Genomic DNA, 63,730 nt, shown 5'->3' with positions numbered 1-63,730 from the left:
CATCAGCTCAATGCATACTGAAACAGAACCATTCTACTAAAAACAGCAGGTAAATTACACTCTGCGACCCGCGTTTTAACAACTAATAACAGTATCAACCGTAAGAATACACAAAACTTCTCACATGAAGTGTTTTCTTTTATCAAATCTAGAAAGGTAAAATTATTGGAAGCGGAAACCCTAGAAGCATAAGCACTTGCAGCGAGTGGTTTCAAAAGGAAGAAGCGGATCTGAGAAAACCTCGTTTTATTTGGGGGCAGGGGTGCCAAGGAGGCTGGCCTGCTGGAGCTCGAGGTCGTTGAGCTGCTGTTCGCGGTCCATCTCCACAATGAGGGGAACGACGAGGACGAGGAAGGTGGTGCCAGCGATCCACGCCGCCTTGCCGGTGCTCCGGAGGAGCTTCTTCGCCACGAAAGCAGCGTCACCGGCGGCCTCCTTACCACGGACGACGATGGAGGAGCGCGAGATCTTGGCGAGGACGGAGCTGGAATTGCTGGGCCTGTCAGGAAGCGATACTCCACCTCTTCTGCCTTGGGACGCCATGGAAAAAGGAAACGAAGGAATTAGGGTTCGCAAATTTGTTCTCACACCCTATTTCTGAAACACTCGTTTGCCGCTACTATTCCTTTCTTATACCCTTCTTATACCCTATTGCCTATATAAGAAGTTGTGTGTTATTCTTCTTCTAAAACTAAAATATCTATATACTATTTTTTTTTTCTTTAATATCATACCCTATATTTTTCTTGTGTAATAAAAAAATATAGTCAATCAAAATCTTTTTAGTGACAACATATTTTCAATTTTAATAGAGAAAAAATTGTATCAATAAATTTACAAAATAAGAAAACGTATTTAGAATAAAAAAGTAAGTGAAGCCTTTTTTTCTTTACATACAATTTGTAAGACAATTCATATACTTTTTAGACGAGTTTTAATAATTTAAAAGATAATTAAAATATAATATAAAGTATTAACAAATTTATGGTAACCCAATTCAACGTTTTATAATTCTTATAAATTAACTAAACAAATCTTATAGAGACAGAAAATATTATATTTTTACATGTATTTATTTATATACTAAATTCATAAATACAACTTATAGTCTTTGCAACCACTATTAAAACTAAATTTGTAACAATCGGTCACTTAAAATAAAAAATACAATATATATAAAGGAATTATAATTCTTTAAACACCTGAGTTTATAAAAACTAAATAAATAAAATACAATTACATGTATCATACAAAGTAATTAATAAAGTGATCAAACACATTTGTTTCATATAATCCTTTGATTATCAAATTGTTCCGTGGTTTAACTCATTTAATATCTTCACTTCACGTTAAATTCTTGGTATGTTTTTTCTACAAATTTACAAACTTTCATTAGATTTTCATCATTAATAATTAATATTGGGTATAACTTTAGTATTTTGATATCTTTTGTTGAAATTAGTGACTCTATAAAGAGGTTGAATAAAACCTAATTTTTATTTTTGCAAAAAATTAGACTAAATCATTTGGGGAACAAGTAGAACAACCAATACAAGAAACCTTATATTGTTTATCCAAACTCATGGACTACGTTTATTATCCCTTAAGCATACAACTTAAGAGGCTTCAATAGACAATCAAATGATTACAAATAAGTACACTGACCTCTTGGTTACAAACAAGTACACAAACCACTTTTTGGTTATACCGTCTTAACCTTTCTATGAGATTCAGTCCTCTCCAACGAAAAGAAAACACACTCTCAGATATAACACAATTACAATCTATTAGGTATACTTCACAATGTAAAAAATTACAAATGTTATCTCTCACCCACGAATAACATTATAAGATCACTTATAAGATTGAAAGAGTTGTATAAGATAATTGTTGTGTCCTTCATCTTCATCTTGAATCTTTTGTAAAGGCTTGGAAGATGACCATTGTAACTTTGATTTAGATAAGATTTGATATTTACGTGAACTTCAATGAGAATGTTCATCTATGTTGGCTTAGATGTTGGATATGAAAAGTTTTTATTTGAATATTTAAAGTGTTTTTGCCTTATTTAAACTATTCAAATAAGATTTGCATATTGATTTATTTGTTATCTTAATTGAATGATTATATATGAGTTTGTTTGTCATAAAACGTTTCCAAACATATATATTATAGAGAAAATAATGTTTGAAATACTTGTGTTTTATCTAGATAACATATGATCATTTCAACTTGATTATAAATTAAATTCAAGTTCATAACACATATAGTTTATAACACTCTCTATCTTGAGACTTGCTAATATCACTAAATAGTTTTGTGAATCCTTCAACTGTCACAAATCACATGTTAAAATGTTCAGATAATTCATTCACATTCAAATAGATAATACATTTATAATGTTTGTTACCGTAAAAAAATCATAGATGATCTACTTGTGTTAGAATGACTAGTAAGCTTTGAGGATTGGACCGTTTTGGGTTTTAACAATTTCCCCTTTTTTTATGATGACAAAAACTTTAAGCACATAAACAAATTATGAGATAATAGTATAGAAGTTGTCAGATGTTTAAAAAAATTGTTATGTTTTTGTACTGGTCAGACGTGCTTGGGGCCCGACCCGAGCACTTAAGCACACTATCTTGACTCGCAAAGTCTATAAAGGCAGAATGCTTAGCTTGGCCCAAAAACAGTAATAAGTCCAATGACGCATCAAGTAGTCGATCCAAACAGTTGACAAGGTATTTTGATAAGGTAACTAAAATAAGGCTTCTTCTTCCTGCACCCTTACGTTTTTCTTCCTGCACCCCCACAATTTTCTAAATCCCGAAACTGGCCTTGACCTTTTATTTGAAAAAGGGTATCGTGGTTATCGAAAATCGAGATTTGGGGGTGTGCTATAGATTCATCAAACCGGAACTGAATCATTTTTTTTTTCCGAATGAGGGGGTATTCTGAAAGCAAATTTTGCATAAATTATTGATTTCCGGATTGTTGAATCTGGAAGCCTAATTTTGTTACGAATTGGTGGATCCGGAATTTTTTTTTTAACTATGGATTTCTAAATCTAGAATGCATATTTCTGTTACGGATTGGTGAATCCAGAATGCTTTTTTTAAATGATGAATTTTTGAATGTGAAATGCATATTTTGAATTACGGATTGGTGGATCCGAAATTTTACCGAAAGTGTCAATCTTAAATTTTTTCTGGATTTCATAATCCAGAATGCAAAAAAAATAAATATAGTTCAAGTGCATTTTAGGGTTTTTGAAAAATAATAGGGACAGTTTGGTCTTTGCATAACATTGTGGGGGGTGCAGGAAGAAAAATGTAGGGGTGCGGGAAGAAATTTCCCTAAAATAAAAAACTGAATGAACTAGACACAAATATTTACTTTGAGATTTTATGGAAATAAACAGTTAGAGATAATGTTCTATCTGCACCCCTAAAATAAATGGGGTATATTAACAAAATGTCTTTATGTTTATTAACTCCTGAAAGGAGATATACAAATGATATAAAAAGGGCCTCAAGACCTTGAACAAAGGGAAGTTCAATTTTGTGATACTACATTCATACACATACACATACACTTATTTAGATACTCATAGTTATATGTTTTCACTAACTTGATCGTTGTAGTCTTGTCAACAGGTGGAACTCCTCTCACTATGAATTATTAGCATCACAAGGCAGCAACAACAAAAAAGGAAAGTCAGTATGAAGTCCACCACCAAAGTCCAATCCAGGTTAGCCGTCGAGAACAATTTTAAATATTTATATTATATATTATATTACATTTATGTGGTAAACATTTAATTAATATTTATGTTTTTACTATATTATTTTTAATCTTTATTTTCTATATAATTAATATTTTATTAGGTTTTGTGCTTATAAATAATTAAAAGTAATATTAAAAGAAATAACAAAATAGTTAACAATAATAAATAAATAAATAGAAATTTTCATTTAATACGTCAAGACTATTTGACACAATCCATCCATATTAAACTTGATTCGACAAACAACCGTGGATCTTGGATGTTTTCAAGTTCATTGAGTTACCATACTTTGAAGGTAAATTCTTGTACATAGAGTTTGATTTGGTTTTATGTTTATCTCTTACTCTTGTAAATTCCTTTTCTTGAATTGTCTTTAAACACAAAATTTTTGTATTTGAGAGCATAAGAGAAAAGATAATGTCCACCTTCAATTTCCAAAAGCTCTAGGGTTTGTCCTCAACATGTAACAATGAGATTCACTCCTTCAACTAAAGGTTCAAATTTTTCCTGATATATCATCTTAACATTGCTTCTTTTTATTATAATGGGAGAAACTAAAGTAAATTTCAATGATGGTTGAACTTCCCTATGAGTATTGAAGAGTGTTAAGAGACTCGATGAAATTCCAAAAAAAAATGCAAAAGCTTGTTCTATTATACGTCCACGTGTAGTCTTCTCTCATTCTGGTAAATAATTGTTATTAGTGGGAAAATTTTCATTTTATGAGAAGATAACATAGAAACAAAAACTATTATCTCACTACATCATTATTGACTTTAGGTCACATCAACTGTTTAAAAAGTGTTCTCTAAAATAGAAACAAACAACGTTTTTTAATTGTTGGCTATATAATAAAGTTTATTTATCTTTAACTCAGAGTATATGAGGGAAAAGAATGTCTATTTATTTCAAGAAATAGGTTATAAAATATGGACAATTATAGACAACACTTATTAAAATGCGGGTACTTCACACAACGCTTTTTAAAATGTGGATACTTCAAGCAACGTTTTTTAAAATATGGTTACTTCAGGCAATGCTTTTTAAAACGTGGGTGCTTTAAACAACATTTTAGGTCACGTATTTTAAATTATGAATTTAGATAGCATTTATTACTTGTTAACTTTAATATATCATATACGTAGACACGAAGACGTAGTCACACTGAACTATATCCCACTTATATAATCATTGACTAACACATAGAAAAGACAACAATTTTACAAAACACATTTTTTAAGTGTTGCCTTTAGAATATATCGACTAAACAATAAACTTTGGACTAAAAGTGGCCACATGTATATAAATGTGGTATAAAAGTGAAAAATGCAACAGTTTTGTAAATGTTGCTTATGAATCACTATAATAATAATAACAATAACAATAATAATAACAACAATGATAATATTATTACTATCAATAACAACAACCATATTAATAATAATCATAATAAAAATAATAATAATCATAATAACAGTAATAATCTTATTCTGACAATAACAAAATTTGTTTGTTGTAGCAGTTGTAGGTTTTATGTTTACTCATGGGACATGAGTTTAACATAAAAGTGTTGCATATTCTACTATTCTAAGACAACAATTTTAAAAGCAGGCGTGACCATAGAAAAAAACTGGAGCATATAACCTAAGCTCATGGCTGAAAAATTATTGCCTAAAGTTAAGGTAACATATTTTTTACTTTAGACAACATTTTTTAGTTGTTGTCTAAAGTAAAAAATGGTGTAGTGTAATTTTGCTCCTAAGATATGTGTTCTACAATTCAACCAATATTCTAATAAATGATTTGAACTATCATTTTGTTGCTTTTAGAAAATGATGAATTATTTGGAAGCATAAATGAGTTAAACAACAATACACCCTCAAAGAGAGAGGAAGTTGCAAGAAGGAAGACGAAAGTCAAGTTAAGGTTTTGTGTGCTCAGGTGAAGAGAGGAGAATACTTGGAAAGGGAGGAATGTGAGTCATTCAACAAAGGAAAAGCTCTTTTAAAAGCAAAAGAAGTGATATCAAACAAGTTTCATTGAGTTGGGCTTTTATGGTTACAATTTGATATTAAGATGTAATTCTATGTTTAGTCCATGCAACTCTTTGTAAGTTTTGAGATGTTGCAGTTTGATGGATGTCTTGTGTGGGTTAAATGGATGAAGAAAATTGAATGGAGAATATGAAGATGGTAGGTGAATATAGAGTCTTAGAAGAGGTGAGACCAACTCCTAAGTAATTTCTAAGCTAGACACAAAACTAGTGTTAATAAAGAGTGAGCAAAGAAGACCAATTGTACACAAACTTGTGCAACATTTTATTTCTTTAGTCAATAACTTATTTACAATAGAGTTAGCACTTGTATTTATAGTGTTAAGGGCAACAAGGTGTAAATTTTAACCCTAAAAACTCTTCACTCCCATGATGACAATTAATTTCCTTTCATTGGAGCAAATTCTCTCAAATTAGAGGTGACATGTGTCGTCCTCTAATTGGAGATAATCATCTTCATTCCCATGAAGACAAGTGGTGTTTTAGCATTAGAGAGAATCATCTCCATTTAGAGGATGACATATGGACTTTCATGTCTTCCTTGTCACTCTATATTTTCTATTTGCACTCTAGTAATTTATTTGTGTATTCTAGATGATCTAGAGTTGCATTGGGTCCAAGGATACTCAATTGTAACTCTAGCTAAACTCTTTTTTTTTCTTCTATTTACACTCTATTATAATTAGTGCAATACACTAATCATGAAAATAAGCTTAACACATAATCTAAGTTCAAGTCCAAAATAATTACTTTATATTTTTTTACAAGTTGAACTTTTATGTTTACCAGTATCCCTTATAAAAATCAAGATTTGGTGCATCAGATATGCCAATATATAGTGTTATGAATCTTAAATTTTTTTACTTTTGTAATTTTTGTGTGTGAAATGATAGTATCTTATTCTATTTAATTACTTCATACTCGAAGCATTAGTTGTTTCTCTTCCTAATATAAGGTCATATATTCATCTACTTCTTAAAAAAAATTATATACCACAAGTCTATAACAATCGGATAGGACTGGTCGAATCCGTAGTCACTTTTATCATAATTTCTAAACACGTGTGGAGAAATTGAAGAAAATATTAATGTGTTTGACAATTTCTTTTTATTAGGAGAATAAATGATTTATTAAATTATATAATCAGTAAAAATAAGTGATGTCAATCCCACTCTTTTATAATGATTTTCTTTCTCAATTTAATCTAATACAAGTATGATAAGAAAGATGAGAATAGAGAAAGTCTTAAAAATAAGAATTTTTTTTTAATGCAACGAATCTCATAATACCTTTATTTTGAAACAAAACCTAAAAAATAATGTGATGAGACGGGTTAAAGTGAAATAAAATGATATATGATGATATGTTGCAAGACCTTTAACATAAAAAGGATTATGAGATGTTTGAAAAAAATGAATATATAAGTTGTTTTGTTTTGTCCATAAAAGATAGGTTAATTGATAAGTAAAAGGGAAAATGAGTGGACAGGTGGGGGAGAAGTGGGAAAAAGCAGTAGGTAAAGGAGAAAATTGTTTGAAAGGGAAAAGCAAAAATGAAAAGCAGTAAGAAAAAGGTGGTGTTATGAAAGAAAGGAGCAGGATGAATTTGGCAACATTTATTCAGTGTCTGGCCACTGCAAGCTAAGGTTGCACTCACACACATAGGACCATCGCTACCAAACGTTTACGTGTTTCTGTCTTCTCACAAGACCAACAAATTTGGGTTTGGATAAAAAAACTACATGGATCCATGTCTGAACGAATAAAAAAGAAAAGAAAAGAAAAAAGAGTTGATTTTGGAAGGAATAGGAATAGGAATAAGGATGGGTGAAATGGTGAGAGTGATGTGTGGTAGGCTGTCGCCATTCCCCACCACATCTCTCCATTAAACGACACCTTATTTTCCTTTTCCCGAGCCCTGCGATGTCCGGTCCCACCTTTGTCGCCTTGTCGTTTGGAACGCATTTCTGGGTCCTACCACACTCTTCCTTCTTTTTCGCCTTTTCTTAACTTCTTCTAACTCTAACTTCCAATTTTTCTTCTCGTAACTTCTCCTCTCGTCTCCTAGCTCGCGCTGCCGGTAAAACCATTTATTTTACCTTTTTCTCAAGGTGATTCTACGAGTTAATTACTAACTAGGGTTTTCATATCACGCATGCTTGTATCGCGTGTCTTACTAATATAGGACGGAAGGGAAGCAACACAGGATTATGAATCCAAAAATAAATAACATAAGATTTATAAGATTTAACGTGGTGGTTTGATTACAAATTTGTAATTTATATTCCCAGACAACTAATTAAGTATGTTTGTTACAATTTTATTATAAATATAAATTTTTTTAAAATAGAAATTAAAGAAAATACATAATAATTAAAATCACTCACTAAAATATAGTATTCAGCTATGAGGTTCAGACATTTATCTTAAATGGGTGTATCCGTCGGACACACGTATTGGTGTCGACACTCATACGACACTTATCAGTAAAGTGTTTAATTCAAAAAATATTTGTTAAATTTTTGAAAATTTTAACACGGTTCTAACATAATTTTAAAAGGTATAAATACAATAATTTTCTAAAAACTCAAATTTATTATATACAATTTTATTATGATTATAAAAATAAGGAACAAATTCTTTTGAACCAATCATGAAAATATATTTCTGCTCCCAAAAGAATCTGAAACATAATTTTGCACATAAATATTTATTTTTAATTTATATAATTCAAAATTATATAATATATAGATTCGTGTCCCCGTGTCCTACATTTTAGAGATTATACGTATCTCCGTGTCCGTATCCATATCGTGTCAGTGTCCGTATCTGTATTTGTGCTACACAGCTAGTCAGTTCAGCCCAATTAGTGATTACTTCACCTCAACCATCTCTACTTATGTAATTTTTTCAAGAGATTACGTTTCATTTGTAATCTCCTGTAAAAGATGAAATGTGGGAGATTATACTTCAATTTAACAGATTATATTTCATTTCATTTAAGAGTATTCAATTTACAAAATATATACAAGAACATCAACTAAACTTACCTGCAAATGCTTCAGACTACCCACACAATACATCGTGTCCTTTAAGAAAGTTAAATAAACCAAATAATAATAAATGGATTTGGAAAATGAAAGTTGTTTTTTGTCAAAATAAAGAAAAAAAAAGTGAGAATTCTATCAGTAATTTGATTCACGTGATAAAATAATTATTTTATAAATTTATTAAGAAAGTAACTAAAATATTGTCGTATTAATAATAAAATATAATTAAATGTTAAGAAATATTCGAGTAGTTACTATTATAGTTAGATATGCGATTTAGTCTGCCCATTTAAACGCGTATCTGCATAAATATACATTAAGAAAATTCACTCATAATTTGCACCTTCCTACAAAATTTGTGAGCTATATAGACCTACCTACACTTAAAAAAATATAATTAAAAATATTTTTTATAAATTCTATGAACGATATTCTTATACCACTAAAATCTGCAAATTTTAATTAAAAAATCAACTATTAGAACTGCACGAAAGATATATTTATATGATAAGTCATGTGTAACTCTTAATACTTTTTCTTCTTACTATATGCCATCATGTATTAAATTTGGACAATATGACTATTGGATAAACGTAGGACGATTCATTCTATTGTTGTATCATTCCTAATAATAGAATTTTATTCTCCTTATCACACAACTACTACTAAATTATGTAATTAGGAATTTGAAAACTAAAATGTCTTTCTTGGATTTAGGAGCAAAGATTTACAAACCGAAACATCATAAAATTATCAGAATTTTTTTTTGAGTATTATAGGTCAGGCTATCTATTGAGGATTTTCTTAGGTATGACACTTGATGTTTTTTTTGAGTATTATAGGTCAGGCTATCTATTGAGGATTTTCTTAGGTATGACACTTGATGAAATATGTTAGACGTAACTTTTCTTTTAATGAATTCACTTGTTTAAAAAGGATTTCTTAAAACTTAGTTTTTAAAATGAGTCCCACTCTTGAAGTAGTATAGACAATAATAACATGCAAAGTGAAAGAAATAAATGTAAACAAAAAAATACATAGTAATTTTTATACACATGACTTCGTGTATTATATTCAGTTCTCAATCAACAAATTAAATTTCACTAAGCAAAATAATGTCATGAAGCACAATGCGAGTATTCTCTGGGCTCGTGTCACTATTGGTTAACCCCTTGAGTATTGTATAGGATCGTAGTCATTATTGACTAACCCCTTAAGTATCGTTGGACTCATCAAATCCTAGCTAAACCTATTATTCTTTGAACTCAACCCTTCCTATTAAACTGAATATTTATTCTTTGGACATAGCCACTTATAGCTAAACTTGAGTATTCTATGGATGTGACCACTCCTAACTAAAATAGATCATATTATTTGCCAGACATACCACTCCTAACTAAGATAGGTAAATTATCTGATTAGTGCTCCAATGGATTACTAGGTCACTTGGAACAACATCTTTCGGTGTATATGAGGTCTCTGCACTCTTTTAGTTCACTATGATAATACTTACATTATTTTGTATGAAGTTTTTTGGGGCATAGAAGTTTTTTTACAAAGTTTTAGCAATGTGCTACTTCATCAAGCTTGTCTTTCCTCTTGATCGATGTCTTTCTATAGGCAGTGAAGAAGGTAGTCGTCACAAAAATCATTTATGACGTTTTAGAAATTTAAACTCACTTGAATGTCTTTCTTGCGTTTCATGAGCTTGTTTGTGAAGTATTCATTAAAGACACTCCATGCAACATTAACTCCATATTTCTTTTTCATGCAATATCCTTGATAGTTGGTAGTACTTATCTTCCCATATTGAATAACATTTTGCACCAAAATATGGTAAAAGTGCATACCTTACAAGGCAGATAATTTGGCTAACATATGTCCATGTTAGGGAGTTTTCTGAAGAAAACAACTTTAACTATTCCTCCAAGAAATCATTGATGTGACTAGTGTTTGAACGAATCTTCTTGAAAGACAAAAGTAACGAGCATTCCATGTGTGTGTTTGTTGAACTAAAGTCATTGTCTTAGAAACAAAACATAATCATGTTTTATACTTAATTTTTTTCAACGCAATCAAAATTACGAGTAGCACTTTTTCTCAACAAATTCTTTGATATTAGTTGTAATTTGATAGTATAAAGTTATATACAAAATAATTTTAAATAATACATATTAAAATTAAAATAAATTTTAAATTAACATGAGAAATTATGATAAAAAATTAATAGAAGAAGAAAATTATATTTCAAAATAAATTGTTCTAAAAAAGATCCAAAATTTAAATTATTAATTATATTTTGTTTATTATTTTACTATAAAAAAAGTTAAATAGAGTACAAACACCACTGGCTTCACTCATGAATGAGAATGGCAGTGGGTGGAAAGTACACAATAACTACAATGTGAAGATATTGACATTTTGTTATGAGAATTTAATGACATGTGAACCTATAAAATGAAGGGCAAAATGGATATTTCATCTGATTTTTTATTATTTTTCTTATGCTTTCATGAAACAAATAAAACATGCAAATTAAAATAAATAAGTATATTAAATATCCATAATTTATTCAATAAAATAAGTTAAACCTTAACTAATGCATAACAATTGATTAACTTCTCAAAACATTTCCTATGTTTTGACGCATGTTGTGAATAAAACTAACAAGATTATATAATGTGTCAATTTTATCATCATTAAAATTAGTTTGATCACGAATGATACTAAAATATTATAAATGTGACTTTTATTTCAAATTATTGGTAATCTATCACTATTTTGATCTTTATTACTATAACTGTTTTGATTAATACTTTTTTAAAATATTATGATTATCTTTATTATTATTACTATTGATATATTATTATTATTATTATTAAAATAGTTATAATGATAATTAGTGGTAGATTTTCTTGAAATATTTTACATATTAAAATAGATTTAATTAAATTTTAAAGTGTCAAATATATAAAATATACTAATATTTCTATTTTTATTAATTTATATATATGCAACAAAATTTTGGAGGGACCAAAGTCTCCTAACACTTAACAAAGCTCCTTCAGTGGTAATTATATTAAGATAATTATTATTATTTATGTTATTAATATTAATTATTATAATTATAAAGATGGCGATGTTATGATTGTGGTAAATATAATAATGGATATGATGATAAAAATGGTCGTATTATTTTAAAAATAATATAGAGAAATTTCATATGACACTATAAATATTTTTAGATAAAATATTTGAAGTATTTTCCATTTTATTTGATAAATATTTTAAATATGTGATGGTTGTATAAAATTATAATATGAATTATAAGTGTTTTAATTTGAGAATTATAATTTAAGAAGTGGTGCAATTAGTATTATAGATTAATATATATATATATATATATATATAACTAATTTTCACTTTTAATATTTTAATATAGTTGAATTAGTTATAATAAAAGTATTTAAAATGAAATTGGACTAATTTTTACCCATTACATTATATTAATAAAAATACAAAATTTAATAGTTAAATTAATTAAATTTATACTTATAAATATGTAATTTGATTAACTTTTAAACCTTACATAATTAGACTACCTATCGACAAACACCACCGAAACATAACTTCACAAACTTTTTCGGAGGTCAGGTCACATGTTTAAACTAACTAATTACACAAAATCTAAGCGTACGTAATCTTACCTTAATCCCATAATTAACTTAATAATTCATGTATAACATCATGATCCACAACTCAGAAATCTCTCTAATCCTATAAATACACACTTAAAAAAGACAAATATACACATTTAATAATATTTATCATCCTCAGCCACAAATAATCATTATATATCAAAAACTAATTGACTGAATGATCTTTTACGAGTAATTTTATTCCTATCGAAACCAATAATCAAGATTGAAAAAAAAATCAACGAGCAAAACTGATATAACAAAAATCTTCATAACAAGACCAACTCCTTTCCGACTCATAAAAAAATGTATATATAATAAATTCTAAACCTTATATCTTATATATACTATTAGGATAATTTACTTCCTCATTTATCCATTTCTCTTCACTTTTACTTAAATATTTTAGTTGTAGACCTCAATTTTAACGAGTTATAATAAAAAATTATTTTCATATATATATATATATTATGTTGAAAATTTAAATCTGATTTAAATCTGTTACTAATACACCCTCTTATACTTTTTAATGTAACTGAATAATTTAACTTAATTTTTTAACAAGAGATGGTAACATGAGTTCAACCCAAACTTACTTCATAAAATGTGTGATTTTTAAATTTTGAAACGAAATTTAGTGTGAATCTTCTACAGTTAAAAATAATAACATATTACAGTACACATTAATTGTCATAAATATTAAAATATAATTTATAAATTCAAAAGTATTTATTGACTACAGAGTGTAGTTATATGAAAGAAGCATATATTCTACGAAATGCAGACAGTCAACATGTGTGTGCGGGTCTTTGAATCAAGCTTATTTGGGAGACTAATTTTCTTTTTCTACAAAAAAAGATTGTAAGTTTTTTTTATTTGGTCAAACAAATAATTCCAACATGTCTGCTAAACTAATTAATTCCAGATCGGGCAATCATATATTCGGTTTGAGACTCAAATTTCTTACTAAATAAATTGAAAATACTCAGTAAATATTAAAACGTGACAACCAACAAATTATTTTTTAATGTATAAATTTTTAATTTAAAAAAAAAACGTGTGCAAATAGAAAAAATATAAAAAATAGTAGAAATAATTGTAATGTGATGAATTTCTTTATAGTCAATGAACCAAACTAAAAAGTATAACCTTAATAATTGAATTTATTCTGAAAAGTAAAAAATGCTTCAACATAAAAAAAAAAAAAAACCATTTATAGCAGACAAGTCTAATAAATGAAAAGAGAGTACTATGAACATGTGGTTTGCGACTTTCAGCAAAGAAAAAAATGTGGTTTCCGAATCCTATGGTGTGTGGTTTAGTGCATGTCACGATACGATACAATTGGAGGGAGGTGAGAAAATGAGATGTGATGAATGTGTTGCGTCCAATTAGAATTGTGCAAATGTGTTTGATTCTTGCCAGAGTGTAGAGTGTAGACAAAGAAAAATTTGATAGAGAATCTAGAAAGAAGATGGAAAAAATATAATACATATAATAATGATAATAAAAGTACAATGAAGTTAAAGCAGAACATCGATGGAGGAACCGCACAAACCAGACCAGACATGTGGGCCCACACTGCCTAATGCCCTTTCCCCTTTCTCTCTCTCTCCGACACACACACTCTCTCTCATTTCCATCAACATTCCCACCTAACCGTTTATTATACTTTTCTTCTTCTCCAAAAACTCAACTCCCTTCAAATTCATTCACCCTTTGGCCTGTTCTTCCTCAATTTCCCAAAAAGACAGATTGTTTGGTTCTGAGTGGTTGTGCTAGTGTTGGGTCGATGTCAACTGTGTCTAAAGATGACAACTTGGTGCTGTCTTCGGAGGACTCTTCTTGCCCAGAAGAGTCTGAGATCGAATTGGGTCTTGGGTTGAGCATCTCTGGCCCTCCTTCTAAGTCTCACCACCATGTCCATGCTCATGCTCCTTCTCCTTATGCTAGGATTTTCACTGCCAAGGCTTTTCCTTCTTCAGCAACACCATCACCTTCCTCTTCTTCCTCTTCTTCTCCCAACATCACTGCTGGCACCAAGAGAGCTGCTGAATCTCTTGTTGCAAATAATCGTCCCAGGTAAATATATATATCTTATTCTTAATTCACTTTACCTATCTTTGTTGTCTTGCTTTGAAATTGAATTGGTTACCTCAATCATTTTTGGTTCGATCTTGTTGAATTTTTGTGTGTCGTGGAACTATGTATGCTGGGTTTTGTGCTGCTGTCTAAATTCACTCCTTTTAATTTGTGAATATATATATGGATCACATGGTGTTACTTAGCCGAAGGAATTTGATGTGTTAGACTGAGTTTGGAAAGTTCAAAGACTTAACGATTTAAGGAGTTAATGGATTAGAAGTTTACTTGGTGTTTTTTATTGTATTAATTTTACTTTTTTTTAATATTAATATCTTAGTATGAGGTTACCTTTTAAAACAATTTTTCCGTTTGAGATAAATAGTGAGGTGAAGATAAATGGTGGTGGTATTTAGAAGTGAGTGTTTTTATGTTTATGATGATCTAGATTCACTAGGTAGCTTAGATGTGAGAAATTTTATACCATAAATTCTCAACGTTGGAAGTCTTTCATTCTTGTGAACTCTGAAGAGCAAGATTGCTATGATTTTCCTTTAACTGAAACTAAATGTTATTGACATCTTCGGTAGTTGATTCTTTAATCCAATTCCATTATATAAAATCTAAAAAGTTCAAAATAATGCTTGCTCAAGTGTTTCCTTATAGATAGATCCAGCGACATAAAAGAAATTAAGGAAAGTTTTAATCAGATCAGAGTTAGGATCAGCAGGGGGAGATGAAGGGTATTAAAGTTATATTTTTATTAAGAGTATACTTTTAACTTCTTTAAAATTGTATGTGCGATTTTTAATATGTGGTAAAATTGGATTATGTGCTGCCCCCAACTGCAGTACGTAGTTCAGCATGCGTAGAAAACTGTGGTATGTTTTTTCTGCTCTGTGGGTCATGTTGACATCTTAATAGCTTATTTGTTGGATCAAAATAAAGCAGATGCTGATCTTATGGAGTTGGAATTACCCATATAGAGTATGAAAGTGTACAGAGTTGTTGATTAGCAGCAGTATAGATTAGTTGGAGAATGATTTGTTTGCTTTTAAATTGTAACCCCTTTTTACTATTTATAAAATAATTGGTTTGCATTTACTTTTTCTCAACAAGTAATCCATGGTTTTTCTGTCCGTTTCTTGAAACAAAGATAAAATATTTACCAATATTTTTCCAGTTCTTTCACTGATGGGATTATCATTTGTGTTGTGATTGAATTTACCGGACAGTCAAGTAGTTGGATGGCCTCCACTTCGGACATATAGAGTGAATAGCTGCAATATCCATGCAAAATCAACAGAAGTATTCGACTCAGTGACTGAGAAGAGTAAGGGCAATAATACTGTGGTAAGGAAGAGTGCTGACAATGGCAATGATTATAACATTAATGCCAAAGAAAAAAGACAGCTCAGGAGTTCCTTGTTCATCAAGGTAAATATGGATGGGATACCTATTGGGAGGAAGGTTGATTTGAGCGCTCATAGTTCCTATGAAACCTTAGCACAAACGTTGGAGGATATGTTTAACGAATCAACTACAGTCACCACTTGCAAAGGTGAGTTTACTAGTTGTTGGTCATTATACTCATAATAAAGAGAATGTGTCTCCTTCAGGCTTTAAGGGTATCCTGACATGTTTTTATGATCACTGAGATTTTATCTGCATGATGAATATGTTGTCTGTTTTAAATATGGCTTAATAGTAACTTAGTGCTTCCTCTTTTATCGACTAAGTTGTAGGCCTATCTTGTGAATAACTCAATTTTATATTCTGAAGTTGGTGAAAAATTAAAAAACTAAGAAGCATATGTGGGATACTTTTTGCAGAATGCATTGTAAGAATAAGGGTTGAAATAATACCCTTCCTTTCTCATCTCCCCTGCTCATATTATTACTAGATTTCTTTTTCGTAGTCCTTTTCTTCAGGCATATCTCAATATTAGCTATAAAATTATACAAAACTTGAAAAAGACAAGAAACCACCAAACAACAACTTGTTTAGGATTACCTCAACTGCAGTTTCAAGATATTTTTAGGAGTTTTTTGTATGAAGCAATTTTTCTTTTCTTCTCCCAAACAGTGACATTAGAGAAAGTGTAAACAAACATACCACAACTTGATGCTAAGATTTCATCTTTAAAATAATTCTTGCATGTCATTTTTTCTACTACTCTCTTCAGTATTTTTTTCGAGATGGATGATACCATTTAAAAACTTTCATCGTTTTATATTACTTCTTTCCCCTAAGGGTATTGACATCATTTTCAATAGGAGCAAATGGTGAGGATCATGGAATTATTATTGGAGGAGAAATGCATTCAAAATTGTTGGATGGATCTTCCAAGTTTGTGCTCACTTACGAAGACAAGGAAGGAGATTGGATGCTTGTTGGAGATGTTCCTTGGGGGTAAGTATTTGGTCCACAAATATCAAATTTTCTTTTAGCATGATGTTATTACTGTGTTTTCAAATAGTACATATAATGTTTTGGTCAGGTAATTATCAGATTTTATCTATGTTCTAGTAAGCAATGTTTCTATAATTGGACTGTTCATTGCACTGCTGAAAGGCCTTGTTCATGTTTGTGGTTATTGGTTTACTAAGGTCAAACTGGTGATATAATATGTAAATATATTCTAGTTCAACAGTATAACCAATGAAAAGGTCTTTAAAAACGGTGTGATGTCTTATTAGGACTTTAACTTAATAATTATAAATGCGAGGAAATGTTGTCGAATACACTTGCCTTCGGATTTTTACTATTATGGTGTTATTTCACAAGGTAATTATTGAAATGGGTAAGATTTTAAAAAATTATCAAAATGGATAAGTCGTGTCAAAGTGACACGACTTTAGTTGAAATATGTATTGAAGTCGTACCATTTTGGCACGATTTCAGTTCAAATACACTGGAGTAGTGTCACGTTGGCACGACTTGTCCATTTTAGTAATTTTTAAAAAAATTATTCATTTTGGTAATTTAACAAGTGAAATTGCACCAGGATGTTAAAAATCCCGCCTTCTTCAGCCTTTTTTGTCTTAAATAGAGAAAGTCAGTTAAAGTCTGATAAGCTTCCCTAGACCTATTCTAGTTAAGTATTAACTGCTTTCCCCAAAAATCTGGAATTATCCTTTTTTGTTTCAAATCTGCAAAAATATTTCATAATTGTAGTTTTATGTTAGCTTTTATTTTTACTATCTCACTGAAAACAAGGATCCTGTGTTTCTGTTCTTTCATATTTATCTATCTTGCTTTGTCAATTTGCAATCAGGATGTTCCTCAGCTCGGTGAGGAGGCTAAGAATAATGAGGACATCTGAGGCTAATGGACTTGGTAAGCAAATGCATTATTATTCCAAACACAACTTACGCTATATTTTTCTTCTGCTAATTTGTACTTGTCTGCAGCACCAAGATTAGAAGAAAACATCAGACAGAAATGCAAACCCATATAGATACTGTTTTCATGGCTAAGGACACGAGGAACCTGTCACTTTAAATGTAACACAAATAGAAGAGCAAAAACAGAAAGAGAAAAGTAAAGGGATACATCATCAAATCTCGCACTTTTGTTTAATTAATTCAGTTTGTTTGTTTAATTTGGTGTCTTTTTCTCTGCTTCATCATGACTTGAAGGGTGCAGGCAGCATAGATTTTCATGCAATATTACTAATCATACAAGTCAGACTGCTTCTTAGTGTTTGTAAATGTGGGATGTTTTCTAACTTTCTCAGCTATAAAGTTTTGACTGTACTTTATTTCCTTACCACTGTAATTCAAATTTCTGTTGAATGAATACCTGTTTAGAAAATGACCACTACCATAATTTCAATATAGCACTCATAAGAAAGAAGCACATTAACATCAAGCAACAATTCATAAAAAAGTATATTGTTTGAGAATATACGAAAGTGATGAAGGTTTCAACAAATCTAATATAATTATAAAGGTTCTTCATGATTTCTCTTGCAAAGTGGACGAGTCAAGTGTAGTATAGTTAAAAAGTGAGTTGTCATATCCTCAAGAACTAGCAAATACGTAGATATAGTTAATTAGTCCTTAATTAAAACTTATATAGAAAGGATATACAACATTTGAGATTGAATTGAACTTGAATACTAACCTGCACCTCTTGCACATACATATAATTATATATTTAGTTTTTGATGTTCCACAAGCCAAGTTAATTCCTTACTCTTATTTACCTAAGAATCTAACAACAATCAATCAATTCATTGGTTAACTTTCTTTGATTCCCGAAACAAGTTTGAGTCTCACACTGAGGATAAATAAATGAATATAATATAAAAAAGAAGAGTCACATAAATATAATTTTTTAATTGAAGGTAATATTTTTTATTTCTTGTATAATTTGATCATAACTTATTGTGCCGAATCTCATCTGTATTTTCCCTTGCAAGAATGCAACAAATAGTAAATGTTGATCAAACACGTGGTTGAGACTGGCATTTGTCCTCGTAAAAATCCAACAGATGTTTTGTTTACAAATTTAGCATATATTTTGGCGATTATAAGAGATCCCGTTCCATGAAAAGGTGAGATAGTAATTAGTAAATAAACCGTCGGAGGTGGATTTATTATTCGAGAACTTGTCGTGATAGGATAAAATAGCAAACCGAAAGCAATGAATGTACGACGGAACATGTCCAAATAAAAAATGAACTTTTGCTGCCACATATTCTAAGCCATGGTCATGGACTTCATTCACTACCATAATTAGGTAAAATTCCTATACTTCTTTCTAGATACAAAATCTTATTCCAAGCAAAACAAAGTGCTCAGAAGTAAAAACATTGATAAAAAAATGAAGAGGAAAACTTCATCGAAAAAGGCTATTACAGTATTATTCATTTTACTCAGCCCAAAAATCCACTTGCACGACGTGATAATCTATTTTGTCATCCATCCCTGAGATTTAATACAATGACTTGTTCTGACAACCAAAGTCAACAGTTCAAGCACAACCATGATAGCATCTAACTGATGTGACTTGGTAACTCCATAGAGGTGGGTAAGAATACCGGTGGATCAAAATCTCACCAAAAGCTCTCAATCTGGGCGCGGCAACAAAAAGCTAAAGCCAGAGTTTTCACGAATTAGAGGAGGGGGCTCTATATCTGCAATATCTATCTGTTCCATTGATTTCGATATGTCATCAACAGAAAACGGAATGCTGCACAAAATACATGGTTTCATATGGTTAATGATACATTGTCACGATACATATTTTTAAAAGGGTATATTAAGAATACAGGCTTCTCAAACTAGTATTCAAGTCAATTTGGATAAACTTTTCAACAAAAACAAGAGTAGAATATAAAATAAATGTAAATTCAATTTTAAACTTCACATAAAAAATCAGCGTACACAACTATAATTTTTCAGAAGCTCCCTCGTCCAAATTGTTTGTAAGCACCAGTAAATTCACTAAAACATGACATTCTTGCCTTAAAAAAATCCTATTATAAGCTTGGTAGCTTTTAGGGTTCAGTTGAATGCAAGTGATTATAAGCTTAGTAGCTTTTATAGTAACATGGAAAAATTGTCTATATTCCGTATAAGCGTGTGCGTGTTATTCTGGTAAAGTCAGGGGTCACAAATTTGAGATTTGAGAAGAATTAAAGTCAGGGATCAAAAATTGAAAGCTTCAGGACTGTCACAAGCTTAACTCACTTCTATATTTTTCTGTATTTAGTTTGTCGTGCATCATGGTTAAACTAATCAGTAAGAATTTACGCCAATAAAAAGTGAGTGATATTTTGCAAGAATATTAAAAATAGGAAAAGCTCAACAATTATCACACGAACTAATGATATCTGACTGACCTTGAATCATCATCCAACAGGAAAGAATTACTAACTGCATTATTTGAATCTTCAGTCATCAATACTCTCATGTTGGATATGACCTAGATGAAAACATTAATACCGCAAAGCTCAGCATGGTTTTTCTGTTCATCTTGAATTTGAAATTATCGTACTGCTTTCTAACAGGGATGATTTTAAAGAGTTTAAGCAAAACTTTTCTGTAAAAACTTACATCAGAGGACACACTATGCGTTCCATATTTGTCATCCCAGTACATGGTGCTTATCCGATATAGTTGCTGTATACTAAGGACCTGTACACAGGCACCGATAATGGTAACTATGCCATAAAGTGAACTTTCAATGATAAATATTTTTCTACTTACTGGGCACAGGTCATGGCTTATTTCATCCAATGTTTTCTTTGGTTTCTGATGAATGACCTAAAACAAAGGAAAAATCAGTTCATCATATTTATCCTATGACATTTTGCAAAAAAGAGAGCCAGATGGTAGGTAGCTAAAAATAGACCGATACCAGAAATCCAATAGCTTGTCTAATATGTTTGAGCTCATCCCAGGCAGAACCTGCATACTGAATTTTTTTTTTGGAGGGTGGAAGATGTTAGTACATGTAGTTCAAAGAACTGAAGAGAACAGCAGTGCAAAGTTAATGCACCTCATCTGTTGCCTTATAACACCAATGCTCCAATTCAGCCAGACCAGCTTTGACATATTCTCCATTGCTAAATGAGCAGCACTCCCGTCGTAAAAGAAGACTAACCAAAAAAAGTGAGATGATTAAAATGAGAATTCCGATTTACATAACAGAAGATATCCCTTAAAACGGGATGTTAGAAATGCAGAACAAACCAACCTGTTGAATAATTGTACATTGATGAAAGAAAAAATTTGCGTGAACACCTTACGAACTAAAAAGGGAGGAACCTGCCAAAATTAAGCCGAAGTTGGAGAAATTACAACACTAAATAAATGAAAATATAACAACTAGCCAAAGAAAGGCAAATAAAATAATGTTAGAAGAATATATTATGCAGACGTGTCTGAGACCAAATTATGAAGACCAACCTTTTTGCTAAATAATTTATAAGAACCTGTTCATATTTAATTATTCATATAAATCTCCCTTTACTTAAAATAAAAAACAAAGAAAATATATGTAACTTGAGCAAACAATAAGGGAGGTCATGTAAATTTATTAAATTCAAAGAGGTATACATGATTTTATTACACTATATTTAAGGGTACCAAAAATATATGTAAAGTGCAAGAAGTATTATTGGCACATATTGCTATGAGGCAAAAACACAGAAAGAATGCTTCCAAAAGTGATTATACTAACATGATTAGCTTTCAGAGTATTGAGAAAGATTCCTAGGCTCTTCACTATCCCCTGCCAGTGAGCAATCAAGGCGCGCTGGGCTTCAGTGTTTGCAACAGAACGTGATGATCCCTTAACAAGGCTTGCTCTGGATGTTCTTGGTGCCTATCTCGTCACATACCAAAAGTGATTTTTTACATGAATGATATTCCAAGGAAATGTGAAATGTATAAATTGGAATTTTTTTTTATCATTTTAAAGCCTGCATTATAGACCAGTTTGTAGAATCTACAGATTAAAGAATAATTTGTCATACCTGGATGCATAATCCGAGCAAGGGAGAAATTTCTTTCTTCAAATTATCACGAATCATTCCATATATCTTTTCCACATATGCTGTAAGCTGCTGTTTGAATAGCAGAGCAGGGTACTTGGCTTCAACTTGTCTTAGTGTATCTACTCCTCTGCTTGCGCTGCCGTTGACTAGGGAAAGATTTACTCCAGCTGGAGTTCCACGGAAACTCTGGAAAGAGGGAACTATGCTTACCTGAAGGATAAAAGTTTTGCATTGGAAAGTAGTTCGTTGAATCAGAAGCAATGCTTACTTGAGTCATCCTCCCAAACAAGGTTGCTGATGAAGAACGACGGCGTTGCGGAGCCATTCCAGCAGCACCACTAGCCTTCAGTGTACGCTGGAGTAACAAGAGAAGTGTAGAGGCATTGGATAACCAATAAGCCAAGACATCATTATTATCCTGGGTCTGAAATTCGAATGAAATATATCAGCACCTTGAAAGTGTTAACCTAAGAGGAACAAGAAAAAGAGGGCACTAGCATGTGGAAGTTGCATTTTTCACACCTCAATTGCATGGCCAATAGTTTGGATGATACGATCAAAAACACTAGTACGCTCAACTTCAAATGATCGCCAGTGCAAGAGGCATTTGTATATGATACAAGCAGCAATTGGTCTGTTCCCAGCAAAGCCTAGATGTTGTGCAATACATCTGATGAGTAACTCTTGATTCTCCTGTTGTTTCTCATTTAGTGACTTTTGTGGCTTATCATCCAAACCGTCAGAGGGTTCCCTCCGGTGCATTGATGTGCTATGCATTTCCTGATTAGACTATTAGGTGGCCAAGAAAAAGTCAAATCCATATAGACATACCCAAAAGAAATAACAAATTTATAATTGATGTATTTACCACAGGTGTCTTTGCTTCTGGTACAATATGACCACTTTCAGTTCTCTATATAGACAGACAAGAAACTCCTTTAAATCAATGTCCAGCTTATTATTGTTTCCATGCATATAATATTCATTATTGGGGGATTACCTGGATGATTGATCTTGAACGTCCTGAAAAGAACTTGTTAGGTGTCATGGACACAGCTTGTTGACGTAGTACCTGATTCTCTGATTCTAAATTAGTAATCTTCTCTTCTAGCCTAATAATAGAATTATGAGATTTCAGTTAATTAAGAGTAGGCATGATATGATGAAATTTTGAAATTAGATATAAATTATTCAGAGATATCAAGGAAAGATAAAAGAAAGATAACTTTTTGAACAGCTAGCCAATGATATTGTGGAACATTTCACATGAAAGAAAGTGTCTAAAACAAAGAATTTTGGCACACAAGTTTAGACAGGTCATCCCATATTTTCAAGGCAGATCATCACTGATTAAAGGGTGACCCAATGGACAAGGCTCCCACCACCTAGTAGGGTCTGGGATAGTAAATGTACACAGCCTTACCCCATAAGCAGAGACTCTATCCAAGATTTGTACTAGTGATCTTGGTCACAGCTAACAACCTTAACAGTGAGGCAAGGTTCTCCTTTGAAAGACATCATTGATTATTTCTGGAAAACAATTACATTAGATTATTCATCATTTATGTTACCTAGTCAATGATTCTTGAAGCAGACGACCCTTCTTCTCCATGTCTTCTACTTTTTTACCTCCTTCTTCACTACAAACTTGGGCTTCATTGTATTTTCTTTCATAGTCATCAGCTTTCTGTTTCTCTGACTCAAGTGAAGTCTGTGTGAAGTTAAAACCAAGACAAATCACTTAAGATGAGATAACCACTATATGCTGCTACAAAAACATTGGTATATCACCCAAAAGCTTAGGAGAAAATTATGCTCCATCATCAGTTTTTAATAAACTTATCCAAAGACATTCAGAAACATAAACATTTCAGTTACATCATTTTTGCACTCTTATAAATCCATCCAATCAAAATATATAATTCTAATACAAGTTATTACAGTAGAGATATAATCTATTGCCAAGTGCCTCCACCTAACCTCTTAATTTTTTAAATGATTTGTTCTTGACATTTAGACTTGGTATGGAAGCTCCATAACATGAAATGTACTCGTAAGTTTTAGTACAATCATCCTTGACATTTAGTACATTTAAACATGGTATGGAAGCTCCTTGCCACCCTCATTCTTCACAATCATTCATAATTGACGTAAGTTTAGTTCAATGTGCACACATCAAAGGACATTTTGTGTGGGAAGAACATCTCTATCAACTACCATTAACTATATTTTTCTTTAATAATGAATAAATTTGATAATATTGCTAATTTCAAGAGAATGAAAATTCATGGTTCTCAATCAGATATACCAAACTCCAGATCTGATGTTTTTTTTTTCCTTTACCAACTAACCAATGAAGAAAAAAAGGCTAAAAAATTAATGTACCATTCTAAGAATGATATAACCTATATATCACTGAAAAAAGTAATGTTAGAAATAAAAGCTTTAAACTTTAAATGAAGCATTTTGTATAGAAAGTGATGCATCCTTGAAATAAGGTTTACCTAATAGGAGATTTGATCTCCTATGACTGAGCTTTCTTACCTTTAGGCTCTCAATTTCTGCTGTCAATGTCTCAATTTTCTGTGTATCTTCAACAATAACCTGTGTTTCTTGAACGACAGGAGGTGCTTCTTCGACAACTTTCTTTACATTCTCTCGCTCTTTGATGAGCAGAGCATTAGTTTCTTCAAATTTGCTCTGCATCTCCTGCAATGAATTCTGCAATTTTGCTATCTCCTGAGCTTTGGATTCTTCCAAATTGGTCTGCACATGATTCAACATGGCTTACTTGATGCCTTACCAGTTCTAAGGGTACTCAGTAACTTGCAATTTTTTTCCTTTTAACAGTTTTCTATTTCTTATTTGTACAAGAGATCATTGGAACAAAAAATCCTTCCAAATTCTATCTATCCACAGAACATGTATCTTACCTTTAAACCCTTTTCTAGTTGAAGACGCCAAGTTAGTTCCTCCACTCGTTTTTCAAGTTTATCCTTTGCTTCTTGTAGGGCACCAGTTTCTTTTGCCGCCTATAGCAAATGGAAACAAATGTCAACTTAGAGAGAAGAAAATATAAAGATATAATGAAACCAGAAAACAATATTGAAAAAGTGAGGTTTATGCTACTTATATTACAAATTAGTCAAGTACAAGCAACTTAATCAGTTGGATCAAGGTAGGGTTAGTCTTAGATTTAATCCTCCATATCACTAAAAAGGAAAGAAACAAAAATATCACACAACTCTCAATTCAGATTTATTAAGAAGTGGACTTTAAGTCTAACTCAACTTTATTAAATTGGCTTATAAGGTGAGATTTTCACTCACTTATATACTATGAAATGTTCTTATCTCTAGTGTGGGATCTCAAATACATCTCCCTCATGCCGAGGCCTGCTAACTCGTGCGTGAGACTATATATTATGGATGGTTCAATAGTGGCCCGATAACGGGTGATCTGATAAGTCCAACAAACTTTCGCTAGGATAGACTCTAATATCATATTAAGAAGTGGACTTTAAACCTAACTCAACCTTATAAAATCGGCTTATAAGGTGAGGTTTGCACCTACTTATATACTATAAAATGTCTTTATCTACAGTCGAGGTGAGATCTCAAACATAGTGGTTTATGAAATCAAAATAAAAAGGGGACAATTTTATGTCTTCTATAATCACAAGTAAAAAGTTAGAGCCAATTTTCAATCTTGGTAGATCACAAGAGATTTTTTTGTTCTTATGTTGTTTTTCTCTTCAAAAGGGTGACAATGATTATGATAAATAAAAAATATAAATATTGTTTGTATTTACTTCTATGATTTAAAACTCAACTTTACAATTAAACAAATTGATCTGATGACAAATAGTGTCCTTTTCCTTTTGAGCCACAAGTTATGTAGGATGAACATGTTACATCTTTAGTCATATATATATTTGAAGGATCTACTTAATCTATAAGAATCATGGTAGACATAAAACTATACCATTTTCAGTTTCCTAAGTTCTCTCCTGGATATGCGTCCCCTCCATCTGCACTGTGTGACTATTGCACCTTTCTTTAGCCTCTTATAATATAAGGCAGCTCTGTGACACCGCCACCAAGCCTACAATTTTTGAGAGAGAAAATTATTGAACACTGATTGCCCTAGAGGATGATCCAAATCATTTAGTACTTGACCAAACCTGAATGAGGATGGCAGCTTTAGTCTGCTTCCTAAATCTGAATTCCTTGCGAGCAGCAGTGGCCCTTATAGCTCGTTGCAGTGTTAGTACGGACAGATGAAGTTCTTTATAGGCTTTCCTAGCTTCATATCTGCGTATATTCTTCTGTATTTTCACAGCAGCAGCTTCCCTTCTCAAATGCTCATAGAGTTTACATGCAAGTCTTCCTATAGATAATATATCATATATCTTAAGAATAACATCAAGTAATAAGGTTTCCTACAGATCTAAGATACATTATGCTAGTTAGGGAAGTCATACTATGAACATGACTGCATTTATACTAACAAATTAATCAGGTTATTTCACTATTGAAACAATTTACCTCTCCACCTAGACTGCACGTATATGGTCTTCTTACGCAATGCAAGATAATGTTTGCGAGCTTGATGGGTTCGCACACGCCGTTGGATAACTTTTGCTGCATTACTAAGTACTTGAGCTCTCTGAGCATCTAATTCAGCCATCTGACCTGCTCTCAAGAATACCTTTGTTTTTCCAATCTACAACATTTGAAGCCAACCAGTGAAAATATGAGCCGCGCATACATATTATACGTATACGCAAGTTATGAGACCATACAAGCCCCCAGTTGATATTAGATAGTTAAGTCTGAAAGAGCTGTTACAAAGTAATGCTGAAATGTGCAAGGGTTATAGTTGTTCCCAGGGCCTAAAGGGATTTACAGCAGAGGTATGAACAACTCAACAAGAACACGAACAATAATTATTCTGGTGCAATATATTAAGTTACCTGATATCCTTTAAGCCCCATCTTTTCCAGAATCTTTTGGCAACCAGTTTTTTCATCACAGCTACCCATAGGTGAAAAACTTGACATTAGCACCATGGCCAAGTTTGGTACAAAATATTTTAACATTCAAAGCCAAACTTTTACTCCCAGGCATATAAGATAAACTAAAAGAATGCTTACTTTGCTTCCATGGCCTCTGGGGCAAGGAGGCCAAATCTGTTTATAAATTCAAAGAACGCACGGCGAGTAGGGTAGCCAGCACAACTGATTCTGATTGCCTCCAAAACACCCTATAAGGGCAAGAGTTACAAATTGCAGAAGAAGGGGTAAAGACTTTAAGGAATTATGAATATACTTTTGCATAAACCATCTTCTAAAAAATGAAATAAAGGAAATACATAGAAGTATACTCACACCACAGCGAAGTTGTTGCATAATATTGACATTCTCAAAAATTGCAGGCTTCAGGAGGTTGTTTGGTTTCACACATCTAATGTAATGGGGTTCTGTAGAATTTAATGTCTCCATTAGGCTTTGTAGTTGTAGCTGCACCATTCAGAATTTTGTTAGCTTCTTGATAATAAGAAGGCAATTCAATTTTTGTAGGTAGTGAGGGGAGCTTGTTCACATATTCATTATTTGAATTTTTAGGTGAAATCCTAAAGTTTACAATCAAGACTTGGAAAGGAATGATACCTTAAAACGAGAACCAATTGAAGAAAATTTGGAAGATTTTGATGACTCTTCTGGGAGTGGTGGAAAAAGGCCAGATACAAAAGAACATTTGGAAGCACTCAATAAATCTTGATGTTCTGGAACCACATAATCCTTGTTTTTGTCTAAGAATTGTTCAGATTGGTATAGTACCTGCAAATTTGTGAGGGTAAATTTGAAAAAACCATGATGTCTCATTTTGGCAGCAGCAAATGTTGAGATTAGTCATACCTCCCCAGCATAATGAGCGATTGTGAAATCTGTTCGAGACAATTTTGGCTTAATAAATCGCTTGTGATTCTTAAATGTTTGATAAAGCTTGTTTGCAAATGTTTCATGAGTTGATTTTGGGAACATGCTGAAAGACAAAGGCAGAAGGTCAAGGAAAGAATGATGGAGATAGGTTATGTTATTTACCAAGGAGCTATGGATTTTAAGAAACCAGACAAAAACTGGATCATGTCTACTTTTATGAACTAAAGGTTAAAAATTAAGATCATCAAGCAAACTATGAAAAAGAAGAAGTTCACAAGAGGAAAAAACAATATTTTACCAAGCTTCATCGAGGAGAGCAATGATTCCTCCAGGTTTCTGCAAAAGCAAAATCAATGTAAAAGAATAGAATAAGAACAAAAGGCAGGAAAAGCCTAACTAGGGATTGAATTAGGATGTAAAATGGGCTCAAAGTAATAACTTGGTGGACGACTACTCAGAAATAGAAATTCCTTAAAGGTAAATTTATATAACAAAGATCTCGCAGCTCAGTTCCAAAGAAGCAAGAAAGAAACTCGTAAACCAATTTTATTTTCATCACACGTTCCTGTACTCCTGCTTCTCTTACTTTCTACATGTATGTAGCTGTTCTGTGATTTTTGTCAACCTTTTCCAACTTGGATCAATCGAGTATTCATTATTAATAGGAAAGGTATAGTCTCACTAAATAGACTGTGGGAAGAACCTATATTAGATAGTTAAAAAAGGCAGCATTGTATATATCATCATTAAGCATATAAAAACACTACCTTTCAGTTTCATTAATGATATGAACAATTAAATAGAGGGCTTCCATCTAAAAATGAGTTAATATACTCAATGTCCGGAAGAAAGTGGGAAATAAGGATAGAAAGAAAACCTTCTCAATAAGGTCCAAAACATCTTGGTTGTCAACAAATTCAATGTAGCTCCAATTGATCTGCTCCTTCGTATATTCTTCTTGTTCCATTTTAAACACGTGCTGAAAGCCATCATCATAGTCATATTAGATACAGAAATAGTGAACGAACTTGAAGTGCATAATTTGTTCTTAGAGTTTGCCTGATTAAAATGTTGCTGCAACTTCTCATTTGTGAAATTAATGCAAAATTGCTCGAAACTGCAGAGCATGATAAACTGAAAATAAGTTACAAAAGATTGAAACTTGAGAACAAGTAGAGGTAGTTGCTTTCAATATCTTCAGTAATGCACTTGGACATACTAATGGATCGATATGTTTATTCTTCAAAACTATATATTACCTGTTAGCTTTAAAACTTTCAAAACCATAGATATCTAGGACCCCAATCAAAGACTTAGATTTGGGGTCTTGTCCGATTGAATTATTAATCTTGTCCACCAGCCTGTTAGCAAAAACATAAATGACCCAGGAATCAAAACCAGAACCATGTATCCTTATATTCAGTATGTCTCACTAATTAGACTCTACAAAGGTCTTAAAAATGACTGTATTTCCATTTTCAGTATCTTACCAGTCAAATAGCCGAGAATAAATTGTTTTTGCCAATCCATCTCTACTCACTGCTGCACTTTGGGGGTCAAGGCTCCTTTTTATAACTTCTTCAGGGGTGATCATGACACGCTTACATAATGCATCTTCCAAGGCATTGGCATCACACCTGATCCAATATTGACAGTCATCTTAAAGAAACTATAAACCATAAAAACACAAGTAATGATACAACAGTGTCCGTACATGAGAAGCTCAGCAGTTGTTTTCAGGTGGAATTTGGCTTTGTCATCTTTTGGAACCGATGAGTCAACATCTTTTCCTTTGGTGAATTCAATATTACCAATATGAAGAATTGAAGCAACAACTCTGAAAATGGCTTCCTGAGAACAAGACAAAAGGACAAAGCAGAGAGGTGGAAAACAATCATTCTATATTCTAGCAAGAAAGAAGCTACATTCGTTATTCTTAAAGAAATACCTGATCTTTTTGACTTATTCCAACAATATCCATAGCTCTCCGAGTGGCAAGATATTCACGAGCATCACTTATGTCAGCCAGTTCATAGCATTTTGACTGGTTAAGGTAGTGAAATGATCTAGGATTTCCTAATTTGTATTTCTCAATTTCCTGTTAGCAGAATTTCCAATGACTTTACATAATTAAAAGAATCAACAGTGAGTAGATGATAGACAGAAAGCCACCTCGTTTGGTGCAGCACAAAGAAGATAAAAGCAATGGTAGTTCCTTTCAGGATCATTAATTTGGCAAACACGAGATCTCTCTAGAAGATATGTTCGGATGGCTGCTCCTGATATTCTTCCACTTTTATCAAATTGGATCTCAACAAATTTACCAAAACGACTGCACCATTAACACTAGGAGAATTTGAAACCAACTCTTTGGTAATAGCTTGCACATTCAGTATCATGAGCAGGTTATATTAGCAAAAAATAAATCATTTTCTGAACAAAAAATTGATTAAGGCATCATTCTAACTTCGCATCTTAAAATTATAATCCTTTGGCAATATGACGTGATACTAAAGGTAATGAAATGAGAAAAAAATGGAGGCACAGTTAATCTATAATTTCAGAGAAGCAGAACGAATGAAGCACAAGGAATCCTTCATGGCCCACATGTCAAAAAGATTGATAAAAAAGATAATTTATATACCAGAAGTCATAGAGAATAAAACCCACAAAATTCTTTATTTACCACACTATAGAGAGACTCACCTAGAATTGTTATTCCTAACAGTTTTAGCATTCCCAAATGCTTCCAGAACTGGATTTGACTGCACTCAAATCAGTCAATATGGAAATCTTGAATGAGTTCATAATAGAAGATAAGAAAAACAAAAGTTATTCGGGAGGGGGAGGGAGCATGAGAATGGGAATTCTGTTAGATTTTAAAAAATGAGAGTTATTAATTGAATCATACTTCAAGAACTTGTTGTTCAACTGTTCGTCCTTCAGTACCAGCCCTACCACCTAAGAAAGCAAGGTACTGCATAAGCATTTTTGTAGTTTCAGTTTTACCAGCTCCACTTTCCCCACTGACTAGAATTGAATTACTCTTTCCTTCAATAATCATCGCCCTGTTATTAATAAAAGCATCAATTTAATATTTGCTTCAATTATAGAAATGAAGCTTTAATCTTTAGAAAAAATTTAAGATTACCTATATGCAACATCAGCAACGGCAAATACATGAGGACTTAATTCTCCAAATGGTGCTCCCTTGTATTGTTGCATCATATGTGCACCATAAATATGAGGTAGTCTTTGGAATGGATTTATTGCAATCAGAATATTTCCAGTATAAGTCTGCCAAAACAATATTTTCACTTGTAAACTTCACTGTATGTCATCTCATCACATTAAAGGGAAGAAATCCTTACGTATATTTCATTCAATTCATATCTAGCCTTTAAGTTCTGCAGGACTCCAGGCTCATGCAAATAGGACAGTTTAGTCATATCGTCCACTCCACCAGGGGGAGCTTCCATATCCTTAGGATATATTTTTGATAAATTTGCATTAACCTTGAAATAGGCAAAATAGAAGTACAAGTAATAATTCAGATGTAATCTTTGGCCAAATAAGTCACAGTAAAATTTGCAGATTATCAGTTAGCAATAGAAGCATGAGAAAGAGCGAGTGTTTCATCAATGAAGTAAAATGCCTTTAGAAGTCAACAAATAATAATTATTTTTTTACTACAGAGTTCAATCAGTAAAAATAAAGCAGGAATACAGTAAAGAAACTGATGGCAATAAATTTATCAGGACTCCAATGACTTTGACGGTGGATTTTCAACATGATAAACATTAATTAACACAACTTTTGATGGATCACAATAATGACTTGAATCCCAAGCTGGAAAATTAAGTTCAATGAAAGAAATAAGGCTTGTTTATGGATCTCTTGTTACTTTTTTATTTTTTCTTTACCCTTTTTTACTCATTTTGTGATCTACTTGAAGCTAAGATACAGCTGACTAGCAGTGCTTTATCTTTTTTAAGTTGATCATCAGGTGCTGTATATAATTATATATAGGATGATCACAAGGGATACCAGGGTCAAAACTAAAGTAAATAAAATGGGGACCTCATGTGAAAATTACTAAATTGAAGAGAGGCGGCAAATTAATATATTTTTGGAAAATTAATACACAGGAAAAAAAATGAGGTCAAACCCTCCCCTAAAGGCTTTCATTTAATTATTGCCATACAATAAGCCAATGTCAAAGTTTGGCTATCCTACACAGTATGAATTGATTTTAGAATGAAAGCCTAATTTATCAAGACAGGGAGCCACGTATCAATGACCCAAATTAACAATAAACCTACCGATCCTCTTCTCAAAATATAATGCATATAAAGGCAAAAAATCTAATACTATAAAAAACAGAACCCGGTAAATGGCACTCTGACAGTCTACAAACCTTTTTTCCATTGGTAGTTTCAATTTCAGCATCCTTTCCATTGATTTTTAATACCTGCCCATCAATCCAAGATACCTCTGGGTCTTCAATCCAGACATGAGAACCCACAATAATATTCACGGGAGTCCCCTGCAGATGGAGATATGGAATAATTTTTTATTACAACTATCTTGTCCGCAAAAAAACTAACAAGAACTGTATATACATTTCTCTCATAACGTGTGCCTAGAAATATCTATAAATTCCAAACTGAACTAAAATATGTCTACCAATAACACAAGTTTCTTTCTAACAGTTACACAGAGTCTGTAATACTAACAGCCAAATAAAATAAATCAGAATGTTTTACCATAATTTTCACAAACAGTAGCCTAACAACCAAGTGGATACCACATTTACAAAAGTCAGTCAGTTTAATCAGAGTTAGCTGCTGGATGAAAAGATATCATTTTTTTCCTAATACACCCGTTTCGTTTCTATACATAGATTGGGAGCTATTTTGAAATTCTTTCTGAATCTCGAAAAATTGCTTTACAAGAAATCAGATTCTACAAGTCTAAGTCGATGCTTTTCAGAAGTGGAAGTTCATGTTTAGAATAAACAATCACGAGTCACAATATTAATTTGAAACTTGATATGCCAACTAAATCAAAATTTCTTCTACCCATTGCTAAAAAGAAAAATAAAAGGTTAAAAATTATCCCCTTCTCTAACACATCTGGATAACATGTCCAATCCATACACAGAACAAACCAAGTGAGATTTGTCTGCGTGCATTCCATGATTGATCACTTTTGTTTCATAATTTGGCATCATATCTCTGACAGTGCTGCCTACGTAGCCCAACTCCATCTGAATGCAACATCTCCCAGTTCTTATAAGAAAACAACACTAAAAAAAACACCTAAGAAACTGTATACCAGTTTTGTACTACGGATTTTACCAGTGAGTCCAATCCTTTTTCCCATACTAATCCAAAATCCCAATGTGCACTGATCATGGAGGAGGATCACGATATAAAACAGGTATGAATTGCATAGAAACACTTTACTTCAAAGTTTGATGATCCATAATACCTTCTGAAGCATCTAGTCCATAGTTCCATTCCATCAGTTACGTAAGTATTTTCAATTCCAACGCATATAAGGTACGCAAGTATAGTATTATTTTATAAACATAAAACAGGTCAACGCCTGAGGCCTGTATTGATTGTGCAGGCGACTAACTAAACAGAAAGAAAAGCCGCATTACGTGAAAAAGAAGAAAAATGAAAATGGCGAGAGAAGTGTTTGCATTAGAAGCATACCATTATCGCAGTGTCGATTGGAAGGTGTGGGAGGCGTGGAGGAGTAGGTGGTTCATAAAGAGAAGGATAACAGTAAGGGATCTGGCAGTGCGATTTGAATGAAATGCGTTAAGAAAGTGAGAAAAGATGAAGGTGAAAGTGAGAGGGAAGGGAAAATGAAAGGAGAGAGAAGTGGAAGTGAATGTAGGTGAGGGTGAGGGTGTGGATCCATGAGAAGACATTCTTCGCCTCGCCCTTCAACTTCGGCACCTTCTTCTTCTTCCCTTTGCTTTCGCGCCAACTCGTGGTTCCTAATCAACTATGTGTCTCTTCCTCTTCGCTTTTTAACGAAATTTCTTCTCACTCCCTTCCCTTCTCTTTCAAATGTTTATACCTATGCTCAAACACTCCAACTGCCACTTGTCACTTCTTAACACCACCATAATCTTCACAATAATATTCAACTTTATACATTTATCCATTTCTGCGTGGCCTCCTCTAACTAATGAATTTAATAACTATTTTTTTATAGACAAAACAATTAAATTAATATATATAATAATCACTTTCTTATTCTCTATTATAAATATTAAAATGGATCTTTAAACAATGTCTTACACAGTATTTCACGACTTATAATCACATTTTTTAACTTAATTATAAAATAATAATTACTCATTTTCTTTTGATTGTTTTTTTAACTTTATAAATTATAAAAAAAATATGTACTTGGTAGGCAGTGAGACTAACCATGAACCACAACAGCATGTTGCATATATGATGGGTTTAGGTTGTGACTTAACTTCGACCCTTCAAAGTCCATGAAGTTGGCAAAATTACATCTGTCATGGTTCGCCACATAACCGTCTGGATAACAAGTGGCCATATTGTGACCTTGACATTTATAATTAAAGCTTTACACAAGAAAATAAAGCATGCATTACTAGTACTACTGCAGAAACTTTAAGGCAGTGATAAGATTGTTTGCCTTCAGCACAAGATAAACAAACAACATATCTTAGCAGCAAGTGCAGCAAGTTTTTCCTTTTCTTCTTCCCCTACTTAATGTCCACTGCCTAATTCTCCTAACTAAATAAACCACTAAAAGCCAAGAAAACTTCAGCATTCTCCCTGGCTAGTTTAGTTTCCATCAGCTGCAGATTTCAGGTAAAGGGTCTCACCACCATCACCAGAGTGGCCACTAGAGCTTCCTCCTCTGCCTTCACCAGAGCTTCCAATATCTTGCTTGCCACTGCTGCCAATGCGTACAAAATCAGGGAACCCTCCAGAACCTATAGTTGCATTGCCCCCTACAGTTGTGCCTTCACTTTCCAACATGTGAAAGCCTTGGCTTCCACTGGAGCTCATGCCAAGTTGGCTGTGCAAGCCTTGCTGCTGTTGAAGCCCTGAGAAGGGTTGTTGAGCATACAAAAGGGAGGAGCGTGAAGCCATTAGCTGTTGTTGTGACATCTGCTGAGCTTGTTGAGCCTGCATGTAGTGTGCTCCCTGCTGCATAATTCCACTAGGAGGATACTGCAATGACATCCAAAAGAACATGAAGTTAACTGAAGGTCATGTATGATATTGGATCATTACCATATTTTGCACATAAAATGTATCCAGCATGTCTCATGTTGAGGCTTTCAAAGTGATTTCTTATGCTAATCAAATATTCTGAAAAATAATTGTGTACCTGACCAGGCATAGGAGGTGGTTGGGGCTGAGAATCAGCTATTGCAGCAAGGTACATGAGATTTCTCTGCAGCCTGGATTGGTTCCTGAAATAAAGACAAAAGGTTATGATGATTTAGGACCACAGCAAAAGGAGCAGGAAAGGAACTAGAATTCCATGCCATGCCATGACGTTAAAGGCAAAATCTAATAATTGTTTCGGGTTTCTATCACAAGGCAAACATGGAGAAATGTGATTTTTTGAAGCAACTTTTTCATACCCCCACCCTTCCCCAAGAAAAATGTTTAATCTACTTGGAGTATCCTGTGTTCCCTTCCAGCTGCAATGACAAAAAAACAACGAATGATGCAGTTGCCCAAAAGGTTACAACCTTTCTCCGAAAGATTGACCTTGCGGGATGTAAAATATATGTACAGAAAGTGACAACTCTTTTGCATCAACTTATCATGTTTGCAAATTCAATTCATAATTGTATTAAACTATTGGTGTCCAATTTTTTTCAAGTATTGTGGGGTACCCCGTATCTTAGAAAAAGCCTGCAAAAAGATAGGTAGTCAATGCAGACTCCATATAGATTCAAAATTTCAAACACCATAGCTTTTGTCGTCATATTGACTGGTTAGGTAGCTTAGAACAACAACTACTGTAACTGCAAGTAAAATATCACACAAAAAACTAGGAGGAGAAAGTAGGAGGTTTTTAAGTTCTTGAAAATTAATCTTGAGATAAATCATTATTAGCATGAACTATTTAATCGCGCTAATACCCAAAGCTAATCTATGAGGAGCTAGGCTATTGCAAGTGGAACAAGTAACCAGAAAACTAAGTTAGAAATTCACTAAAGGGATTGATGTAAGAACTTGTTCAAGTTTCTATTCCTTGAAGTTATTATATGACACCAAACCAGAAGGATGCATGCTTGCCAAGAAATTAAGATGTGAGAATCAAAATTTTCAAATGATGCAATTTAAACAAATTCTTACTCAGCACACTCGCTCAGCTTGCCAGAATTCTGGCTTTCAACAATCTTCAGAATCAGAGACTTATTCTCGTCCAGATACTGCTTGAAAAGAGACAAAAACTTGTTATTTGAGAGAGATGATAATATAAAAAAAAACAAGGGAAAAATTGCCTAGTAAATGTGAGGTGGTGGGGGGAAAACAACAAAGAGAAAAAGTCCTTTTTGATCTGTTCTCCCTTAAAACACACAATATGATTCATGTTAATCATAGTAAACTTCAGAAAATATGCAGAGAATTTTAGGGTGTATTTTCTAAAATGCATTGTACAACAATTGTTGTGTATACCATATCACATTAGTGAATTTTACTTCTGTCAACTGAAATTATAAATGTAATCATTTTCCGGCCGTTCAAAATTGTCACACACAGATCACCATGGAGGTGCTAAACCAAAACAGAGAAGCCAAACAAATGCATGTACCAATCTACAAAACCGCAGAAGGAACACATGAGAGAATCTATTAGCGTCATGCTCAGCACTATATTCCATGAACGGGGCAAAGAACACAGCAGGTATAAAAGTGGGGTGCCACCAGAACAGTGTAAACATACAATTACTGTGTCGAGAAAAGTAATTAAAATGAAAGGCAAAGAGAAGGGGCCCAAGAATGAGTGTAGACAAGCTTAATAAATGATAAAAACAGAGGGAATCAAGCAAAGTGGTGAAGGTGAAGTGACAAAGACGGGGATTACGTTAAGATAGTCTCACAGAGATGTTAGCAGAAAGTGACAAAGAATAAAGAGAAGAAGGCATAATGAGAAACAGAGTAAGCAAGGGGTAGTACTAAAAGTGGCACAGTAAGACCCACAGGCTCAGAGACACAAAAGAAAAGGTTCCCTGAGCAGAGACAGGTGAAGGGAAAGTGGAAAGAAGCTTGAGAAAAAGAAAAGAAAAGAAAAGGAGAAGAAGGAAAAGAGAGGGAGAATGGAAATGGAAGAGTGAAAGGAAAGGACCTGTTGAATGTGATCAGTGGTGACGTTGTTGGGGTAGTAGGCTGCCATGATGGGCTGCATCTGCATCAGGTGCTGCTGCATTTCTCGCACGCTAAGTAACTAAGTTCACTATTTATATACAAGAGATGATGAAATTGAAATCTATTCTCTCTCTTTTTCTCTGAAGCAGAAGGGGGAAACAACCCCTGCAAGGGAAGAGTGCAACGGAGGAAGGAACTGCAAAGAGAAACAAAGGACTGTGTTTTTCTCTGTTCCCGCTTTTGCCTTCTCTCTCACTTGCAATTACAATTTCATTTACAATGTTGCTACCACACCACCGAGAAAGATATTATTATTTATTGCAAGAGAGATAGTTGAGGTTGAGGGAACCTGGTTGATTTGGCTCTTTCTTCTCTGCAACAGGGTCCCTCTCTGGAACTGCGTGTCTTTTCTCTCCCTCTCTCTCTCTGTCTCTCTCTTCAAAAAGTAGCTCACGTGATGGACCAGAGAGAGAAAATAAAAGATGCTGCTGTTCGCAACTAAACAGAGTCAAATACGTCAAAAGTTTCTCAAGACATAGCAAAATTTTGTTTTTTCTTTGTTAAGCTTCATTGCAGGAGTCACTGTTTATTTAGTTTCAAAAAATATAGGAAAAAGAATCATAATACTGGGACACAAATAATTTATTGTTTTTATGAAATCAATTACTTTGTTTATATATATTTCGATACTCTTTTATTAATAAAAATAGTTAGTTTTAGTGCAAGACCTAAAAACTCGTCTGTTAACAATAATTTAAAAATTGCAAGATTCCACTCTGATTTTCCTTTCACCATTTCACAACCAAACGAGAGAGATGGTTGAAACAAAAAGGAAAGAAAATTATGCTATTTGGTTCTAAAAATTTAATGAATAAATTATTCTGAAAGTATTTAAATTACTCATGAGCCTGTTAAATTAAAAGAAAATAAAGATTAAAGGACACAATATGAGTAGTAAACTATATACAAGATTTATTGAATGCATACATGAGAATCAAAAAAAAAATTATCACCTTTTATTTCTCATATTTCTCCCATCTACACATACAACAGTTATGTTATGCTTAAAAAACACTGTTATATAGTTTAAGTTAGCTTGTATACTTAACCCTCTTAAAAGAAAAATATTTACTGTGTGTGGGTGTTTTTTATTTCACAAACTACTCTGTTATTTGTTGTTTTTGATGACTATGAATGTTAACCATTCAAATTTATTTCATTTTTCTTTCTTTATGCAATATTGTTTTACAATTACTGAAGTCTGTACTTAGCTTTTAAGATAGATTGGGAAACAAGGTTAAAAGTGAAAGGAAATATTAATGGTAAGGAGGTTTTAGTTTAAGATTTATTTCACTTCAAACAACATGATGCCAAGGGTAATTAAATATACAGTGTCTTTTTGTTAATTTTTTGCATGTATTTAACCTAAGAATATAGTTGACAGAAACTAGTTGGTAATAGATAAATTAGCTTAACTGAAAAAAAAAATATTTATAAGTTTTGAGTTATTAAGTTGGTTTGTTGGATTGTGAGTGTTTGATAAATTTATAAAAATGACATAATTATATAAGTGTTATTATGTAAATGATATTTGTGTATTTTAGATAAAAAAAATAGTATTTTTTTTTCAATTGAATGTGCTTTTTTATTTTGATTTTTTTTTTAAAAATAATTAACAAGTATTAGTTAAAATTAATTTTATCTATTTTTATAAATTTAAATTTTTTTATTTCTTAATTTAAACTATTGCTATACATTATTATATCAATAGTATTATTACCAAGAAGCATGTAAAAAAATTATTTTAAATATTTACTAAATATTTATATATTAATTAAATTAATTACATGAGCTAATAATTAACTTGATATGTTAAAGGTCTCATTTCCTTTTAAGAATTTCATCTATTGAAAGAATGAGATTAGGAATGGTTGTAACATGTCAAAGGGTGATATGGTTACCAAAGTAAATGTTGAGATGAGTTTAGTTAATTTTTACCTTGTTGAAATGAATGATGGTTTTGAATTATTTTGAAGAACTTTTATAACTATATTTCATCATAAAGTTATTTATGAAATAAAAATATTATTTTATTTTTTTAATTTTAAGTATGTATATAATTTTATACATATAAACAACATTTTCAGGTTTTTTTCTTATTTTCTTTCCTTTCTTCTCTCATTCTCATTCAAACGAAGATTAAAGAAACAAATTATATAACTTGTTTGATTTCTTTCCATTTAAAATCATCTTATATTTATTTAAAAGGGAAAAGAAAAAAAACTGATTTCTAAGAGAATATTTTCAAACTAGTGTTGATGAGGAACAAAATAATTCCACCATGTCATAAGATTGGTCACTTGTTCTGAAATGGATTCTTGGTTTGAGCATACTTGTCGCTATTAGGAAGCATTATTGAATGATGATGAAATTCTGATTAGATATAGATAAATAAGAGGATGTAACATATTAAAGATGTTAAGTATGAGAATTAAGAATATTGAACAACAAAGTGTTTTAAGATGAGAAAACTAAGATACATAACAAATAAAAGGTGAATGATTTTGTTTTCTATTATTTTCCTTTTAAAAACTACTTTCTTTGTTTTTATAAAATAAAATAAAATAAAAGGTATGAAAATGATTCTTCATCCGAAATAGTTGTTTCAGTGCATATAAAAGTCAAATAATATTATTATTATTATTAGTCATAAATAATTCTAAAAATAACTCCACACTATCAATTATAAAATTATTTTATATTTTATAAATACAAATATTATTTTATTTGAAAACAGATAAAAAAAAGTAATTCATATTCATTAAAAACTAAAAGCATCAATTAATTTAATTTTTCTATAAAAAGTATTTGGAGATAGAAAAAATAGTTATTCTCTTAGATTCATTGTAGTTATTTGTTATTTTAAGTGTAGACAACTATTTAATACTTTAGTTTAACGAGTATTTTAAATTTGAAGGGTTGAAACAATATTGAATAAGCGTTTTATAATTTATAAATTATATTTTAAAAAATGAATTTTGCAATAATCTTAATAATATAGGATAAAATTATTTACTTTTAAAAAAAAAAATATTCTCATTCATAAATTAGTAACCATTATCTTCACTTACTATTCCATAACTAGTGTATTTATTTGTTGAAAAAACAGTAAAAATGAGATTTTTTTTTCCACTATTTTAAATGAAAAGTGATGTCATGGGGCAACATAGGAATTTGAATGGAGATGTACAATTTTCAATAAACATGACAATCTGCAGAGAAAAGGTTATAGAGTTGCAGGTCTCACATTTATTAATGTTAGATGATGACATTGGAGTTCTGTAAGAGATTCCTCTTTAAAGATATTTTCTATAACTTTTTTTTATTTTTATTTTATTAGACTTACATTTTAATCATTTTTATTTATATTTTAATTTTTCAAAACTTAAAAAATAAAATTATACTGCTAATAATTTAAAATTTTAGGATCATGTAAAATAATCAGATTTCAATGATTCTGAGTGTGAATGGTTAAAAAACATATTTGAGCGGTGATTAAGAGGCTTGGATTGCATCACTGGAAGTGTGATTAGGATTTTCTTGGGAAAATTACTCTAATATATGAAGAGAATAAACCAATCAGAGACAAATGCAGAGAGTTATAAGTAAAAATTTAACAACCTTAATATTTTAATTTGATACTGAGGAACTTGCTTTGTTTAAATAGTTGTCTTTTACCATATCGATGAATTACCTGGCACAATCCCCTCGTGTTTGTTAATGTGTTGGAACCATTGCATGTAAATAAATGAATTAAGTAGTTGTAGTACCCCTGCATAACAATTGACAGAACATAGAACATTGCTAATACTTTGTGAAGAAGGTAGTCAAAGAATTTAAATTTTGAACATGTGTATGCACGTGTCATCTGTTCTATTTTCTTTCATTTATTGTTGTAGGGAGAATATCACCAAACGTACCACATTAATAGGGGAATATGTCTTCTAGGTATAGCAAACTATTTTGAATACTATATAATAATATAATATACAAAGAATTTCATCATTCACGTGCCTACCCCCTAAGTAACTATCTAAGAGAACTTCATTTACCATTGTTGTTTAATTATGAATCATTCTACAGTTCAAAATTCAATCCGAAGTTGACCGTGTCAAACTTTTTATACTGTTATTTAGTTGTAAATTTTTATATTATAAAATTTAACATTTTTATCAATTACTTTGGAAATTATAATAAAAATAAATTTTCTCGTCCAAAAATATTATAAATTTTATAATTTTTTTGTTTTTATGAATAATTAATTTAGAAAATAGAAAAAAATTACCTTTTATAATATATATATATATATAATTTTGTAAAAATAGTATTAAAAATTTATGTAACCATTGTTTTTTAAAAAGTTATTTAATTATTTTAAAATGAGAACAAATTATTCAACTATTTAATTTATTAAATAAATCATTTTTATAAATTGTACTTTCTTCGAGAAGTAAAAAAAAAAACTAATAGCAAAGGTCAGTAAAATTATAAAAAGATAAAAAATAATAATAATATAGTTGTAATATTGTATCAAGATTTAATAAATAAGTTTAAAATATTAAAAATACGTTTAGTAATCGTATGGTGTAAAAAAAAAGTAAAAATCTAATTGTAACATTCTTATTTTTATCCATATTTGCTAATATATTATGCATGCAATATCTAATTAACATATAAGCATATACTACTTTTTCATATTTGTATTTAAAAAAGATATCTCTCTTCATAGGAGTTTAATATATACACAAAAGTATACAAATAAAACATTCAAAATAAAACATATGTTCCTCTTGCTGCTTACTGAGGAACTCTATCACCTACAATTTTATCTGCTCTTGTGTAAATTAACACGATCATCACAAATTTAAAGAAAACAAACACAAAACAAAGCACATGGTAAGCTAGCTATTTTTGAGAATTTTAATATAAATTTGATTTTTAAAAACACACGTAATTCATAAAATTCTCATAATTTGCACAAAGTCATCAAGTGTCTATCACATTTATCATCCACATTATTCCTGTCAAATTTCTACTCACTCACATACTCAAACACTCAATTTTACTTCCAGGAGACTCATGTATTGAAATTAGCATCCAGAGACTTGCACATATCATACTAGTCATTATGAATCCACACAGTCATGCGCATAATTAATCTCAATATCTCATAATCTCATATGACAGGGTAAATCCATTTGATCTGCTCTAATCAGTTCTTTCAAACCTCAGACTCAGCCAAATGAACCTCATTCGACTCTCACCAACGGAATAACTTCATCTATGTGATTCCATTATATCAGTAGAGTCAGGATCATCCCATTCACAAGACACTCACAAATCAATACACCCTAATATCAATCTCAACATGGTATTTTCTTTCTGGAAAATACTATGTCTTGATTACACTTTCACCTTATTACATACATCATTTAACACATCAATGCACCATTCAATCACATCATATTTTAAACTTTCTAAACAATCCAAATATATCTCAAAATTCAATTAAACACATAACTAAGTTCCAAATATATGCTCTATAAATCAATCATCATCTAAAATCAAACAACCACTTCTCGTCAAACATCTCATTTAAGTAATTCAACAAAATATTTAAAAACAGTTCAACTCATTTATATTATCATTCAAACACTTTCAATTCTCATTCACAAACACTTTCAACAACTTGTTCACCTTAAAATCAATATAAAATATTCAAAATCAACCATTTCAGTCAAGATATTACTTTACTCTTCAAAAGAGACAATCTTGCAATCAAAAATTGGAATTGGTGATCACGTCACCCCTCATCCAGATCTTCTAACCTAGGGTTCTATTTTTAAAAAATAAAACTAGCTTCCCTTACCTCAACTTAAGCATATGCTCCCTAAGAGCTCCAAACTACCAAAAGCTCAAGGGTAGCCTAACCCGCACCATAGAGTCTTGATAAAAAAAAATCTAACTATACCATTAGGACCCTGAGCTAACAGAGACTATTTATGAAGAAGATAAAAGCATCACATGCAAGATTAAACTAAAGACAAACCTAACTAGATCAAAACTAACTCAAAGGAAAAGGAGCCAAGAATGAACTTACTCTATTTGAGATTTTGATCGGGCAATCTCGTAAAGTTCACTGCCAGTAGTCCAATGACAAACTCCGATCGTCAAACTGATTAGCGAGAAGGTCAAAATCTTAGAGAGAAGGGAGAAAAAAGGAAAAAGGGAACAAAAATGAACTTACTATATGAGAGATTCTGATCGGACTTGTAGTATTCACTGTCAGGAGTCTAATGGCATACTTCGATCGTCAAACTAATGAGCGAGGAGGTCAAAATCGAAGACAGATGAAAAGAAAATGGAGTTTTTAGAGAGATGATGGTTCTTTTAAAATGAAACCTGAATAACTAAATTTATATTTATATGCTCTTTTAAATTTAATAATAAAATATGTAGGTATCATTTTAATTATACCACTTCTACTTTAAAACTATTTTTCTCGTCCTTACACCAATAAGGAGCATTATGAATAGGTGATCTGATTAAGAGGTAAAGTTGAGTGTTTTTTATGCAATTAGAGCTTAATCAAACTAATTTTGACTTTATCATCAGAGCACTTTGCAGGTACATCCACTCAATCGAGAGCGAACCCAAGTTCACTTAGCCGAGAGAAAGCCTAAGTCCACCAAGTTGAGAGAGCCCAAGCCCATCTAGCTGAAAAACAATCCAAGTCAATCAGCCTAGTGACCAGAAGCCCAAAGTTGTCAGCAAGATACTGGAAGTCGGTGAGGAGGAGAAGAAAAAGAGTCATTTACTTCAAAGATCGTGTAAGAACACAAATAAATTACCATTTTCGTCTCAACACCAGTGAAAACAACAATTTTATATGTATATTTATATTTTATTATATATATATAATTTTATATATTTTATAATTTTCTTGTTCTTATAATTTTATCATGTTTATAAATTTATCATTTTCATGAATAATTAATTTAAAAAATAGAAAAATAATAAGATATTATATAGCCATTTTTTTAAGGAGATAATTTTTTTAGTTATTTTAAAACAAAGATAAGTTACTCAATTATTTATTTATTAAATAAATAAATAATTTTTTTTATTAAATAGTACATTTGTGAGGTAGTTATATTAGTTTAAAAAAAATACTTCAAAGATCAAGTGACAAGAATTTATATATATCAAACAATATAATATATTTATTAATGTTATAGATGTATCATTCTTATATAATTATGAGTATTGAAAACATATGTAAATTAGGGATGATAAAATAGATCGGGTTCGCGGATTGACCCACTAACCCACCTCATTTAGGCAAGGTGAATCAACTTTTGAATCCGCCTACCCTGCAGGGTGGGCTAGACCACCAACTCACCCTTCTTTATTTTTGACATTTTAAAAAAGGAATCTCATACTTTTGGAATTTAAATTGGAGGTGATCAATATTTTATATAAAATTAAAATTAGTGGTGATCAATATTTTATATATAAAATCTCATGCTCTTCCTTTCATTTTTATAGTCCAAAAAGTTATATAAACTACTACAACCAAATAAATAGATAAAAAAATACAAAAAAGAGAAAAAAAAAACTAAAAAGTGGTGGGATGAGTTACCAATTTTAGCCCATATAATCTTGGCGGGCCAAGCCATCCCACACTGCTTTTGGCAGGCCAATGATGAGTCAAGCCAAAATGGGTCGGACTAGCCCATTTTACCACCCCTAATGCCCACAATAAAAAATGTAATATACTAATCTACTTTACTTAATAATTATATCACCCAATTTAATATATAGGTATATACATATAATTTGCAACATATTCATAGTATTACAAAATATTACCCCTTTATATAGGAATTTTCAAATATATGCAGGCAAAAGATTTTCCATATTTTATATGCTAACTCCTTAGATCCTTACTACTGATATTCATCACATGTAGCATGTACTTCTGTGTAAAACACAATCATCACAAATTTTTAAAAACACAACCACAAACCAAAAGAACATGATAAGCTAGTATTTTGAAGACTTTCAATATAACTTTAGATTTCAAGAAATACAATCACAAATATATGAATCGTCGTGATTCATCCAAATTTAATGAATACAATCACGAACCCAAGAATCATCATATTTCAACAGTTTCCATGTACTAAATAGCCAAGTGTCTACAAATATCTCATCTTCAACATCACTCGTGCTAGAATCCACTAACATCCACACATACATGTTTGACTCTACTTTCATCGAAAGACTCATGCATTGATTTAAACTCAAAGATTTGCACTTGTCATACTACTTTCAGTGGCAAATCTCTCCACACAACATATTACTCATGTTGGAGAATCTTTTCACAACCACATAAACATATGAATCAATTCATCTCTATGACAGGGTTAATCCATATGATATGCTTTGATCATTTCTTTTTTAAACTTCAATCTCGGTTATATGAACCCCTTTTAACTCTCACCACCTATTAATCTTCAACTATATGATTCTAACATATTAGTAGAGTTAGGATACATCATTCTAAACATATCTCTAGTGAATGCACGTCATAACCACCTTAACACAACATTTCTTTTCCTAAAAATATTATGTCTTGATTACATTTCTACATGATTCATAGTTCATCTCACTCATCAACATACAATTCAATCACATAACCTTTAAAATTTTACAAATCAATTGAATATATAATTAGTATTTAATTTATATTTTGATAAGTGTTAAATTTACTTGTTTTAAACATTAAGTTCCATGAATTGAATAAGACATTAACCTTAGAAAGTTGTAATTTAAAAAATGATAAAATTTCACAAGGTTTCATGGCCTATAGAAAGAAACAAAAAGGTAGCTGAGCGAAACTGACAAGTGCTATGAAAACGAGTTGAACTTAGAGTGACTCCACTAAACACGAGACATTGGCGTTGAGCATAGGGTGTTGGTGCTAAGCGTAGGGTGTTGGTGCTAAGCGCAAGGTGTCGGTGCTAAGCAGGGTATTGGTGTTAAGGGCAAGATGTTGGCACTAAACTATTTGAGGTAGAGAACACTCCAAAGATTGCATCTTAATTAGCTTGAGCGCATGGAAATGAAACTGAGCAGATTTGAGGTTGGGAGTACCCCCAAAAAGTTGCATCTCGGTCCGCTTGAGTGCATGAAAATGACGTTGAGTAGATTTGAGGCTGAGAGCACCCCATCTGCATCTCAATCTACTTGACATGAAAATGAAACTGAGTGAATTTGAGGTAGAGAACAAAGTATATCTCATTTAAAGTCACATTTGACATGTACAAACCAAGATTTAACTTTATAACACACATAACAATCAATTTAAATAGTCAACCACTTATCCAATTGTTTAAACTTCAAATCATTTTCATCAAATAATATCTATTTCAATTAACAAAATAAATCCTACAAGAGAATTTTGAAACTTGTGACCATGTCACCTTCAGATCAAGATCCCCTGGTCTGAAGTTCTTTTGAAATTTAACATTGACTTCCTTACTTAATTAGAGGGATGAATACTCTCAAAGAAGTTTTACTCCTAAATAGAATAGGGATAGTTTAACATGCACCACGAAATTTTGATGAACGATTTAAACACATCACTAGAGACTGATCTTTAAATAAAATGAATATTTATAATGAAAAATATTAAAATGAATAATTGCAATCATATTCTAGTAAAAAAAATGAATAAAACTGTATTTTTTATATGAAATAATTGAAATTGCAGTTAAGAATGAAGTAGTGAATTAATATAAGAATTAGATGAATTAATTGATGAAGAAGATAAGTGGAGAGATAAAAGAATAGTTAGTTGGATGGAATGGGACCAAAGATTCACATGCCCTATTTAAAAAGTGTCGTCCAGTCTAGTCCATTTCCAACTGTCCTTTGGAACAGACAGACACCTTATTACGAACACAAAGGTCAAACTCACTTCACACTTATCCTTATACAATCGCACACACTCCTCACCTATCTATCTACATGGGACACATTTTTCTTCTCTCTTTCTCTCCCTTTCACTTCTTAAGATTCCCAAATCATAATATTAATGGATCACATCATCTTCATTTCTAAGGAAAACAAACTTACAAAATAAACACCAAGGACATGCAACATCTTTTGCATAGTTTTTCCTTGTACAAGTTACGTAGGTAATAACTAAAGATTCTAGTTCTGCCATAATAAATAGAGTGCATCAAATGAGTAAGATGTTTTTTCCCTGAATATACCCAAAAAATGTAATCAATGAACGATAGAATAGATAGGTAGGGAAATAAATAGTGTTTAGTTGTTATTGTGAGAAGAAGTACATGAATGAATAGTACTGGTGATTAATGGAGTCAAATGAAAAATGTGGTGGCAGGTCTTGAAACATGATGGGTGGTTAGGGTGTCTCTATTGATTAATGTTCTGTGTTCCAATACTGTCTTTTCAACACTCTGCTACTTTACACCCTACACCCCTTCTCTTTCCTCACGCACCCTCTCCCTCTGTGTCTCATTATATATGTAATAATGATTTTTGGTCCTTCTATTTTCACTTATAATTCACTCCATGTTTATATTTTTTATTTTATTATGTCAATTTCTAAAATGGACTTCCCATTTTTATTTGAAAAAAACATCAAATTTTATCAATTTTAAAACTGATTTTATTAATTTCAAAAAGGAATTAAACTATTTTGATAATTATGCTCAAAATTATAATTAAAATTAGAATGAAATAATTTTAAAAATTATATTGATGAAATCATAATTATAAACAGATATCTTTTAATTTAAATTTTTTTAAAACAATTTTTTTTTTAATTTTACCGCGGGACCATTTTTATTTTAAGACGTGAGATATTTATTCATAAATTTTGTTGAGTATGATGTTTCTTAAAATAATTATATTTTATTGCATGACAATATTTTAATTAATAAAGTGCTTTTTGAAAATTATACACCTATCAGAAAACACACTCATCAATTTAATTAGATGCTTGTTAACTAATTTAGAGTTTAAAATTTAGAATTTAGTAAATTTCGGAAATTATCAATAAAAGTATAAAATGTATTAAATTATTAATAAGCTAGTTTATAAATTAATTTGATTAATATAAAAATATTTTGTAAATTAATTTAAGAAAAAGTTATTTGAAGTGTTTATAGGTTAATAAAGTAGTAAATTCGTTTAAAAGTTATATAAAGGAAGAGTTAAGATGGGACAGGTGGTGAGAGGAAGGGTTGATAAGACGGTTGAAGGCGTAGCATAGCATAGCATAGCATAGGGTTTTGCAATCCACCTCACATCACTGTCCACTCCCAACCCATTACATATATATACTCTTTACCTCTTTTCCTTAATCACCCTTCAATTATGTCACTGTCCTACCATCAATGCCACCATGTGAATTCTTCATGCAAATGCCCCCACACACTTTTCTCACTATTCATTCATACCACTTTCAATTTTTTCTTTCTCTCTTTGCAAATTCAAGTTTTTCTATATAGAAAACATGGTACCAATTCTTTTTACAAAAAGACAAAAAAAAATTTATAAAACAATAGGTGATTTGATGAGCAAGAAAAATTAAAATGAGGTGGAAATAAAATAAAAGGAAATGTAAATATGTAAATATAATTGGTCCTTGTCTGGCATGGAAACATATTACCTGAGTTATGAGGCTATGGAACATTTAGATGGAGTAGGTTCACAGTACTAGATATGAAGCTATGAACATTTAGATGACCTAGCTCCACAGCTACGTCTAAGTTGAACTTACAAGAAAATATAAGGAGACAATAAATAAACGTTAAGAAAATAATGTATCATTTCTATTCAACTATGGAAAGGTGTAAGATGTGAAATTTGTTGACAATGATAGGCCACAAAAATACAATTTACAAAAGTATCTTGGAAAAATGAGAGAAAACGATAAGAAAATTGTACTGCCCAGTCCTATAAACACAGAGCAACTAAATTATCGCATATTCTTCTAATACTGGAAGATAACATGAACCCACTATAATTATCCTTTATAACAGTAACAATAACTCATAATTACTTTATTTATTTGATATTTAAGGTTAATATTTAATTTATTAGAGTGATTTAAAAAAAATCTTCTTATATTTTTAAAATTATTTAAATTGATTTTTTGTATTAAATCGTATCTTATAACAGTAGAAAGAGAGATTGAAAAATGTGAGGTGTCAAGTGTCAACGTTCTATAAGACCGTAACCCTTGCATCTTACACGTGGATATGAGACTTATAACAATAATAAATCATATTTAAAAGAACAATAAAGATAAAATATACCTCATCATTGGTATTCATATTTTTCTTTTCTACTCAATTTTCAAGATATATACAGAAATAATTTTGGAAGAAAAATTAAAAAAAAAATAACATGTAAAAAAAAATATGAATTGATTAATCAACTTCTTTTTTCTTTTTCTCTAGTTTAAATTTCTCTTATTCTTCAAGTTTTTTTTCTCTCCTTCCACTGGTAGTTTTGAAACTGAAGAGTGTGATGATGTTCACATTAAAGTTAAAATTCACTTGATAGTAGATACAAAAGAATAATGGTCTTACCAAATAATAGAGTTTCTCGAAATTGAGTGAAAAGAGTGATTAGAGATAAAAGTTATTTTATTTGATATGTGAGATTTGGTGTGAAAATCAAATTAGAATATGCCCTCACTACTTTTTTATTGTCTTAAAATAAGAAATTAAAGAAATAGTACATAAGTTATTTTCAATATAAAAATTATAATATTGATTTAAAAAATTAAAAAATAAATTTATTTTTTAAATAATTTATATAAAATAACAAAATACTTTATTTAACTACATAATGAAATATATTAAATAAAGACAGAATAAAAAAATTATATACACTAAAAAATAATTATTTAAAAAAATCGTTTTTTTATATATAGTTAATTAATCTTCTTATATATAGTTATAGATAATTTAAAAACGATTACATACAAAGTTTATAATTATCATTTAATATTTTTTTACTCACTTAATACTTTATATTTACCTACTATTCAAATATTCTTGTACATTTATTGACTTAAAACTCAATAAATATCAAAACTCAACTTTACTATCAAAACTCAATCATTCTCAAAGAGATCGTAGTCTGGTAAGAATAAAATTTAAATTGATTATTTTTTCATGTAATTTAGTAAGTATGTCATAAATATTTTATTGATTATTTATATTATATAACTAACTATTATAATATAATTATTTTATTAGTATTTATCTTTTTATATTATAATAATGATATTAAATATTTTTAAAATATTAAAATAATTAAAGAAAAATATGTTAAAAATAAATACATTTATCTATCATTTATTTTATTCAAACAATTTAAATTGTCACTTTTTTATTTTATGTTTCTGTTTTTTGTTTTTTACTCTCTTACTTTCCATCATCTCTCTTCAAATAAAAGTTAATAGAATTGGATTCTTTTTTTAATATAGAACATTATATTATAGATATATATGTTGTAAATTTATACTGATGGTAAGAAATTATATTAGGAAATGATGTATTGATACACAGCGTAATATATTTATCAATGTATCAAAATTAATATAATGTACTGTATTTATTATTTATTATGTTTGGTTAAGTTCAGACCAGATAGGTTAGATAAAAACTAAAGTAAAAATTAAAAAATTAAAAAATTAAAAATTAAAAATTTTAGAGAAAATTATATATATAATACAATTATTTCATATTTTTTATTTTATATTTCATTGTAATCCAAAATTTCTATGTATTAATATATACAATCTACATTGTAGCATGCACATAAAAAGTTTTTCAAAAGTACAACGGCGAACACTTAATATAATACAATTAACAAATCATAATTACCGTTAATACATAATCAACAATAATGCAAGGATAAGTTAAGATAAACAAAAACACAATATCATATGATTATTATAATTGTTGTATTATAATAGATAATTATTATGTATATCATATATATGAATATCAATTAATCTTCACGCTTACATATTTACATATTGTATCATAATTGAGTGTAAATCATTATAAAAAAAAAACTCTAATCATCATTATACAAAAACTCATAGGAGGATAACACATGAAATATTTTGAAATTACTAAACTTGAGTTGATCAATATTTTTAATGTTAAGGTAATAAATAACATATGTTCCCAAACTAGATGTATATATGTTACAAGTTAAAAATAAGTTTTCCTCAATTTTTCACTACCGGAAAACTTGTCTATGTGATCAAACAACATTACCGCCTAGGATATGATATCACCCTGGATATCCCTTCATCACCCTTCAAGGGTCATGCACCATCCAATTAGGGCCATCCATCCAGGATCAAACATATATGTACATATATATCAATATATGTACATATATATCAATATATGTACATATATATCAATATATGTACATATATATCAATATATGTACATATATATCAATATATGTACATATATATATATATACATATATATATAAGCGATACAATTATGATCCACCACCGATGAAAGATCGCCCAAAAATGGCATATGTGATATAAATACGGATGAAAAATAACTTGTTAAAGAAAGAGAATAGAAGCTAAGGAAAGTAAACACAAGAAGCTAACATAGAAGAATAAAGAAGAAGAAATACAAGAGAGATTCCAAGGAAGGCTAACAAAAGGAAAACTTCAAGCTTTGGAAGAGGAGATTAGAGGACATGTACATAAGTATTTTCTTGGCCTTAAACAAACTTGGAAACTCATGTTTTGAACTATAGAGAGTTTGGACGAAGCACTTGGATCTATAAGTGTCTTTTGGAACTTCTAAACTACCACATACCACTTTCAAGTGTACATGGAGTAGTTTGACTCTTCCACTTGACCTTCAAGCTTTCAAGAGTTTTCTTGTGTCCATTGGAGAGTAGATAAGTGTCTAATATTGATTTCTCCAATAGTCGTCATTACCTTCTTAGATTCAAGAAACTACTCATGTGTACTCCCTAATTTTAAGAGAATGTCATGTAATAATGATGTTTAAGAGAGTCAACTCTTGATTATAAAAGTTAACTCAATTTTGATTGTCTTTTCCACTCCTAAGTCAAGCTTCCTCTCTACAAAAGGGAGTCTCCTCTATTTGTAAGACTCACCCATATTAAATGAAAATCTCTTTGTGAATTTATATTCAAAAGTCTCAAGAGTTCTTTATCTTGCTTTGTTTCTTATCTAGAGAAGTTTTCTTAAGTGGCAAATCTTCACGAACTTATCCTTTAATTCTTCATTGAAAGTGGCGTGTTTTTATTCCATTCTCTGGTCTTAATTCATTTTTACTTTCATTTACTTTCTTGTTCTTGGTTTTACATTAGAAAGAATGAATGCGAAATTGGTTCTCACCATGGTTTCACATGCTTTTTCCTTTGATACTTTAAAAAAAAATATCATTCTCTACACCTCCTTGAGTAGACCAAGATTCTTCCAACACTCTAAGGTTTACATCAATTGGCCATCAGAGTTAGAAGATCAACCCATTCTAACGAGGTGTTTATCACATTTCAAGTAAGTGTTCTTCAAGAATGGGTGTGCAACCCATTTCTATTTTATGTGATTCTTGGATGTTTCTTGTTTTCTTCCTTTGTCGGAATCATATTGTAAGTTTTTAGAAATGTTTCTTTGTTTGGTTCATACATTACTCCATTAATCAAACCATTGTATCCATATATTGTGAATTGGCCAAAACATTTCTAGAATAAATGGGTATGATGTTGATGCTTGGTTGATTTTGTAGTGACTTACTTTGTTCTTAGAGTTTTCTAGAATTTTAAAAGTGTTAAATCTATTTTGAAAGATTATAAGTTTTTTGTAAGATTTGAGACTCATGATTATTAAGATTCAAGTGTTGTAATCTTTTTTTCCGTTTCAGATGTTCATTTGGTAATTGTTTTTCTAAAACTAAAAACAAATCATCCTTGAACATATATCTTCTATTCATAGACTTCAATTCCTATTCACTTTAAGATCTATTATTAAAATATTATGGATCTTACATTCTTCCCACCAAATAGTTATTTTTATCCTTCCCATTCTTTTAATCAGTGATGACAAAATAAACTCCTTTCTGAGTATTATCTAACCCATTTCACTAGATAATGCAGGGATGATGACAAATATGTATATACTCGTCCCGTCCCCGTCCCAATTTTAAATTACCAAAACACTATTAATTAATTAGGTAACCATGAAAACTTAATTTTAGTGTTATTTTTGGTTATTTGTTTCATTTTATTTGAACCTTCTTTTGTTACACAAATTTTTGTTCTCTCTTTGACTTATTCAATATTCATCAAGTTTATTCAGATCCTCAAGGTACTTCCTCTTTCATCACAACCTCCATTACACATATTTTCTTTATGTGATTTTCTTTAAAGGATGTATTGCATTTTAGAAAATGTTGTAAGAGTACCAAAGGAGAGAGACAAAGATAAAGAGAAAAAAGTATTTTGTATTATTTAGAAAAGAGAATGGGTTCGTATACAATCATATTGATAAGTGTCATATTTTAGTAATATTTCATATTAAAAGATAGAAATTTATGGATATTTATGATAAAATAACTAAAATTCAACCCCCTAATTTAGGAATTTAAACCTATTTACATATTTTGTAATTATAATATGAATAAGAACAATTTATTCCCAGATTTGTGTTAATTTCACGATTCTAAGGAAAAATGGAGATGAAAAGGTTAAAGTAAAATAAACAAGATGAAAAGGAAAAGTTGGAACATTGTAAACTCGCTAAAAATTCACCCAAACATGATCACTCTAGAGGAGCTCGCCCAGGCGAGTTCACTCCAATGAAGTTGGATTGTTTCTCATCAAACTCGCTCAAGTAAGTAATAATTCGCTTATGCAAAAGGTCACTTAGCCCAAGCCCGACTAGGTTAAAAGAAGGTGTGAGGTGTAACCCAAGACATCATTGGAGAATAGAAAGAGATAGAAAACCCTATATGAGGTAGTTGTCAAGGAGAAACATCCTGAATCTTCTTTTCTTGCTTTCCATGCTTGCAATGGCCAACATGAGTGGCTAATTCTGCTCTTTGGATTGTGAGTAATCTGTTCAAACTCTTATGTATTGAGGTGATATTTATCTATAATATTTTCTTGATTAATGATTGCTATTATCATTTTATTCTTAAAGCTTGAATTATTCATGATCTTGATCTTGATCCTTAGATTTGACTGGAAGGTACTTATAAGAATTTGACCTAAATGATAATGCTTAACATATTTGAATGCTAAGAATAAATTTGAAATTTTAATTACTTTATAATTTGTTCTTAATGATAAGGAGTTTCTATAAATATATGTACATCAATATCAATCAAGATTGGATATTATAATCTTTTGTAAAAATATAAACAAGTGAGAAGGATGAACCTCAATCCCAATTTTTTCAATGGAATCACACAAATATTTTAGTTTGCTTGATTTACATTATTGCAATTTCATCATACAGAACAAACTTTCCAACAAACTTTTACATATTATTTTCTATTTATTAAACATTATACTTGAGAATTCAACTGTTCCTTTTGAGTTTGATATCTGTCCTTAGAAACAAATTTCTTACTTCTGAGTACACTAGCCATAAAATATTTTTTCTTTCTGGTTCTTAATTTCGTTTCATTTGAATAATTCTTTTCTCATCATACAACTGAATCCAAACACACACACAAAAAAACATAAAAAACATAAAAAAACATAAATAGAGAATTTTGCAACAATAGAAACCTCAATTTATATAAAGGGACTCACCAAAATGAAATCACCACAATGAAAAAGCTACAATAATGATGTCATTGAGCTCGCCAATTCAACTGGTTCAATATCTACAAAGTTCACTCAAATTCCTAAGATACTTTCCCTCTCAACATTTTAAAAATATAATAGATCTTGTAGTTGTCATAAAATTTCAATTATGTGTAATTGTTTTTTAATATCATGTTTTCTTTTAATAATTTTTGTTTTCTTAAGAAAATTATTTAATTAATATTTAAGATAATTAGGTATGAGTATACTCACTATGTGACCAGAAAGAATATATAATACAAATTTAATTTCCAATGAGGATGAAGATGAAAATAACTTTTCAAGGATAGAAATAAGTATAATCAAACACACCCTCCCTCACACCATCCTTACTTTCAACCAAATGATAGTGTGTATATATAAGTTTAATTTTCAAATGAATAATAAAAGTTGTGGGATCTTTGGACATATCTCATATTGTTAGAAAGAGTGTATATTTTGAAGCTGCTTTGCTATAATTTTGTCCTAAAAAATATATATAAGAGAATTAAGAGAATAAAGTATATTTAAATTGTTTTTAATTTTGATTTTTAAATAATGTATGGAAGAAAGCTCACTTTTGAAATTGGCAGCACCTTTGTCAATTAGTACCTCAATTTTCACTTAAGTAACAACAAACCCTAAACATAAATACCATCCAAGGCAAGCTTATTGGGTTGTAGAAGTCATCTATAAACAGAATGAAAGCATCCTTTGACTTTTCTATTTTGGATATCAAATGCTGCAATTCAAATATTTGCTATGGTGGCCAAAATTGGAGGGGATGTCATTGTTAGGGAAACTGTTTACGGTGTTGAGCAAAAAAGTCATATAATAAAAAATATTTTATAAAAATTAACATTTTTTAATTATATGTACTAAAAAATTATTTTATAAAAATTCAGCCATTTTTTAATTATATATAATAATAAAATATTTTATAAAAACCTATTTTTCGTTAATTATATATAAAAAAAAACTTAAAAGCGTAAGGTACAAATACGATTTCTCTTATTTCATTTTTTTAATTCTATCGATTATTTTTTTTTTAAATTAAAAACGTATATTTCAAATCTTATGAAATACAGGAGTTTTTATTTATTTTATTAAATTATTATATTTTTAAATAAAAACATATATTGCATATATGATTTTAGATGAAAATCGTCTATGAAATATTCGAGTTTTTATTTTTATCTGAAATTGATTTTACTTTGATTAAATTATGGAATATACAAATTATCCATTTTTAAAAAAAGTAAATATTTACTCATTTAAGGAATTTGCTTTTAAAATTTCACCACATCAAAATAAAACTCTCATCATATAGAATTAAAAAACCATTGCACATCCCGTGCCATAGTTGCAATTTTCCTTTGCGAAGCTGAGTGGATTCAGAGTTATTTATCCTAAATGACTGTGTCATGCATATTTATAGAACTTCTCATGGATGCATTGTCCTCAGTCCTTCTCCCTCACTAACAGCAACAATCACCTATGTGAGGTCAAACATATCTGTGTACTATCCAAAGCAATTTTTCATAAATAGTGTTGCATTGCTTTCACCGGTAGTCCTTGTATGACCAGATCCCAAAATGATGAAAGAGTTGCTAATCAACTTAATGAAAAAGTGACAATTCAGCAAGTTTTTCATGACAGTAATCTCTCATCCACTCTTTCAACAAAGCAAATGCAATTGCCAAATTTTTAACTGTGCACCCCTGTACCAATTAAGAGTCCTTCACTTCTTCCTTGACATTTCTCATCTGGTGGATGAATCTCCTTCACAAGATTTTCCAATTCATCTAACATCCTATATATTTCCTTTCTTTGGGGATGACCCAAGTGAAAAAGGTGCATTTTTCGTGTCCTGGAAGCTATCTTTCCCTCATCACGACTCTAACTCTTAGAACCCCGTCTAAGTTGTTAGCATCAGTGTATATATTCGACAACAAAACATAGTAACCTATATCCATGGGTTCAAACTCAACAACATGCTGAAAGGCCAATTCTGCTACCTTCACATTCTTATGAATCTTGCAAGCACCCAGAAGGCACCCCAAATAGCACCATCAGGTTTCACCTTCATTGACATTATGAGATCCACAGCCTCCTCCAACCCACCTGCCCGGCCCAATAGATCCACCACACAAGCCTAATAGCCAGGCTGCAAACCATACTTCAACTTCATGCCTTCAAAATACTCCAAACCCCTATCAGTTAACCCAGCATGGCTGCACTCCGAAAGAACACTCACAAATACTGTCTGATTCGGCCTAACACTGGATTAACCAACTCATCAAAAAGCTCTATCGCCATCGCCCCATGGCCATGGATTCCATACCCATCAATGATTGCCGTCCACGAAACCACGCTCTTCTCCCCCGAGCAATAAAAGGACCTCCGCGCCTGAGTTCCCACACCTAGAATATCTATTCACAAGCGCATTGCTCAAAATCGGATTAGAACCAAAACCTAGCCGCTCAATCTCGCGCTCACCTCACGACCAATTCCTTGTGCTCCAAGATTTGCACAAGCCAACAGAACCCCAGAAGGGTAACAACATCAGCACTCGCCCCACTCAACTTCATCTCACTATAAACCTCCAAAACACTCCTAGCATGCCCGTTTTCCGCGTATCCAGTAATCATAACATTCCAAGTAATCAAATCCCTCGCAAACATTTCATCAAACACTTGGCATGCAACTTCAAGCTCGCCACATTTAACCTACACAGTGACCAAACTATTCGCCACAGCCAAATCAATCACATTTATTTTATTATATTGGATATGGAGAGCATGAGTCTCTACTAAAACAAAATCAATCACATTTATTTTATTATATTGGATAAATAGTTTTTATATAATTAAGAAACTTTTAGATATATAAATAATATTTATAAAAAAATTATTAAATAAAAGAGACAGAAAATAATTCGTTATTATATTAATTAAATTAAAGATTAATAAAAATTATTGGTATTTGTGTTGGTCCAAGATTTGTCAAACATCCAATTTCTATAAGGAGAAGATGGGTTTAGGTCCAATTTGTGAAATAAGGAGAAATTTATTGAATTAATATTAAATCTATGATGTGGTAGTCATTAGATTTACTTATGCAGTAACTTTCATTATATTATTTAAATACTCTTATTTACTTGCACAATAATATATCTGATTATATTGTATAAATGTTTTGAACTATATATATGATATTCAAATATTCAAATTTTAGATTTTATGGAAGGATACTATGATGTGCCACATTAAAATCTAGAGAAATTTGTGCTAAAAATCCGCCTACGAAAATTTATAAATATATTTGCAGGGAGGAATTTTAACTCAAATTTTGGCATCATACTCACAGTATATAAAATTTGATGTTGTGATTGACTTAGTATCAGAATATTTTTTACATAAAACTCCCTCATTCCTTTGAAACTGAATCTGAATATTTGATGCTCTTACATAATTTATTAAATAAAGTAATTAGTGTAAATTGTCATTTACTTAAGTAACAAATACATAAATAAAATGATATTGAACTCCTACCTATTCAAATACTACTAAAATATGACCGGCATAATCATCTCTTACCCAATAATAACACTTTTTGTGATAACCAAACCCAAATCAAATATAGTTGAGAGATTGTTTTTTCAAAAAGGGAATGGATTGTGCTGTTGCAACATGTTTTGTTTTTGAAATCTATATAATAGATAAAAGGGTTTGATATCTGATGAGGAGTTCCCTTGTCTCAACGCAACATGTTACATATTACCTTGATCCTACTCATCACACCATCCCTATCTTCACTATCCATCATCAAAGTGTCCCCACAATTCAGAATTCAGTAAAAATAACCTTTGAGACTCTATATACCATCGTTTTCAAAAGAGTTCAATACCCAAGTTACCATGTCACTCCTCTAAAATGTCACTATACATATTATTCTTCCATAATATTTTGTCACCAAAGTTAACATCTAAAAAATATTTAATTCATTAATTACTAAATTGATTTCTTATTTTTTTTACATCATGCTACTTTTGTCAAGAATTTGTCTACGGTAATATTTTAGCACTTTTAAGAATATCAGATAATCTAAAATAATTCATAACATTGTTGAAGATTTCACGTTGATTAGATTAGATATATAAGAACAATTCATAGTATACATAGTATATAAGTGACTCATTTATGAGTTATTTTATAAAATTAAATTAGATTTAAAATTTTATAATCATTTAAAGTTTATCATAACTTATAGGTCATTTATCATTTATTCAGATCATCCATAAATATATAATATATAATAATACGAGTTGACAAATCTGGACGTGAATGGATGTGTTGAAAATCCCACATCAATTATTAAAGATAAAAACATCTCATAATATATAAATAAATTATGAGTGATTTTATAAAATTAAATTAACTTAAAATTCACTTATAATAAACATAATTTCTTATATATTTTAATGGCTGAATTTTATTGAAGAAAAGTAAGCAAATGATGTAATGATGTGTATAATTTTGAAAAACTATTTATGTTACAAGTCATCCACGTTATTATTATGTACTAGTCAACACATTTGATGAAAGTGGCGAAACTATGCATGTTATAATAAACACGTCATGCATGCATGGCAGCCAGCGAATTTGACGGCAAGATCTGCGGAAGTAATGAAGAACACGGCACAGACAATATAATATCGCCAGTAAAAGTTCAAAATCCAGAGAGAGAGAGAGCGAAAAATACACACAAAAAACTAAGCAGCTAGAATCAAAGGAGGAAAGACACAGAAATAATCAAATTAAAGAATGAAATTGTTTAATTTCAGTTGAACCAAAAAAAAATATGGATCATATATTACATATATATTCTGTAATCTATATACATATATAACCTTTGATTGAATAAGATGAATATGATATAGAAGAAGAGACATCTTTGAGAGTCTCATGAGGTAGCAATATATATAGCAGAAGATGATCCAAACTAAGTAACAAGTTGTGGTAAGGTTGGTGGTGCAGGAGCAACGTTGGTTTCAAAAGTGCAGCGTCCATGGTTGCGGCCAGGAACGGTGGAACAAGGGTTTCTTTGGGAACCTTGCACGGGGCCTCTTTGCAGTGATTGTATTATCAGCTTATTCTGCCACACTTGTTTCTCTTTCAATGGCCTAAATCCCCATGTTTGTTGTAAACTCAATACCAGAATTGCTGTGAACACCAACATCTTCGTGCAGCGTCCCATTGTATGAGATGGAAACAAGATGAAACAATTAAAAGGGTTTCTGAAATTGAAAAGAAGAGGAGTTTTGAGACGAATGAATGAATGACTATGATGATTATATGTTTATATACTTGTGTGTGTGAATGGAGACGACACAGTGGCTAGGTAGCTAGGTTAGGATTTGTTGAATATTTGCTTTGACCAAAACAAAACCCCGCGGTTTGAAGATTAAGAGAGTAAATTAGAAGGTGTAGATATTTTAATCACCTTCAAACACTCCGAAATTTCCTTGCAAATTGGCAATGACAAGTCCTAGTTGAATGAGTCTTCTGACCCATAATTAAGGTTATTCACGTTCAACATCTCTACTTTCGCAAACACTTTTCGTTATGTTTCTTGTCGTCCCACTTTATCACGCTTCAAGTCTTTACCAGTCACCCTACGCCCATGACTATGTCAACCAGCTCAGATAATTTTGTTTCCGCAATAAAGCATGTAAAAACTTAGGTTCCTATGTTTTTTTTACAATGTTTTATACGGTCCTTAAATTTATAAATTAGTTAAATGATGAGAATTCATTGTATATAAGTGGATGCGAGCTGGTTTTATGAAGTTGAGTTAAACTTAAAGTCCATTTCGTAATATGGTATCAGAGTCATTTCAAACATATCTTAACGAATGTTTTGTTGGACTTATAAGGACAATTCATTGTATATAAGTGGATACAAACCTCACCTCATGAACCGGTTTTATGAGATTGAGTTAAAGTCCCCTTCGTAATATAAAATAAAATTTACTTTTAATGATAGTTGCATTTAATAATATGTAATTTTTAATAAAATCATTCAATGATAAGCAAAATTGTACAGTAGGTTTTACAAGATAAACCCTAAGTACTAGTAAATTTAAACTACTTATCTCATTTCAATACCCGACTATTCAAATTAATTAGAATTCTTGAAAACATGGTAAGAGTAAATTCCTTTGTTTAAAGTGGAGAAAGAAAAAAGTCAACCCAATGTTTTAGAAAAGAAGAAAGTCATACCGCGTGAGATTTTCTTATAAAAAGAAACTATTTGAGAAAAATAAAGAAGTAGGAGTTGGGTTGAGAAAAGTCAGGGTCAATTTCTTTTGTTTTTTAGTTGTGAAATATTAACCACTAGGAATTAGTTAATACTTCATCGGATATACTTAAATGGAAATTCTTTAATAGTTCATCCAATTACTTAATAATTAAACATAAGTTCTGGTAATTAAACGGAAATTATGAGTATTCTAACTAAGAGACTGGGAAATCGTCTCGTTAGAGCATTCAATTATGTTCTATTTTGTCTTAATTTTATTCGTTTTATTAATAAACAAGTATTTTCTTAAATTTGTAATTTTTTTTTCCTAAGGTTAAGATATGCATCCCTGAATGCTATCTCATTTTATTATTTATTTCCTTATTTTAGTGATTATTTAGTATTGATTATTTGTTTTAATATGTCCTTCATTATTTGCTTCGGGTTATGTATTTGTTCTAATTTTATTGTGCTAAATATATTTATACAAGAAAATTATATTTTAATTTATTTATTGATATTGGTATCTTTTTATTCCTAATAAGTTTTGAATAATAAGACTTATTCAAGTATATTTATACAAGATAATTATACTTTAATTTATTTATTGATATTCATATTTTATTATTTCTAATTAGTTTTGAGTAATAAGATTTATTTAGATAAGTCAAAAATCTACTTATAATTGCACAATTATTCAATTTTGAATAATAAAAATAGTTCATGGTAAGGTTAGAATTGTAATATTAGTATATAACTCTTCAATTTTAGATGATAAGACTTTTTTAAAGTAGGTTAAAATCATATTTATCACTACACAACTCCTTAGTTTTAAGTGAGAAAACTTCTTCAAGGTAGGTCAGAATCCTACTTATCAATCACTACACAACCCCTTTGTCTTAAGCAATAAGACTTCTTCACGGTAGGTAAAAATGTATTTGTCATTATACAACATCTCAATATTGAGCGATAAGATTTGTTCAGTTTATGGTAGGTTGGAATCGTACCTATCACTACAATTGTTGTATAAGAAAAGATTATTAATGATCAACTTAGAACATTTATGTATTTTGTTTTTGTACTTTATGCTTTAGAAATGGTATCTATAACTATACAAAATCTCAATCTTGAGCAATAATACTTATTTAGTTCAGGATAGATCAAAATCGTACCCATCATATAATTGTTGTATACAAAAAAGTTATTGATGATCAACTTAGAACATTTATGTATTTTATTTTTGCACTTTATCCTTTAGAAATTGCAATTCATCCTCTCTTTTTTTTATCAGCAAAGAATGAAATTAAATTAAGAGGGATACAAGAGGGGTATCCCAACCCTTTTACACAAACCAGACCACTTAAGGGGTTACCAAATACAAGAAAAAACACCTGAAAATGAAAGAAACATATGTTGTTTGCTGTATGAGCTAAACACCCTGCACCAGCAATCACCCTGCCTCTATTGAGCTGCAATAAGAGATGCAATCTGCAGCAACAATACCTCCAGAGCACACCGAGAAAATTAGCTACCTCCATCATCTCATTAGCTTTCAACAGTGTCTTCAGATGCTTCAAATTGAACTTTGGCTTCACCATATAACAACCAAGTAACTCCACAGAAAAGTTTAGGCCTTAAAATTCCTTTTTTCTTACTAGTTTTTTTAGTTAAAATTTGGATTTGTATTTTCTTTCTTAATTTTTGTATAGAAATTTTGATAGTGATTGTTCTTACATCGAGTTGAGTTCTTTCACCCTCGGAACAAGAATAGTTTGGACTCTCAACCTTTTTTCATGTGTGTGGGGGACTTGTTAGTCCTTAAGATAAAAATCCCTAAAGCTCATGTTGGCCCTTTTCCTCATGTGTATGAGACTTGTTAGTCCTTAAGATCATAATTCCTAAAGCATTTATTCGCCTTTATCATGTGTAGGGGAC

The 63,730-nt window shown here is 30.9% G+C and overlaps 4 protein-coding genes and 2 pseudogenes across 7 annotated transcripts; 2 read left to right on the top strand and 4 right to left on the bottom strand.

Annotated features, from left to right (window-relative positions):
- Positions 1 to 15: 15 nt before the first annotated feature.
- On the bottom strand, positions 16 to 641 carry TOM22-V (translocase of outer membrane 22-V). The gene has a single exon (XM_068636971.2). The coding sequence runs from the start codon at positions 541 to 543 to the stop codon at positions 247 to 249; it is 297 nt and encodes a 98-aa protein (XP_068493072.1). The 5' UTR covers positions 544 to 641; the 3' UTR covers positions 16 to 246.
- Positions 642 to 4,205: 3,564 nt separating this feature from the next.
- On the top strand, positions 4,206 to 5,830 carry LOC150025978 (uncharacterized; annotated as a pseudogene).
- Positions 5,831 to 14,344: 8,514 nt separating this feature from the next.
- Positions 14,345 to 18,485, top strand: IAA11 (indole-3-acetic acid inducible 11). The gene is made up of 5 exons (XM_068636969.2): positions 14,345 to 14,669; positions 15,905 to 16,230; positions 16,946 to 17,081; positions 17,947 to 18,008; positions 18,083 to 18,485. The coding sequence occupies exons 1-5, from the start codon at positions 14,380 to 14,382 to the stop codon at positions 18,127 to 18,129; spliced, it is 861 nt and encodes a 286-aa protein (XP_068493070.2). The 5' UTR covers positions 14,345 to 14,379; the 3' UTR covers positions 18,130 to 18,485.
- An 841-nt stretch (positions 18,486 to 19,326) lies between these two features.
- LOC137829937 (myosin-11) lies at positions 19,327 to 34,187 on the bottom strand. Of its 2 annotated transcripts, XM_068636970.2 has the most exons (38): positions 33,847 to 34,187; positions 32,541 to 32,669; positions 31,495 to 31,638; positions 31,275 to 31,420; positions 31,035 to 31,191; positions 30,830 to 30,888; positions 30,296 to 30,455; positions 30,072 to 30,221; positions 29,838 to 29,974; positions 29,614 to 29,760; positions 29,383 to 29,484; positions 29,183 to 29,240; positions 29,001 to 29,102; positions 28,422 to 28,459; positions 28,100 to 28,226; positions 27,851 to 28,021; positions 27,569 to 27,700; positions 27,335 to 27,444; positions 27,155 to 27,215; positions 26,727 to 26,904; positions 26,363 to 26,568; positions 26,164 to 26,283; positions 25,113 to 25,211; positions 24,724 to 24,945; positions 23,751 to 23,890; positions 23,180 to 23,291; positions 23,048 to 23,092; positions 22,702 to 22,968; positions 22,448 to 22,603; positions 22,159 to 22,365; positions 21,864 to 22,007; positions 21,378 to 21,448; positions 21,180 to 21,279; positions 21,039 to 21,095; positions 20,888 to 20,944; positions 20,735 to 20,815; positions 20,521 to 20,603; positions 19,327 to 19,868 (listed from the first exon to the last, which is right to left on the bottom strand). In XM_068636970.2, exons 1-38 carry the CDS (start codon positions 33,847 to 33,849, stop codon positions 19,745 to 19,747), a joined length of 4,602 nt encoding a protein of 1,533 aa, XP_068493071.2. In that variant the 5' UTR covers positions 33,850 to 34,187; the 3' UTR covers positions 19,327 to 19,744. The 2 variants fall into 2 exon arrangements, with proteins under 2 accessions (XP_068493071.2, XP_090161164.1); XM_090305038.1 differs by lacking the exons at positions 29,001 to 29,102; positions 29,183 to 29,240; positions 29,383 to 29,484; ... (8 more) ...; positions 32,541 to 32,669; positions 33,847 to 34,187 and adding an exon at positions 28,563 to 28,755.
- A 384-nt stretch (positions 34,188 to 34,571) lies between these two features.
- Positions 34,572 to 38,042, bottom strand: LOC137829935 (GRF1-interacting factor 1). 3 transcript variants are annotated; one of them, XM_068636967.2, is made up of 4 exons: positions 37,495 to 38,042; positions 36,502 to 36,578; positions 35,519 to 35,603; positions 34,572 to 35,358 (listed from the first exon to the last, which is right to left on the bottom strand). In XM_068636967.2, exons 1-4 carry the CDS (start codon positions 37,573 to 37,575, stop codon positions 34,966 to 34,968), a joined length of 636 nt encoding a protein of 211 aa, XP_068493068.1. In that variant the 5' UTR covers positions 37,576 to 38,042; the 3' UTR covers positions 34,572 to 34,965. The 3 variants fall into 3 exon arrangements, with proteins under 3 accessions (XP_068493068.1, XP_068493067.1, XP_068493069.1); XM_068636966.2 differs by lacking the exon at positions 37,495 to 38,042 and adding an exon at positions 36,962 to 37,180; XM_068636968.2 differs by lacking the exon at positions 37,495 to 38,042 and adding an exon at positions 36,826 to 36,850.
- Positions 38,043 to 56,855: 18,813 nt separating this feature from the next.
- On the bottom strand, positions 56,856 to 60,752 carry LOC137829389 (putative pentatricopeptide repeat-containing protein At3g11460, mitochondrial pseudogene; annotated as a pseudogene).
- Between the last annotated feature and the right edge of the window lie 2,978 nt (positions 60,753 to 63,730).

The sequence above is a fragment of the Phaseolus vulgaris genome, chromosome 7 (genome assembly GCF_051622355.1).
Source record: "Phaseolus vulgaris cultivar YP4 chromosome 7, ASM5162235v1, whole genome shotgun sequence".
Lineage (NCBI taxonomy): Eukaryota > Viridiplantae > Streptophyta > Magnoliopsida > Fabales > Fabaceae > Phaseolus > Phaseolus vulgaris.
The sequence above is the reverse complement of the archived record's forward strand: the minus strand, read 5'-3'. Positions and strand labels throughout refer to the sequence as shown.

Coding starts and splice junctions, on each gene's coding strand:
- TOM22-V (XM_068636971.2), bottom strand. CDS start 543: ATGGCGTCCCAAGGCAGAAGAGGTGGAGTATCGCTTCCTGACAGGCCC.
- LOC137829935 (XM_068636966.2), bottom strand. CDS start 37,090: ATGTTTACACTGTTCTGGTGGCACCCCACTTTTATACCTGCTGTGTTC. Junction 35,604..36,501: donor AAGCTGAGCGAGTGTGCTGA/GTAAGAATTTGT, acceptor TCTTTATTTCAG/GAACCAATCCAGGCTGCAGA. Junction 35,359..35,518: donor CACCTCCTATGCCTGGTCAG/GTACACAATTAT, acceptor ATGTCATTGCAG/TATCCTCCTAGTGGAATTAT.
- IAA11 (XM_068636969.2), top strand. CDS start 14,380: ATGTCAACTGTGTCTAAAGATGACAACTTGGTGCTGTCTTCGGAGGAC. Junction 14,670..15,904: donor GTTGCAAATAATCGTCCCAG/GTAAATATATAT, acceptor TTTACCGGACAG/TCAAGTAGTTGGATGGCCTC. Junction 18,009..18,082: donor ATCTGAGGCTAATGGACTTG/GTAAGCAAATGC, acceptor ACTTGTCTGCAG/CACCAAGATTAGAAGAAAAC.
- LOC137829937 (XM_068636970.2), bottom strand. Junction 27,701..27,850: donor CAATTGGTTCTCGTTTTAAG/GTATCATTCCTT, acceptor TGAATGGTGCAG/CTACAACTACAAAGCCTAAT. Junction 26,569..26,726: donor CGTGCAGTCTAGGTGGAGAG/GTAAATTGTTTC, acceptor TATTATCTATAG/GAAGACTTGCATGTAAACTC.